General features: G+C 35.0%; 3 protein-coding genes and 2 long non-coding RNA genes across 10 annotated transcripts; 3 read left to right on the top strand and 2 right to left on the bottom strand.

Moving 5' to 3' along the window:
• Positions 1 to 2,606: 2,606 nt before the first annotated feature.
• On the bottom strand, positions 2,607 to 19,405 carry LOC121988688 (translation factor GUF1 homolog, chloroplastic-like). 5 transcript variants are annotated; one of them, XM_042542247.1, is made up of 22 exons: positions 19,069 to 19,400; positions 17,762 to 17,854; positions 17,019 to 17,105; positions 16,670 to 16,726; positions 16,371 to 16,436; positions 15,100 to 15,162; positions 14,916 to 14,960; positions 14,683 to 14,783; positions 12,261 to 12,357; positions 10,982 to 11,053; positions 9,036 to 9,190; positions 8,896 to 8,953; positions 8,643 to 8,723; positions 8,437 to 8,523; positions 6,691 to 6,762; positions 6,450 to 6,584; positions 6,027 to 6,100; positions 5,519 to 5,606; positions 4,785 to 4,862; positions 4,026 to 4,101; positions 3,808 to 3,848; positions 2,607 to 3,162 (listed from the first exon to the last, which is right to left on the bottom strand). In XM_042542247.1, the coding sequence occupies exons 1-22, from the start codon at positions 19,339 to 19,341 to the stop codon at positions 3,067 to 3,069; spliced, it is 1,995 nt and encodes a 664-aa protein (XP_042398181.1). In that variant the 5' UTR covers positions 19,342 to 19,400; the 3' UTR covers positions 2,607 to 3,066. The 5 variants fall into 5 exon arrangements, 4 of the variants coding, with proteins under 4 accessions (XP_042398181.1, XP_042398180.1, XP_042398183.1 ...); XM_042542246.1 differs by having other exon boundaries at positions 17,762 to 17,938; XM_042542249.1 differs by lacking the exon at positions 12,261 to 12,357 and having other exon boundaries at positions 10,987 to 11,053; positions 17,762 to 17,938.
• A 1,091-nt stretch (positions 19,406 to 20,496) lies between these two features.
• LOC121988690 lies at positions 20,497 to 30,577 on the bottom strand. The gene is made up of 3 exons (XR_006114073.1): positions 30,465 to 30,577; positions 25,302 to 25,363; positions 20,497 to 21,842 (listed from the first exon to the last, which is right to left on the bottom strand). It is a non-coding gene; the product is annotated as an uncharacterized LOC121988690 (long non-coding RNA).
• Positions 20,540 to 24,002, top strand: LOC121988689 (MADS-box transcription factor 27-like). 2 transcript variants are annotated; one of them, XM_042542250.1, is made up of 8 exons: positions 20,540 to 20,721; positions 20,927 to 21,005; positions 21,772 to 21,833; positions 23,014 to 23,113; positions 23,188 to 23,229; positions 23,307 to 23,348; positions 23,476 to 23,626; positions 23,697 to 24,002. In XM_042542250.1, exons 1-7 carry the CDS (start codon positions 20,540 to 20,542, stop codon positions 23,623 to 23,625), a joined length of 657 nt encoding a protein of 218 aa, XP_042398184.1. In that variant the 3' UTR covers position 23,626; positions 23,697 to 24,002. The 2 variants fall into 2 exon arrangements, with proteins under 2 accessions (XP_042398184.1, XP_042398185.1); XM_042542251.1 differs by lacking the exon at positions 23,697 to 24,002 and having other exon boundaries at positions 23,188 to 23,224; positions 23,476 to 23,547.
• Positions 30,578 to 59,243: 28,666 nt separating the features above from the next.
• On the top strand, positions 59,244 to 60,229 carry LOC121990503. Its single transcript, XR_006114615.1, has 3 exons — positions 59,244 to 59,673; positions 59,997 to 60,101; positions 60,187 to 60,229. It is a non-coding gene; the product is annotated as an uncharacterized LOC121990503 (long non-coding RNA).
• Positions 60,230 to 60,503: 274 nt separating this feature from the next.
• Positions 60,504 to 60,944, top strand: LOC121991330 (metal transporter Nramp5-like). The gene is made up of 2 exons (XM_042545343.1): positions 60,504 to 60,536; positions 60,612 to 60,944. The coding sequence occupies exons 1-2, from the start codon at positions 60,510 to 60,512 to the stop codon at positions 60,942 to 60,944; spliced, it is 360 nt and encodes a 119-aa protein (XP_042401277.1). The 5' UTR covers positions 60,504 to 60,509.
• Positions 60,945 to 72,089: the final 11,145 nt, after the last annotated feature.

The following is a 72,089-nucleotide window of genomic DNA, read 5'->3' on the forward strand; positions in this document are numbered from 1 at the left end:
GAATTATTATTGATAAAATTAAGTTGTGTGTTCGGGGCGAACACGGGATGCTTAATTTTATCGGGAGACCAAAACCAATTCCTCCTCTCGGTCCCTATCGTAGCCTCTTAATTATAGAGTACTATACCCACCTATACCCACCTTCTTACCCATCCTATAGGGGGCCGGCCAAGCTAGCTTGGAGACCAAGCTAGGGCCGGCCATGTTTTGGTTCATGGGTGAATTCATGTGGCCGACCCTAGCTTGAACTCAAGCTTAGGTGGTCGGCCCTATTAAAATAAAAAGGAATTTTATTTTTAAAATTTTTCTTATGTGGATAACATGATTTAAAAGAGAGTTTAAAAATTTAAATCTTTCCTTTTATAAGATTCTACAAAAGATTAAGAGAAGAGTTAAATCTCTTTCCTTATTTGTAGATTAAAAGGTTGATTTTAATTTTGGTAAAAACTTTCCTTTTAATCATGTTCATGATTTAAAAGAGAGTTTAAAAATTAAATATCTCTTTTATAAAGCTTCTACAAAGATTAAGAAAAGATTAGATATCTTTCCTTATTTGTAGATTGGAAGAGATTTTAATTTTTAAAGATAACTTTCTTTTTATCCATATGTTTAAAAGAAATATTTTAATTTATAAAATTTCCTTTTTATTGACCATCATGAAGGGAAAAATTATTAGAGAAATTTTTTATAACAAATTAGGAAAGTTTTAATTCTTGATTGAATTAAATTTCCTTTGCTTGGTTTAAAGTGGTCGGCCACATTGTTGATGAGAAAAAAAATTATTTTTAATTAAATAAATTTTCCTTATCAATGGAAAAAGAATTAAGGAAATTTTTATTTAAATTTCCTTATTTGCCAAGGCCAAGGATTATAAAAGAGAGGGTAGATGTGCCTTCATGGCTAACAACTCTATTATTTTTCCTCTCTCTTTTTCTTCCTTGGTGTGGCCGGCCATCCTCTCCTCCTTTCTTCTCTTTGATGGCCGAACCTCATCCTTCTTGTGGAGACTCATATGGTGGCCGGATCAAGTTTAGAGAAGAAGAAGAAGAAGGAGAGAAAGAAAGCTTTGTTTCTAGCATCCCTTGGAGCATGGTGGTGGTGGCCGAACCTCTTCATCCTAGAAGAAGTTTTGATGGCCGAAACTTGCAAGGAAGAAGAAGGTGCTTGGTGGTTCTCATCTCGGAAGATCGTTGCCACACAACGTCCGAGGTTAGAAGAGGAATACGATAGAAGATCAAGAGGTCTTTCTAAAAGGTATAACTAGTATTTTTCCTTTCCGCATCATACTAGTTATTTTTGGAAATAATACCAAATACAAGAGGCATACGATTTTAGTGTTTCGAATTTGTTTTCGATATAGTGTTCTTTTGTTTTTCTTTTCCTTGTGATTTGATTGTTCTTTTTGGTTGACCTAAAGTTATTTTAGGAAATTAAATATTAGCTTTCCATAAAAGGTTTTGTCTAGTCGGTGGTGGTTGCTCCCATATCCAAGAAGGTCATGTGCCTCGCCACGTCAGTACTGGGAACCAATTATGGAAATTAATATTTAATGGAATTAATAACTTAAGGTGATTTGGATCGAACGTGTTAAGTTCCGCAGGAGATCCAAGTCAAAACCTAAAAGAACAAATAGATTAAGTTTTGGATCAAACGTGTTAAGTTCCGCAGGCGATCCAAAATTTAATTTAAAAGAACACATGGTAGCTAGGAAAACGTTCAGACCTTTGTACAAAATTTTTGTACAGTGGAACCTCTAGGCTTTCTGAGTAGCAACCAACACATATCTCTTTTTTTTTCCTTCAATTGAAGAAGATGTAATACAAACACATTCATAAATTTGCAATTCCAAGACAAAAACTGAATTTTATTCAATCTCAACCTCACATAATCGAAAACACCATGAACTAAAACACTCATGACCTAAAGCTTCGATTTTTCACATAAGAATAGCAAATTAGTCAAAATCTAGGGCAGAAAATTATAACTTACCAATAATTTTTAGATTAAAGGTAAAAGTAGGGTTCCACTGATTCTCCGATTTCTGCCTTCAACATCGTTGCAGATGCTTTAAGGCCGAAGTAAGAGAAGGTCAAGTCGTTGCCGATGATTTGGAGGGGAAGTCAGGGACTGCATCACTAATAGCTTGGAATCGCAGAGGGGAGTGCATCGAGAGTTGGAAGAGAAATAAGCAATACTTAAAGATTTTAATTTAATACAAAGGTAAGTTAATAATTTCACATGGATTAGGAAATTGAAATAAATAAATTAATTTGATCTGTTATTAGGAAAAAAGAAAAATCTGACACAAGAACTAAAGGTAAATGTTTAGGTTTGCATAAAGATTTTAGAGCAATTCTCCCAATCTAATTTGGATAGTGTAAATAAAACAATAAATTTTAAAATTTAAAAGACAATAAAATTTATCTTAAAACAACAATACTACCAACACCACCAATGAATTCTTAGAATTCTCTTGATTGAAAAAATATCAAACTTTTAATGACTTTGAAATCACGAATTCAAGTCTCCTGATTCAAAAAAAATATCAAACTTTTAAAGACTTTGAGACGAGTTCAAGTCGCGAACAGCAAAAAAGATTATGATAGACCCAATATAATTTGATCCTCTTATTTTGATTGGAGCTTCATCTATCCCTTTATTTAGATATAGTTTATGAACATAGATTAACTAAATTACAAAAGTAAAAGAACATCATGTTCATTATGAGGCGGGTTTACTATAAAACCAAATCGCTTGAGGGGCCATTACAATTTTTTGCTTCTTGAAAGCTGAAGTTAACAGCAAAGAAGACAACAATCTATGCATGGATTGCTTTAGAGCAACTCTACTCAATTGGCATAAACCGAAGTTGCATTCAGCCAAACGACCTTCACCTTTAAGCTCTACTCGGTGCTTAGACGAAATTGTGCTGAAGGAGAAAGACACTAAACGAGAGTTCTACACGGATTCCATGGTCATTCGATGATTCTGTGCTCTTGGATAGAAGTTGCAAAACATGTAGGGAAGTTGTGATTTGAATCTCCGAAAATGGAATGATGAGACGTGTTACAACACCTCTTTTTCTAATCTCAGAACTGCCATGAAGGCCTCTTGCGGCACATCAACCTTCCCAACTGCTTTCATTCTTTTCTTCCCCTCGGCCTGAAATATAAATAAAAAAGAAACAGTTCGTTAGCTATAAAACTGACTGATTAAATGTAACTAATATGGGTGAAGTTCACCACAGGCTAAAAGGACTCAGGATCACAGCCACTCGTACAACCCTCGATTGGCGCAACATAAAATAGACAGAACCAACCAGAGTCTATCTTTTCCAACAACATTTCACAGTTCGCAGATCCCATTAAGAGCTTTGTGCCAACTTTTGTAAAATAGGGCAACTTTAGCAACTTCTAGAGAACGAGAGAGACAAAAGAACCCACGAGCCCTTGACTCTCCTACTCGAACTGAAGTAAGCATCTTGGTCAAGCTATGCCCACTTCAAGCGAGCTCATCTTCAGTCAAGTCATACTTCAGCCAAAACTGTGGTGACTTCAAGCGAACTTCAACTGGTACTCACATAGCTATGTTCTTGTGGTTTGAGCCTAATCAATATATTTGGTAATTACTTTTAATTTGTTATAAAAACAACCATGACAATACCCAAAGTCCTAAATTTAGTAAGTTTTAGTAAAGGATTAAGGTCTATCAAAGCATGGGAATAGTGATAAAATCACTCCTGCAGTACCACAACTGATACATATTTAAGAATGCTTAAACGTAAACAAAAGAAGAAAAAATGATCACCTGCTTCTTAAGCAATTTCTTTTTTCTTGATACATCACCACCTAAAACAAAAATTGAAATTAGTTTTGAAGCAAATACATAGTGAAATCGAGTTTGATTATTCAACAAGAAGATGGATGTTAGATTGTCAGATAGTTATGAAACTGAGATGGTCAAGTTCAAGAATGATAATCAAAGGGATGAAGCTTACAAATTAAGTTCACTGTTTCTTTACATACCATAACATTTTGAAAGTACATCCTTCCGAATGGCAGATAAAGATTCACTGGCGATCACTTTCGTCCCAATGCATGCCTAGCCATAAAGGATATTTTTTTGTGTAAGTTAGCAGCAGCAGAAAACAAGATGAAAGTGAAATGTCCAAAGGTAGTCAATGTTAAAAGCTTGTAGAATATATCAGCAGCTGTCATGTTAGATCATACGTTGTACTAGGATTTTTTTTCTAATCGAAAAGAATATTTTTCTCAAGTTAAAAATATTCATCAAAGAGTAACTCAAAACAACTCATTTTAGATTTTTTTTTTTTAAAAAAAAGGCAACAGGAGCATCCTAGAATCTCAAAAAGAATATTTTTTTTAAGTTAAAATAACAAAAAAAAAATGTTAAAAGAGACAATTTGAGCTTCTTTAAAACAACCATCTTTCTTCAACCCAGTTCAACTCAAATAATAATACAGGAGTAATAAATCTTTGTATAGAATTGGTTCTTAGGAATCTGTTGATAGTTCTTTTTATAAAAATGATTTAAGTTTTAGCCACCACGAGAATTTTAAAAGAAAGAAAAAGGTAGATTTCGCCAAAGAGAAGATAATTTGAAAATAAAAATTAAAAAAAAAACTACATGATCCGAAAAAAAGGTGCGCCCATTCAGAAATTTGCCAAATTAAATCACAATCAGCAACATTGGGAACCAAGACAGCCAAACACTTTAATTTAAACATGAAGTAGCGATAGCATGCAGAGTTTGGTATATAATACCTGAATCGGAATTTTGAACATTTGTCTTGGTATCAGTTCCTTCAATTTCTGAGTTAGAGCCCTCCCAACAGCATAAGCCTGGAGATTTAGAACTTACTCTAGATTGGTAAGAGATGATGCAAAGTTAAAGAACAAAAAAATAATATTGATGAAAATAAAAATGAATAATTTTTAACAGGGTGAATTCAGAAGTGCAGAAATGTCTACAGCAAATTCAAGCTTTTACTTAATTGTACACATTACAAAATAATAAATTGTAATCTCAAAAATTTTAATGTAGGTTAATGAATTATCTATGATTAGACAAAATTATGATTACAGTGAAATGCCAATTATACAAAAAAACATCTTTTAAATGACCAATAATTCTCTCATTATAAATCAAAGCTCATAACAGATTTCATGAATGCATTGCTTGAGTGGATGCAGCTATATTGGATTCTCAAAACCAGTTAATCAGATAAACGTGATCCAGAGTGTCATTTAAATTTATAATTAATGAAATTAACATAAAAGTTGAGGTTATGTGTTTGACTTTCCTTGATTCCAATACAAAGAAACTTATAAATATGATTTTTGACAAACAAGCCTTCTGTTTAATGAACATATAATCGTATAAATAATTTGCCTGAAGATTGATTAGCCTAAATTCCAAAAGAGAAAATTGAGAACATGTAAGAAACGAAAGTGAGCATTTACCAACAATAAGTGGAAACATAAAAACTTCATATCACCTTATCTTTATGCACAATCGTTGATAATGGTTCCACAGGCTCACCATTAATCTGGACATCAAGCTTTACTAAGTCACTTTCCCTGTAGCTGCAAATTGAATGTTTACCATGCAGAAATATTTTCCTTTAGTTGGCTGAAATACCATGAGTATATGTACATAATAGAATTTGATATAAGACCCAACTATTTGTATTAAATGAGATACTTTCCCATCAACACTAACTGAAAATCACAGTTTTAACTATAAAGAACACAGATTTAAGAATGTCAATTAATTATGTGAACATGATGTTACTCATCAAACTGAGTATGTCATTAATAAATATTTCTAAAGTATTCCAAGAGCTTGACCATAACAAACTTTGTTCTTTGATTTTAACTATATAATTCCTCTTTCTTATGGCAATGAAAGAAACTTCATCTGTATGGACTAGACATATCTGCTTTTAGTCACAGCAAAAAGATATCCTGAAACGATAAATAAATCAGCACCATAGAGATGCATACCCTACAAAAGAGTATTCCATGCTAGCATATCCCTTGGTTCTCGACTTCAGTTGATCAAAGAAATCACCAACCATCTGTAAATGAAACAAAAATGGTGAATTCAGCAAAATCAGCCAACAATATGATACGTCAAAGTACAAAATTTAGATACTAGTGCAGGACATCAAAAAATGCAGCGCCAAAGCAAATTAGAATCTTCTACAATATTAAATACATGTTACATCACAAAGTTTACACCCTATTGATAAAAAAGCTTCTATTAACTATTGATAAACTATTTTAATGGTCTATGTGAAAAGGCACAGGTTGGTGCCAGATCCAGAAAAGGTAAACAAATAGTAAACAACTTAAAGTACATAGAAAAAAACAGAAATATTACTATGAAGAGAGCATGTTAGAGTGGTAAACTTATAAATCAAATACCTCAGCAAGTGGTAAATGATAAACGAGTGAGGCTCTATTCTCTGTGATATAGTTCATTTCTTTGAATTCGCCCCTTCTTTCTTGACCAAGTTCCATAAGAGACCCAATATATTCCTTTGGAGTAAGCATTTCAATCTAGAAACACAACCTTGGATTGATGACATGATTTGGTATATAAAATGAATTATTTTGTTCAAAAGATTGAGTAGAAAATAATGAAAGCAATGGGTAAAGGAAGAACCTTAACAAATGGTTCTTCAATGGATTTTCTCTTTCCAGGTTCTGGAAGTAAAGAAGGATTCGAGCACTCAATCTATACCCAAAAATAATAATAATAAAAAACATTAAATTTTGCTTACTCATGATATGAAGAATTTATAAGAGAACAAGCCATAATAGCGCAACAAATTCAGAATGAAGATACACAAAATCAAGACATCTTGTAGACAAGTAGAATAACATAGCCTTGTTCTTCCTTTATAGGGAGTTGACTAAAAGAAAAACTTCACCATAACCCATTTATTCTTCCCTCATTGAGTTTGGCTACAAATTATTTAGATCAAATTAAAATTCAAACCAAAATGATGTAGATAAGTCAATTGTGTCATACTTGGCGAATATTTGCATTATCTAACCAGTAACCTCACGGTTCCATAGTTGCAGTTCCACTGTACCATGAAAATAAGATCTCATTGTTCCACTACCAATCATCAGATTCTAGATGTTCAAAACATAGGTTTGAAACAAATATTTCATTCTGTATTTTCAAATATGAGAATAATAGTGCATTTCTAGCCTCAGGCTCCTACAATTTATAGTTGAAGGACCAGAAAGCTTTGTCCGAGAAGTCTTCAAAACACTAATTGTGATAAGATCTGAAATTAACAGCACATTCCTTTTCTAGAAGAAAGCCAAAACGGCTGTAATGACAAGATCATTACTTACCATCCCTTGAAGCTTCCAAGAGAAGCTAAAATGTATTATATATAACCATCCTGAATCCACTAATTTTCTAAAAAGGCAAAGATACACCAAAAATTACAAAATCAACCCCCCATTCTGAACCCCACTTTCTACCAGCATATGCCAGTAGTAAAGTAAAAAAGTTTTAGCAAGACCGCTTATATGAAGGACCAAGCATTAACTTCTATAATATGCTGGTAGTAAAGTAAAAAAGTTTTAGCAAGACCAATTATGAAGAGGACCAAGAATGAACTTTTATAATATAAGGTCATTCCCTATTCTTCTCCTGACATCAACAATTTGGTTACTAGTACTGCAAGGTATATAAATGTGGACTAGAACTGGACTATGGGGTTTATGGAAGCTAGCCAATCTTTTTCAGAGTATTTGGTTCTCTACCATTTGCCAGCATAGATGTTTATAAATGAAGCATCATCCTAGGAAAAACAAATTTTAGTCTCTCCAACATGTGACAACATTAGTCTAGATACAAATTTTGACAGGTTCATGCCAAATAATACAACCAATACTCCATTTTTCACATTAAGTAATTTGTGTATGTCTTTCATGTTTACTATGGGTACCTTTTTCAGCATTTGTTCTTGGTTGAATTTCCTTTTAAGCTAATCTATAGTCAAGAAACTGAATAACACATACAATTAAGTTGTTTACTAATATGAAAGGTTATCTTATAATTTGACTATTTCAGAGGATTTGAATTATTTTTCTCATAGACAAGAAGTTCAAGCTTAAAACCGTAGAAAATGTTATCATGAAATCACATGTTTATATTAAACAACCTTGAAGATTATAGTCTAAACTTTTTGGAAGTTTTTATATTCAACTAACAATATCTGATGGCAAAAAAAGTAAGTTAAAAATTTTGAAAAAAAAAAACAAGTTCAGGGAAGAGAATGGAAGACAGTTCTAGACAAAAAAATGTACAAAAGAAACTTAAATAGAAAGAAAACCTAAATGTGTCAGCATATTTTCTATGACATAGAGAAAGGATCAGGAAACGTACAGTTTGTCCATCCATACAATTGACTCTGTAAACAACACTAGGGGCAGTTGTTATCAAGGTAAGGTTATACTCCCTCTCAAGTCTTTCCTACAATATGTAATATATTTCATCCTATAAGTGATGACAATTTGCATAGGGAGAAAAGTCATAGTGTTAAATACTCATGGAATTAGAAAAGGATGTAATGACAAGAAGTTTGGCCAAACCTGAACAATTTCCATGTGGAGTAAACCGAGAAAACCACAACGAAAACCAAAGCCCATAGCACTTGAAGTTTCAGGTTCAAACTACAGTGATGCAAATATAAACAGGCAATAAACTGAAAGGTCTGATGATAAATTTTACCACAATGCATATTGAACAACTAGGGAAGAAAGGGGATATATTTAATAGGAGATAGAAATCTAAAAGAAGATTCAAAGTAATATCATAAACTTCTGCCAACAGGGAGCTATGCACCTTCAGTGCTGCATCATTTAGTTGAAGTTTTTCCAATGCATCACGCAACTCAGGGAACCTATTGAAAAATCATTGAAGCCAAGACTAACTCAAAATTTGAAGTCAAGCAAGGAAGCTTGAACAGTAGTAAAGGGTCATACTGATCAGCATCAACAGGAAACAGACCACAGAACACCATTGGTGTAGCTTCCTCGTAACCTGGCAAAGAACTTTCAGCTCTTCTTCCAAATTGAGTGATTGTATCACCAACCCTGGCATCTGCAACTGATCTTATTGAAGCAGAAAGGTATCCCACCTATGAAAGCATAGTCATTAAATAGAATCTTTCAGTGTGCACACATTTAGCTGCTAGTCAAGAAACATTCAGGAAAACTGACTGCCAAGATAATTCAGTTAGCAATCAGAGGGCAAATATAATCAAAGAAATCTACTGCAAGCTCAAAAAATCCGTGAAGGCCAAACCTACACTGTTGAATGAGAGACCTAAGCCAACCCTAGATAATGCAATTGAAGCCACAGAGATGAGAATATCTGTGGGGCCGCAAACATGACACCAATATGGAAGCAGAGACCATATTTGATAGAGACACAACAGAAACTCCAGAAGTATCAGAGGAGCATCAGTAAGACATGCAAACCAGCCTTCAAGAAGCACTTGCAAGGCGAGGCATGACGATAGAAACAAGGATGACAACATTAAAGAAGCAGCAGAGAACATAAAGTGTCAAAATGGCAGATGAAAGATGAACATGATGGGTTGTGAGTAAACACAAAATGCAGAGTCCAGAACTGAGAAAAAAACACATGAGAGAAGCAGGCAAGGAGCAGATGGTTCAAGTTGCAGCTGGCCCAAAACTATCCACGGTTAAATTCAAAGAGGTACACAGTACAGACAAATAAAAAGGTCAGTCACTGGGTTCTCCAAAGTCCAACCTAGAATATCTTCTGTTGCAACATCTGAAGAGACAACATAACATGAAGGAAAGTTTCCAAGGGAACATAATCAAGTAATTTAAACCAAAAGGTGTAGTATTGTCACAGAATTATTGTTTCCAATTGTCAATGCAACTCCTTGTGCAGGTATATTTGCTGACAACAATCATTTTCCTGGTCATGCATGTCATAGCAAAATCACAGTGGAAAACAATAAAAAGGCTACTCCCTGTATTATTCTTACGAGTCATACTCACATGCAATGTGAAAGGGAAGGGGTTCCCAAGTGATAGATGAAATTTTCATACAACTTGCTGTTCACGAGATGGGTATGAATTTCATTAGTTGTGACAGTGGAATGTATGCATCTCTGCCAGAAACTATTTGCAATTCCATAACTGGCCAATGACTCAAGTGGTAAAACTAGGCACCAAAAACTTGTAAAATGCATTGAGGGTCAGACCAATTGCTTTCAATTGAAAAATGTCTTCTCATGCAAGAAAGGGTGATATATGAAAATAAATGAGGATATTTATGATATGTACACTTAGAAGGATCATACTTGACATGTTTCACTCCTTACAAAATTGATGATTGACTAGCTACTTCCCCACTTGATTGTGTCAAAGTCCTTGTCGATGTAAGCAACTACTCTCTTTATTCAAGAGGAACCCTATATTTGCATGTAAAGTCTCCACCAATCATTACTATGACAGAGTGGCTATAGTTCACAACCCGATATTTGTAGTTCCATTGAGATCACACACGAGACAATTTTTCCTTGCCACTGTCACATTGAGTTCACCCTCACTAAATCTTTCCTTCAACTGCAACATCTGCATTGCACTTTCTGTTGCGCCTCTACATCTTTCTAGCCTCCAATGTTTCAGTCTCACATATCTTTTATCATCTTTACAAAGACAGTTATCATTTCCTAAAATTCACTGCCATAAATTCAATAAAGATACCAAGATACTATATAAGGTTGTCTTCAAAAGTTCAAATCACCTATTCATGGAACTTAAGTCAAATTGAATCAGCACCATCTATGATGTTATAAGCACTTAAGGGAAATGCTTAGTGCATAAACAGAAACTTTGATGGATACAAAAGCAGATACTATCTTGAAACACATTCCATAAGTGAAAATTACCTCACCGGCATATAGTTCATTGACTTGCATTTGATTGGGTGAGAGGACACCAATTTCATCAGCATAATAATCCTGAAATTTCATGGAAAACGGACTACAAAAAGTTCCAAAAGTAAAAAACTAGTAGCATAATAGCATGCACAGAAAAGAATTACATATATCTGAGTAGGTAATAATCCAGTAAATAGTTTTTTGAAAGATAACAAGGCAGATAATTCAATACCTGCAACTTTCTAATTTCTCCATCTCACAAACAAGAAATAACTGACAATGAGAATTATGTTTCGGAAGTATAAGGAATTTTCTAATTCCTTTCTAGAAATTCTTTTTCTTTGATATTTTTAATATTAGAATTCTGTCAACTTGTTCGAAACATCCAAGTTGATGATAGAAACAGACCCCACCATGGTTTAAAATCTCAAGTTGTGCCGAGATTTTGGTATCATATTGTGCCGTGTCAATATAATTTCGGTATTTTTTTTTAATATAAAATATATTAATTAAATATTTTAAAATATAAGATATAAAATAAATATATTTTATATATATATATATATATATATATATATATATTAAATTAATGGGATAATTTTATTAGGTTTTAATTAAGCCTATTTAAATTATTTCAACCAGAGCTAGGAGTTGATTAAAATTATTAACTTAAGTTAACTAATTAAAGCCTAAATTAGAAATCACTTGTTCACCTATTTCGCAACGACCGCTGGCGTGCCAGTGTTGTGCAAGTGGGTGAAACGAGATGTTTTACCCATATTGGTTGAAATGACTTGAGTTTTTAATCCAACACTATGAGTCTATGACTTCTGTTTTTTTTTTTCAAGTCAAACTTGAATACATACTTTGACTATCCTTTTTTTGAATATGAAACACCCCAAAGACAAGTGAAAATAAAACCTTGTGAACAACTTGCTACAATGTTCAGTACAACTTTGCTATACTGATCTGAATCCAGACAGATACTAATGGATGTTAAACCACGAGAACATGAAAAGAGCATAACAAGTAAAATTAGATCATAAAGGCTTTCTTTTTTTACAATTTACTACTTAAAATCAAGTAAAATCTAGGAATTCAATTAGTTTAGTAGGAAGTAACCTCTTTAATATTCATCTTCACACCAAAAAGAAAGTCTAATGTTTACGCATGAACAATATCCCACTATAACTTGCAATTGATGGCAATGTGTCCATTTATTGAGGCCAACTAATATATCCCTACATAAGCCATTTCAGTAATAGAAGAATGCAACGTTGAATTTTACCTTCCCACTAGCAATGAAATATATTCTGTCACCTTTCTTTATATTTCCATCAACAACACGAAAATATACAATCACTCCTCTGTAGGGATCGTAATAACTGGAAAGGAACAAGGGAATGGTATTGGAATTAGCCATGTGAATTTGTAAATGACAAAAATTATACATCTCGCCACTTTATCAATAGTCAAGAGACTCAAGACCATTACCCAATAGAATGACTTAATGGCATCAGCAACTCAAGGAAGACAAGGTATTTTAAAATCATTTTTCACTGAATGAGGAATATGCAGCCTCCATATGCAGTTTAATTATTAAAAAACATTTAATTCATTTGAGCAAGGGGAGCCTTGGTGCAACGGTAAAGTTGCTGTCGTGTAACCTAGAGGTCACGGGTTCGAGTCTTGTAAACAGCCTCTTACAAAATAGTGTAAATCCCGCATTGGCGGGAGCTTCGTGCACTTGACTGCCCTTTATTTAATTCATTTGAGCCTATTTAAATTGAACTAAATTGACTTTGAATTCTGAGCTATCCTACTTGGTAGCTTTCAACTTGTATGTGATAATTTGAACACTTGTTTGCAAGTGATAAACACTTCAGAAGTTAAATATTTTTTAAATTCATACATGATCTATTAATAGGTTCCAAAAGCATCATACGTGCAAAGATCAATGCAGGTCGATGTATCTAGATATGTTTTTCTGGTACACTATGGTATGTTTACCTTTGTTGGGGCATGCTGCTCAGACCATATGAAGTTAAACAAATGAGGCAAGGACCGCAAGGTACAAGGTTGTCAAGGAATATTTAGTAGCCTCAGATGAGAAATCATCCTCCTCGCTCCAATAACATTCACATGTTATTGCATGTGGCAAATAATCTCATAGAATTTTAGCATTTGGTGGATTTGACTAGAAATTAACTCTAAGCCAAAATTAACGACTATGAGATCAAAGTTGAACTATCATAATGTTCTATTTCTGAGATGTTTTGAAATGATTGCCAAAGCTATCAAGTATACAATCCACTAGTCTTCGCTTAATCAAACTCAATCTTGTTACTAGCATCCATCTTCACATTAGTTTAAGTACCACCCCTTGTGTGGTAGAAAGCTCACCATGAATGTAGTTAGGTGCAAGGTGCAGCATCCAACTAATTATTATGGATGAATTTGGGTATTGCATAGAAATGTGCTGAAGACAGCACTGAGAAGAAGAGCAAGAAGGAACTGGAAATGTAAGAGGAGAGCAGCATGAATGCACAAAACAAAGGTTGGGTAAGTAGAAGGTAGACAAACCTGAGGAAGTACAACTCAAGGTACTATAGTACAACAACAAATCATACAGAGTTGAAGCCCCTAAACAGAGATAGCAAGTGTAAGTAGGAAAAGGCATCGATTCAATTAATGAAGGGGAAGTGTTTATGACAGAAGGTATGGAGTAGGTAGATGAGTCGGAGGATGGATTAAGATGATGGGGAAGAAGAGGAGGGTGAGAAAAGGAACAAAATGATGTTGAGAGAGGTGCACACTGGAACCACCTCCTACTTCCAAGCTTCCCTGGATTGGAAAAGGGCAACCTTCCACAACAGAAATGTTATCTAGTTTTAATATTCAATCAAAATATTTTCAAGAAGTAAGTTTTGTTTCTAGGGTTCTAATACTGATCCTGCTGGTATTGTCATTTTGTCATGGAATATGAATATAAGTTCACACCTGATTATTTCATCCAATAATGGTTCCTATTTGAACCAGTACCTTAAACCATGATTTATTCTCCTTATTGAAGTAGAACTAAACAACTTGATTTAGACATTTAGCTCATCCATCACTAAGATTAACAAAATGGAAGTACATAGATACATTTATGTAATTTTATTTTGATACTAAATCATAAGTTGGAGGAATGGTTCATTCACAATGTAAATGAGGTCAGTAATGAAATTCCAAGCTCAAATGGCCATTAACTTGGTGCAAGCACCAGAGTAGAGAAATAGCTTTTATCTACAAAAAAAAATGTTTTATTAACTAGAAAAGGAAAAGGTATAGTGTTATGTCATTTGCAAGTTCCCCTAGAGCAAGCAGCAATCTCTCTGTTGCTCAGAAAACAAGCAAAAGAAATCAGAAGCATATTACATAATCTCTAACAATTGGACTCTTCACCCATGTCCGACATGTACACTCCAAGTCCAAACTCAACATTCCTCTGGATAATGTGTAAAAAACTATAGAAATACCATGTCAAACACTCAAATCGACACCCATATTGAATAATCATACTCGGTCCTAGTAACATAGTTACATTTTATATCTTAATAGCAAGGAAACAAAGAGGTCAAACACAAACAACAAAAATATCGGAAAAAGTTAACAAACATAAAGAAAAAAATAAATAAAAAGTAATTATGTTCAAAATCTGTAGTCACCTATCAAATATAAGAGCTCTCATAGGGCTTTCTGAGGTATCCTTTGGAGGAGGAATCCTTGTTATAATAGCATTTAAAATTTCAGTTATACCAATACCCTCCTATAAACAGATCAACACGAGGTTAAGTGATCTACATTTCTCATTGAAAAGAACATGGGACATCCTACTATGTCCAACAAACAATTATGACTTTTATGATCAAATAATCAGTTCAGACACAAACAAACAAACCTTTGCTGAACAGTGAATTGCATTACTGCAGTCTAGCCCAATAATCTGCAAAAGGAGAATATCAGAGATCATAGGTAAAGGGTAGAGAAGGTTGTATTAGAGTAGTATCTGGAAAGTTCATTACAGGTAACAAACTTACTGAGGACAAGATTTAAGTATGAGAAACAAGCATTCCTTCACAAACCTCTTCAATCTCCTGTGCAATGCGATCAGGTTCAGCACCTGGTAGATCTATTTTATTCAAAACCTACATCAAGAGAAATACATATTTTTTCTGATTATGAACCTCAAATCAAGTGCATGTAAAAGTATAATCAACAGAAAAATCAATTAAAACTGAAAATTAATTATCTCTAAGGATAACTTCTTTTTTAAAGGAAAAAAAAATCAATCTTGAAGGATAATTTGTTGTTGCCTGATCATAGAGATTTGACAAGCATCCAAGAAAGTCACAATTTCAAATATTTGTTAATCATTCTTAAATAGATGCTGAATACAGAAGTTTGAAGGAGGCCACTTGCCCAAGAACTTAGTTCTTATCATCAGAGCCACAGCTAATCGCTTTAACTAGTTAGTACCTCTTTTATCTATTATATGAAGTCAAAATAATACAAGCAGAGTTGTCTACAGGGAAATGAGAATAACAAGAAGTGAAATTATGAGAAAAAATTTTGGAGAGAAACCATGTTCTTTTTTAGAGCTTATTGATGATATGAAACACTTAAAAAGATAGCCTAAGTGTCTACATGGGATGACAGTTGGAAACTGGTCTAAAAGATGAGTGTTAGAAAGTTGAGAGGACCAATGACGAACTAAGTTGCTTAAGCCAGATTAAGATGTTCCTAAGATGGCCTTCACAAGATTGGTGTTACACTACTACGTAGCAGTACAGGATCCCAAATTACAAGTTCTCGTATCCTGCATGAAAGAATACCTCAGAAGGTTCTCAGAATTCCTCCTCCAATGTGGAAGTCAATCTAACTTAGTGGGGAGAAATCAACCTAATTAAAACAAGTATAAAAAAGAATGAAAGTTATAAGCTTAGGGAGTATGTTCTTGCAAGGGCATATATGGAAAACTCCTCATCGATTTGGTCGATGGATTGACAATCAAAGAGCTTCCAGTTGCAAGCTAGAAAAAAACAACAATGTAGTGAATGGGTTTAATGAGAAATTACAGTTGGAAGATTTAAGAGATTTAGTAATGCTGACTTCCAATCAATGTAGTAATGCCAAACTATGACCGTATAGAATTATTCTACTGCCTGAAAAATACACCACTTAGGCAGCGTTTAGCTTCGGTGGTCCTCCAAAAGATGAGGGTGATATTCGAGAAGTTATGCATTCACTTATTTTTCAAATTGGTGATCCAAGATCAATGGTGACTTCCCTAGCAAACAGCTAATAGATGATCAATGGTGAAGCAAACATAAAGAGCTGAATGAGGTGATCTTACCGGGATTATCTCAAGATTGTTCTCCAAAGCCAGATAAACATTTGCTAAAGTCTGAGCTTCCACTCCCTAAAATGGAAATTAGAAATTAGAAATCAAGTTCATAAACAAAAACTTTTACCTGATACAGAAACTGTTAAGCTTTTGTGGAATTGATTAATGATAAATTGACAACAGCATAGAGAAGGAATTTTTAGGTCTAATTAAAAGCTTAGTCCAACTCTTATCGTCATTCAAGAAATTCAATTCTTGTCGGTTGACTATGTACTCTGAAATCTATAATCTGAAAGAGGAAAATGAACCTGTGAAGCATCTACAACCAAAAGGGCTCCTTCACAAGCTGCAAGGGAGCGAGAAACCTAGACACCAGAAAAGAAAACTGTATTAGCGAACCTTGCTACATGAATAGAATCAACATACTTTTCCTGCATAGAAGTCAACTCTCTCTGAATAAAAAAAAATGTCCAGAATCATGAACAAGTTGAAAGACTGATCCATTTTGTTTCAATAGTCAGAAGTAGATGCATGATTTACAGATGCAGCTCTAAATAGCGAAACTTCAAAGTAAAATTGCATGCTGTTATAAGCATAAATGAATCAAAACATAAATGTTAAACAAAAAATAATGAAAGGTATTTGACTTCAACATACCTCATAAGAGAAGTCAACATGCCCTGGGGTATCAATCAGATTAAGGCAATAGGGCTCATTGCCTAATACATAACGCATTCGAGCTGCCTACAAAATGAATAATAGAATTTTGTAACAATATGAAGATTATTAGTTTTGTTTGAAAGAAAAAAAAGGCTGAGATTTTTTGGTTCTTGCAATTTTCATTGAACTTTTCAAAAGAATATTTACATATCAGTAGATGGCGACTAGTGGAGCATCACAATTTGAAGTTGTCATAGAATTTCTTTTTTGATTGTAACAAGATAAGAAAAGATTAACAGATCCAAAGCAGTGACAAGCCATGTCGTGGCAATAGTTGTATTGTATGTGCTGACAAATGCAACCCCTCGTGGTTAACTCTAAGAAACATTTTACACAAAGAGGGAGAATAAGGAAATGTCAGATATCTCACAATTTATACCAATATAAGAATTGGCACAACATTACTGTTTATAGACATCAATTATGTGAAGCAATAGTGGAGGCTTATAAGAAGAAAACATTCAGATATTGAATTGATAATTCACATTAGCAACAAGAAAGCAACAATGCAAAATAATATCAGTAATTCTTCATAACATTTCAAAATCAAACATCTGAAGTTTAACAATTCAAGGATTTGATTTAAGTATCAGCCACGAATAAATAGTACAATGAATTAACATCATGTTTTTCTTTGTTTGGTTCATTTATGTCTAATCAAGATGATCATACAAATGTACCTGTAATTTGATAGTAATTCCTCTTTCTCTTTCTAAATCCATATTATCTAAGAATTGTTCTTTCATCTCCCTCATTTGTACTGTACCAGTCAACTGCAATAGTTTATCCGCCAAGGTTGACTTTCCATGGTCAATGTGTGCAATTATACAAAAGTTTCTGATATTTGATATAGGAACCTGACCACATTGAAAAGAATAAAACTGGCATCAAATAGAAATTTCACAATTCTTTTTTTTTTTAAATGGAAAAAGTAAAATCCAGTAAAGTAGTTCTGAAGATTAAAACTGGTCAAGTAGGCAATCATTATCTCAGAAGTAAAGCAAACAACAACAACTGCATGGTAAGTTTTGCAATAAGGGAATAGAAAGCATAGATAAAAGCTTTCTGGTTTCATCTTATAAGCAGAAAGCATAATAGTCTCAGTCAATATGTTAATTTGGAAGAATAGTTTATGGGAACAAGGTTCAACATTCATGTACAGAACCATAGGTTAGCAAAATTCTGCAGTAAAACTATGCAATACTAAATGTTTTCAGCCTTTATGTTATAAAAGATGAGCAAATTAGAATAAATTAAAAAATTAAACTGTGGATGTAAGTATTAGAATTACAAGGGATTTAAACTAAATAAAATAAAAATTTATATTTGAAATGCAATTTCACCAATATTAAAGGAAAAAAGTAAGGACTAAAAAAAATTCAAAAACTAGTCTGTCAATTTGTTTCCATGCAACGCATACCCAATTGATATGGGAGAATTAGCATGTAGAAACTGTTCTGATTTTGGAAGTGCAAAATGATGTATTCTGCCAAAGTGATATTTGACATGGATAGAATTGACAGAGGGTTCCTTCTCCTTAGTAAGGCTTCAGTCTGTGTCATGTGGAAGCCAGCATTTACGTTTTGCCAATGCATAAGAAAATTAAGTTTACTGGTTGAAGACAATCCCTTCTTAACCTTGCAAGTAGCATATTCAGAAAATTTGGGTTTTTCCTAATAGTCATTGGGCGGTTATCTTGTGGTCGTTTTGTTTTATTCAAATGTAATTTAATGGAGAAGCACATATAATCACCTTTGCAGTCAGTCTTCAGTGAAATTTTTTATGAGAAGAAAAATGAATTCATCAAGAGCCGTAATTACATCCTTGTTGCTCCTAAGGAATCCAAATTATTATCGTCCAAAAAAACATCTAAACGTAAAAAAAAAAATGTCAGGGCAAAGACTTAACAAATCAAGGTCATGTCGAATTAGGCGTCCAGCAGAGAATCTCAACAGTACAAATGCAAAACCACTCGTCGGAACCGTACCTTCAGCAGACGGTCTCGGCCAGGGTCGTCGACGTTGGGACTAGGAGCATCGGCGGATGTCTTCGATTCCGTTCCAGCGGCACGGCAAAGGACGCGGAGCCTCGGCCGAGGGCCCGAAAAGCCGGCGGAGGGCGAGAAGCTGAGTGAGCAGGAGCAAGAAACGAGGCCAACGGGTAGAAGGGAATCGGAGGCCAGAGAGCGCCTCCTGCGCTGCCGAGGAGCTGAAGAACGGGGGACGAGGGCGACCGGGCGGCAAAGGGTAGCGGCGGACATGGATTCGTAGAAAAGGAAGCGTTATCCACCGCTGCAGTGAAATTGAAGGGATGTTGTTGTATAAATACTCGTTTTTCTTTAGGCCGCACGAAATGGAGATGAGTCGAAGTGGTTATTACTGATATTACATTGTTAATTTTTTCTTCGACTGAAAAACATATGTTTTTATTATTGTTTTTTAATTATAATTATTTCGACCATAAAAACAGGTTATTATTATTATTAAATTTTATAATACTCGACTCATTAATTAATGAACAAATTCATTAGTACAATCAATTTTTAAATGAAAAAATAATAATTATAATATTAAATTTACATATTTTATACTCTATTGATATCAAAATATAAATAAATTTATTTATTAAAAGAAATTATAAATTTTAATAAAAATATTATAATTTTATCTAAATATATAATTTAATTTTTAATAAATATTTAAATTTATAATTTATATTTATTAAATTCGTAAGCCATAAATACATTCGTTAATTAAATCTCACACCTGACTCAATTATAGATAAATCAAATTTAAATATTCGACTCGATTATATCCCTATCTAACGGTGGTGAATGAAAAAGGAGAGATCGAGAGAAGAGGAAGAAAAGAAGCGCTGAATGAGAAAAAAATACATAATTTAAAAGCAATTAATACAAAATACACTAACACTTTTGTAGAGTGCCGGCACTATAGATCGTAAAATTATGCATATACAAGGCAGCAGGCGTGGGACGGAGGCGTTTTTTTTTTTTTTTTGTTTTTTAGGTCACAACTATAACTTTTGTGGTGGTGGAATTTCATTGAACTCCAGGGTTTATTCGCTGTTTTCAAAATGCTCCTTAAACTCTTAAAATTAGCAAAAATAAAAAGTTCACGAATAAACAAATTCCCCTAGCGGTCGAACATTTAGCTCGAGAGGTGGAAGAGCAGAAGCCCCCGCCTCCACTTTTCCACTTTTCCATGCCCCTCGTCGATTGATCAAGCCCATTGACCGCATAGCCAGGGCTCGCTGAGTGTTAACCGATCGATAAACATCAGGTACGCGATCGAGTCGCCGACGCTTCTGACTTCTACTAGGGTTTCGATCGCCTCGATCTGTCGTTGCCTTTCTCCCCAGATCTGAACGATCGAGGAGTCTGCTTTTTTCCATCGGCTTTTCCGTAGTTTCATTGCCGGATCAGGTGTGTTCTGCAGATCATGGGAAGAGGGAAGATAGTGATCCGAAGAATCGACGACGCGACGAGCCGACAGGTGACCTTCTCGAAGAGGAGGAACGGATTGCTGAAGAAGGCTAAGGAGCTCGCCATCCTCTGCGACGCCCAGGTTGGTGTCGCTGTCTTCTCCAGCACCGGCAGGCTCTATGAGTTCTCAAACACCAGGTTCTTCCCCATCTTCTCCTCACTCTTTTTCTCCTTACCAGATAGAGCAGCTCTTTTATGCAAGTAATCATGTGGCTAATGAATCATGATCTATGACATCCCTAACGTAGTAACTCACTGAAAAATTTTATCTTGCAGATCTTGGTCAGTAAATAAATTATGTTCATTCTAATTTTTTTTTTGGGGTTACTTCTGAATATATCAGCATGAAATCTGTGATCGACCGATACACCGCATCAAAAGAGGAACAGCATTTGATTACGTCTTCGTCTGCGGAAGTGAAGGTATTTTTGTTTTGGATGAATAAATGGTCTGATCCTGCAAGCTGATTTGTAAGTTATTTTACGGGATGAAAATCACAATATTTACTATCAACGCGCGAGCAAAACTTTTGTTTCAGGAAAATTCAGTTTTTCTCAGTCTTAGAAAATATTTTATAGAAAAATAAGAAAATTTATGTCAAATTATTCAATTATTCCTCATAATTGTGAGAAAACTTAGTAAAATTAACCATAGTAGATTGATTGTGAATTGTATCTAATTGTGTCTACAAATATATAGCACCTTATGAATATTGGTGTATCGGGGCAGTATTTTACCATGCATATCAATTTATAAGATGAGCCCATCTCACCACATGAGCGGGCTCAAGTCAAGCGCAAAGGTTGAGTTCTGATAGAATTGCATGCATATAAATCCATGCAATTTACCAAAGCGCGAAAACAATATTCATTCAGTTTGAAGTGAGATTCATAAAAAATAAAAAAAATTAAGCAATTCTTTAGCATGTATTATCCTTTTTGGCATTCCAATTCATGGACATTTCCTTTTTTTAACATTGATCCAACTCAAGTAGTAAATAAATGGAGTTATATTGTTTCATGTAATATGATTCTTTAACTTTTTCTAGAGAACCCCACTAAAGAGGAATGATTCTTTTCGGGCTGCAACATGTAGTATTCAACTGAAATATATATTATTCTGCTAATTAATGTATTCGTCAAAAAGAAATCATACCGTGGCATTTAAGTTTAATTTACTGATCTACAGGCCTGGCAAAGGGAAACGACGAGCTTGAGGCAGCAATTGCATAACTTGCAAGAAAATCATAGGTATATCACCTATAAATTGAATAAAGTATTGATCAGAAAATTTTGTCAATAAACATAAAACAGTAGAGTCTTACAACACCTCTAGAATATTTCATTTTCATATGGAGATTTTTTTTTTCAAGTGTACATGTTCATGCACAGACACAGCTACAGCATGACTTAGATATAGCATGGACACAATTAACACAGATCATCAAATGAGCCGCATCTAAAAAGTTGCATTATGAAGGTTTACACATGGCTGATAAGACACTAATTTCCTTTCTTTACATGACCTAAGTTGTAAACTCATTATAAAGAGGTGAAGGTTAGAATAAAATGCAATTACATATGCGTATGCAGGAATAATAAATGAAGTATACGCATAAAAAATTAAAGATTAGAATAACTAGCATTTGCATAGCCATATGCAGGAATAAAAAAAATGAAGTAAATACAGCAAATGGATTGCAACCGCTTAGATCTCACTTTCCATACCGATGATACCCTAGAATAAAACAAAAAAAAAAAAAATCTATAAGATAGCTATAGAATAAATGTTCACTTCTCCAAACTGAAACTCAAATATTCTTCCGCAGCCAGTTTTGAGGCACAATAATCTACTTATTGTAGTCTTCTATCCAAACAGTAATGGTATGTTCGGTTTGCAGAACTATCCAAACATTTGGTATGCTTGGTTTACGAAATGAAATAGATAAGGAATGGAATAGATATTTCTAGAAAATGAATTAGACGAGGAATAAAATAAAATTATTCATTAGGTTACTTCAGGTGGAATATGAAAAAATTCATCCTAATATAAGTATTTTGTTAGACAGATGTAGCTCGCACAATCTACACAATCTAGTCTGACCAATCTACCCAGCCCAACTAGCTTAGCTTTGCCCGACAAGCTCGATTAGTTTGTTGCTCTGCTCTCATGCGCCATCTGAGGCCCTTAGTCAGATTGTTTCAAATCACCCACTCACTCCACTTGGTCTGACCTGGCTCATCCACCCACTCTGACCCTTCAACTGCTCAATTTGCAGCTAGATATGGATCAATTAAGCAGCTAAATTAATAACGATACAAACATTAGAGAGATCTGCTTTTAGTGAAGGTGCAATGGACAGAGAACCAAATGCCCATAAAATTAATGTTTTAAATCAACGAGTCATTCCATCATTATTGATAATTGCAGGCAGTTGATTGGGCAGGATCTATCTGGGCTAAGCGTCAAAGATCTACAAAATATTGAGTCCCAATTAGAAATAAGCCTGTGTAGTGTCAGAATGAAAAAGGTCTTCTTTGATATCCTTTGAGCTATCTTTTGTCCTTTCGGTATCAGCTATTTTAAATGTGCTAATAATTGCAGGATCAACTTTTGATAGAAGAAATTCAAGAATTGCATCGTAAGGTTGTTGTATATTTCACTATACATCAGTAGGGCTTACAATTCTATATCTGATTCACCCAAATACTGGTTTGTCACAGGGAAAGCTTATTCAGCAGGATAATATTGAACTATACAAGAAGGTAAACCTTTTTCGTGAAGAAACTATTGAAATACAAAAGAAGTTATCAGTCACAAAGTAGAGCATTATAAATAACTCTTGGTTGTGAATTATTAAATTTAACATAAATATGCAATGACCAATGTCAGGTTCATGATACAAAGGGAATGAATGATATTGACAGAAGTTCTATTCCATATAATTTCAATATAGCAAGTGAACAACTGTGCCCAGACAAATACTATGCCAGCCACAACAAGATGCAGATGAACCTCAAAGTAGGGGACCTCCAAAGCTAGGGTAATTTTATTTCGTTAGTTCACCTGTGGCATCCTTGGAACATTAAATAAGAAGGCAGTCACTGTAGCAGCGTTGGAATATAGCAGCGTTGGAACACTAAATAAGATGGCGGTTCAAGGTGGCATCGTTGGAAAACTAAATAAGAAGGCATTTCAGTAGCCAGTGATTTCAATACAAGAATAGATGATACGCTTTGTTGTCTGTCCTCTTTGATATATATATATATATATGCTTGTGATCATGTCTCGATGGAAGTGAGGCTAGAGGATAGCAAATTTACTACAATGGAATCAATGGAATATCATTTCCTGATAGACACATGTCCTCAGAAAAAAAAAAAACTTCTTCCGTCTCCTAAACATTTGGCAATCAGCTATAAGTTGATTTCGTGATTTACCTTCCTTCACATAACTTGGGACGGATTGTGAGGAGTACAAGGATGAGTGTAATCATTTTTTACTACAATGTATATGCTTGTGATCCTTATTTGTAAATATGGAGCACAAACATATGGAAAAGAGCCGGCATGCGATCAAAAAAAGGGTTTGCTACAATGCTACTAGGAACTTCCTTAGGTTTTCTTTTCTTTCAAATCTTTGTTGATTGTCAATATAAGTATAGTTGCAACATCTTTCTCTCAGTTGCCTACAGTATTCCATTAAAGAAAAATCTAGCTAGTTGAGGCTAGAAAAATTCAATGGGAATGCTCACTTGGCCAACAACCCATGAAGGGTTATATTGGATTATAAGTGGTACCAAAGCATTTAAATCCTCGTTCATAGCTCGAAAAACCAAATGCCACATGGAATGTATCGACTAACATGTATATTAATGGTATGGATTAAGGCAACATCATGTAGCTAGTTATTTAAGGAAAATGCCTTTTACTTCCATTGGGAAGGAAGTTGCAATGGATAGGATGCAAACAGAAACAAGACAGGCAATGAGGAAGACTAACACTTCGACCATTTTCTTGAGTGAGGGTGATTGAAGATGATCTAATTGATTGAACTGGTGAAGTTTAGATTGTACATGGCAAGCTCATGGGACAAGTTAAAACAACTGGGATCTAATATTATCTTTTGTCATCTACTGAAAAAGAACCCATCTCAAAGCAAAATAATAATAATAAAAAAATTCACCCAGTATCAGTGCAATAACATTTATTTAAATCAAAATTCAATTAAAAGTATGCTTTCTCATATTAAAATTCACCCTGTACGATTCAGACGCGACACGTTCCATGTGGCAGAGATAATAGAAACTGAATCATCGACACCATCAAATAGCTCTATCATCGTAATAATCCTAATTATTTATTATTATTAAAAAAATGTCTGAAAAGGTACATGGTTGAATTGAAACATGTCGCATGAACTTAAAAGTTAAATAGTCTGAAGTTAAAATTTATGAACCTTCAAAGAAATGACTCGACAGAAACTGATTGATTACCAAAATTCTCTTCTATAGACTTATCATGCAAGTTAACTAAACTGCCTCAGTTAAAAACAAAGAAAGGAGAATTGAACGTTATTATTCTTATATAGAAAAGACCTCGCAGCTGGTAACCATCAATTGGAGAATAGAAAAAATGATCAAAGTTTATTTGTGCAAACTAAGTTTTTTCCTAAATCAAATAAATATTCATCTAAAAATCTTCAAGATAATAACTTACCTTAGATCTTCTTGCAAATTATACAGCTGCTGCCTCCAACTAATTCCTCTACATTGGAAAACCTAATGAGACAAATCAAGACAATCAGTTGAGCAGAATTACAAAATCTAGAATAGTAACAGAAGTATATTTGCATAGCACACTACAATGAATCTTCAAGTTAATTCATATGCCAAAAATTTGTTAGTGCGCAAGTCATGAATCATGATATTAACATTGAGTCTGAATGATGACGGCAATCACATTGATGTGAACCACTATGAAATTTTAAAATTTCCCAAAATTCCAATGTACAAAGAGGAGACTAGTAGTAGTGTTTCAAACATGCATAATAAACTTGTACATGTCACTTAAAAGAGGTGGTGTGGGCTGGATCCGCTCAACAGTCAGCACCAATACAACTCAAGGGATTCTGGTCATATTTGAAATAATTTAACCTCAAACCAGATCATGCAAATAATAGAAGCCTATTGTAATTTTAGAATTTAGATTTTTGATGCATCAGTACTAACTAAATAAAATTTTATAAGAAACAAAAACAAAAATTCACTCATGGGGTTGAAATTATCTGCCCATTGTTGGGTCCATCAATCAATGTAAAACCAGATCCTGGTCATTTAAGTCCAAAATGCACAAAATATTTTACTCAATTGCGATGCATTTTCCAAACCTAGTATGCTTCAGCAATATATAAGCATCCAGGTGCCCATAAAAACCTCATCAAGATTGTGAATACAAGATCAAAGTCAATGAAAGCTTGTGTAAAAAGATATTAGCATACATATAGTCTTGTGTGATTGTCATGTGCTCCTTAGAGTAAAATGTAACTTTTTAAAAAAGTGTGACACGACCAACATATATTTATGGATTGGTGCAATGGTATGCTAGGAAGTAACGTTTTGAGAGATGTTCAAAGTAAATAGATGGATAAAATATACTTATACTAAAGAAATTAATTGTAACTCTGACAAATGAGAAAATGCAAAAATAATAATAATAATAATAATAATAATAATTTGTGGTCATGTTTAAGGCAAACAATAGATTCAATAATTTAAATTGGTGAATCGATTAAATTAAAATGTTTAAATTGTCAAGGAAGACCAAAGAAACTTTTTTGTTAACAAAATATAAGGAATGATAGTCTTCTGTAGACCTCAAAGCAAGTATCAAATATGCAGCAAACAAAAAATTATTGTGTCAAATACAATTCGACAATGATGAATCTTATATAAAGGCTTGTGTGTTGATTGTAATTTAAAATCTCTGATCCAGAATGGTTCTTATTGTTCTTATCTATGTTGACAAGTGATACAGGTTCACATATACTGAGCATATCGACATTGTGAAAGCAGCAGCAATGGACGATGAGAAAAAGAACCAATGGTGCACCACTGATTTTACTTGCCTACCACATCATCCATCTCAACCACCAAGAATGAATCAGCAACCCCTCCCACTTCTATGGTCACCTCCATGCAATGGTAAGCTATTGAAATAGCGTATTAAAAGTAGTGCAATCTTTTAGATAATCTTCCCCTCTCAATGTGACCTCAAAATTATGTCTTTCACTAACATAGGCCATTTGAATAAAGAAATATGTTCTTCATGGAATACCTTGCCCACCCCACGGTGGGATAAAAACTTGGTTGTTGTTGTTCTTTATGAAATACCTTACAAATAGGTCTAGATGAATTGCTTGAATGGTGCTTGAAATTTGAGACGAGACTTTGGTGTGAAATGCCAAGTTGGAGAGAAGGAATGTGTGACAAAGCATTCAAAAGGCTCCTATAGACAGGCTTCTGAAAAAAGTGCAATGAAGTTGCAAAGCAAAGGATAATTTTTTTTTGTTTTGATCTCTAAAAGGAATTTTGTAAAATAAAGGATAAAATCTCAAGTGTATCTCATGAGTAACAAAAACTCAGAACAGAATTTTAGAAGAAAGGAGTAAATTAAAGAGGTGAAATGAATTTCACTCTTATAAAAGAAAATTAATCAATAAATTAGGAAAGAACATTGCTACTAGGGGTGTCAAAAATGAACCCGACCCGACGACCCAACCCGAGTCGACCCGAAAAAAATCAGGTTCGGGTTGGGCATTTTCGGGTTCGGGTTGGAGGGTTGAAGAGTAAAAAAATTTCGGGTTGGGTCGGGTTGGGTTCGGGTTGACCCGGGTTGACCCGGGTTGGCTTAAATATAGGGTTTTGTGGGTCTTTTTGGGGTTAAATCAAATTTTATTTTAAAAATTTAGATGTTTTCATGTACATTAATATCATATTTGTATGATAATGATGGAGTATTGAGATAAAAGTGAAGAATTATAGGGAAAATAGCCCAAAAAAGTCGTTTTGAATCGGATTTTCGGGTTATATGGGTCGGGTTCGGGTTGATCGGGTTGGTCGGGTTCGGGTTCAGGTTGAGGTGTTTTGGGTTGAACTCGGGTTCGGGTCGGGTTCGGGTTGGGTTAAAAAAAAAAAAACTCAACCCGACCCAACCCAACCCGACCCGACCCACCCGAATTGACACCCCTAATTGCTACAAATGCATACTGAACATTGAGATATAGAAATCCTATGACTAAGAACTAGTAGTGTGGTAGTGGTCAGGATCGCAACTTCACTTAATTAAGACTAGGATCACAATAGGGGTGTAAATGGGCCACATCAAAATCGTAAAATGCCATGAGTTGGATCTTAGTTGGTTCAATGGAAGGTAACACAGTTCTAGAAAAGTTGTACTGAGCAAAACCTACAGCAAAGAGCCACAGGCCTGACAAATATGTGGGTACAATAGGCCCATGTTGTGCGCATCCAAGGCCGTGAATTTAATAACAAAAGATTATAAATTAATAGTGAACAAAATACCAAAAATGGAATGGTAGAAAAATGCTTTTAAAAATTAAGAATTTAATGATATTTGACATTTAATAAACTATTCAAGGTAGTATATAAAATTGTATAAACAAGAAGAATTAAATAGCATATGAGCCATGTTATAAGTGAAGAGAAGTTCATTTAACCAAAGGAAAGTATCCAAATAAAAAACAATGTTTATGTTCCTAGGTGGAATGATAATCTTATATTCCTTTAAAGAAATATTTTTTATAATATCACAAACTTTTGATTCTAACCCACAACAAAGTTGAGTCCAAAACTTTCATAGATTGTCACTTATATTTGATGTCCCATATCCTTATTCATCAAGCAGCAAAAAATAAATTTGACTCCAGTAGTATAAATTGAGAGGTTCGAACGATAGACCAATGTTTAGGACATGGTTGAACATCAAAGAAGTTTAAGGTATAAGGTGAGGTTCAAGAGATTGAAGCATTGGAAGTTCTTAGCTTCATGGTGTCCCATATCCTATGAAGTTCTTAACTTTCATAGATTGTCACTTATATTTGATGTCCCATATCCTTATTCATCAAGCAGCAAAAACTAAATTTGACTCCAGTAGTATAAATTGAGAGGTTCGAACGATAGGCCAATGTTTAGGACATGGTTGAACATCAAAGAAGTTTAAGGTATAAGGTGAGGTTCAAGAGATTGAAGCATTGGAAGTTCTTAGCTTCATGGTGCTAAGAGCATATTCTTATTCATCATCTAGAGCAAGAGCATATTCTTACCATTTTATACTTCTTTTATTTAGTGAATTCCACACTTCTCCATCATGGAATAGATTGGTAGTGATCTAATCGTGTTAAATAAGTGAAGTGATTGTGCAATTGTTTCTCTTTATTAACTATGCATGTATTGTTTCCGAGATCATATGAGGTATATGCCTTTGAACCCAAAACATGGTACTGGTTAGCGTGTGATCTAATAGTTTCCTATGTTAAATTTTATAAAATTATAACAACTTGTACTTGTCTAATTAAAATTGGAAGAAAAAAAATGGTGTCTTAATAAACTCCTTCAAAGGCAATATTAAACTAAATGGTAACATCAAAATCAATAAATTCCTTGAAAGGCAATAGTAAACTGAAGGGTATTGTAAAAAACAATGACTTCCTTCAAAGACATCATTAGGCTGAAGGGTATTATATAAATTAAAAAAACATGTGCACTTAACCAAAGGAAAAAATAATTATAATAATATCCTAGAGTAATTAGATGTCTCTCCGAGAGATGCTACAATGAGGCTACGATGACATGAATACGTTGAAAAGCAATTAATAGATTCTATAACTAAAATGGATTTAATTGATTCTGAGTAGAAAGTGAAAGTAATACAGGGAGATCAAAGTAAAATAATTTGTAAGAACATTAACTCAAGTGATTGAGATATTATGACAGAGTTGCAGCACAATGGATATATAAGATCCAACCTCAAATATTTAAGATAAACAGTTAAACACCGTGAAGATGAACTTGCCGCAAAGGCAAGAGTGAGACCGGATGATACATATGTATAAGCCAGTTAGTTAAGTGAAGCAGACACAAATCAAATGCGGAAAAAAAACATCCTGAAAGGACGTCGAGCTAACACATTATAGAATGTAGCATTCATTTTGTACGAACTCGTCAATATAATTATGCGCCGTGAATATTTAAACACACACACACATCTACAGAATTATGTCCATGAAACGTACTCGCCAATGAAAAATGAGGAAGAGATGCTCGACGGTTAATGTCTGAAGAGCAAACTTTCAAAACGATAGTTGAGACAACAAAAGACGAAAGCAAAGAAACCCTAAAATATACAGTAACCACCGGCGAAGAAAAAGTTCCATTCCAATGCAAAACAAATCCACCAGATCTCATCCCAAACGCAGAATGAGAGATTTCCAGTGCTACAATCGCCCACCATAGTAAATCAAAACGAAATAAATAAAGATCATACTCTCACGGATACATCAGAAGCTACCCATGGTGGTAAAAACAATCGCCTAACCTTAACCTTCTAAAAACCCAACAGAATCCCAACTCTTTCAGCGATCTTGTCAAATCCATACTCTCGATTTCATCCCCCAGGCCAAATCAATCATAAACTCTTTTCTTCTCCGTCATTCTAACAGCGATCGACGTTAGAACAAGTACAGATCGAGAGGAACCAAGGACTTGATCGCCCAAAAAGCAATGCAACGACGAGATTGCGAGAAATCGAAGCAAAGACGACCAGATCTATAAGTTGAGGGAGACAATGAAGGACGAACAGTACCTGGACGCACGCGAGAGAGATGAGCGGAGCCGCGGCCGAGCATTGATGGAGTGCGTCGTTCTACCGAGGCGTAAATAAAGAGACCCGAAGTGGTCGAAGAGCGGCTCGCCTCCTGCCACGTCGCCTCCTCGATTTAAATATTGATCGCAATGTATGTTGCTCCGCGGAATCAAACAATGACGATATCCTTTCCGATGAATAAGCCGCGTGTCGACACTCTATTGGATGTACTCTATTCATATCCAGAGGATGAGTGCGTACTAGACCGCGTCTGGCACGTTTTCGTGGCAGGGATCGTTTAAAACGGTTCACGTACCGTTTTGTTTATTGCCTTGCGGAACACGCGTCGGTGAGGCGTAACGATGGCCGTTACTTGAGCCCTTCGACCTTCGTGGCTCGAGCCCTGCTGGGATTGCTAGTCCGCACAACCGTACTCACCTCGTTAAGTGATATGTTACGTGTCGGTTATTCGTCGATATGTTGCGGCGTATCGTAACGTGCTACGACCTGTGGGCCTTCGAGCTGGGCCCATCTCTCCTCATGGGTAACGTGGACGTGTTTAATTCAATTCGATACGTATTGGTAAATATTATAACGTACAGCAAGCGGGGAGCATTGCTTCATTGCTTAATTAGATTTGCGTCCCAAATTAAGACAAATATTAAATCAGCATTTGTTTTAAAAAAAAATCGAATAGACGTCTCTTCTTCTATGATTTTATCTTAAAAATCTTACCTCCAATATTTATGAAAGTTAACTCGGTAATTACTACAATATATTTAAAATAACTTTAGAATTTAAAATGTATTATAGAAGTTAACTCAGTAACTACTACAATATATTTAAAATGACTTTAGAATTTAAAATTTATTATAGAAGTTAACTCGGTAACTACTACAACATATTTAAAATGATTTTAGAATTTAAAATTTAAGATTTATATTATGTAGAAGCTATCAAGTGCTGCTACAACATATAGAAGCTTCCGACTCTCGAGGAGCTTGTAAAACATATTTAGGATGAATTTAAAGTTTAAGATTTAAAATTATAGTAACCCCATAATAACTTTTTACAATTGTTTTAAAGTGATTTAGATGAGGTTAAATAATTTTGACTAAATTGATAAATGATCTTAAATCTTAAATCCTAAACTTATATTAAATACATTTTCTACATATTATATTTTCTACATGGTATAAATCCTTAATTTTAATTCTAAACTCACAATAAACATGCTTTAACAATTATTCGGTAGCTTTTACAACGTATAGAAGCTACATGCTAACTTCTATACATTGTAAAAGTTACCATGTAGTTTCAAAAAAGTACTGAATTTAGAAATAATTTTGGAATTAAAGTGGTGTTTGATTTATGGGTTTGGAAATGAGGGAATAGATTCATTCCCAAACCTTGTGTGTGGTTGATGGGAATGGAATCAAGATTTTGGAATGAAACCCAAAAACTTGAGTATGGATAAAATTCACCCCCTCCCTTGGGTTTTGATAGAATAGAAATGTGAATTAAGTTTTAGACAAAAATATTTTTAGTATATTTGTTCAATTTTTTTTTAATTTCACACTCTATCTCCTTGTTCTCTCTCATAATATTTTCTTTCTCCTTATTTTATCATCACACTTTCTATCTCAACATACTTTCTCTCTCCTCATTCTCTCTCATCACACATTTTCTATCTTTTTTTCTCTATATCCTCTTTTATCATATACTCTCTCTCCTCATTTTCTCTCTCTCTTCATTATCTTCCATCACACTCTCTCCCATTACACACTTTCTCCTTATTTTTTCATCACACTTTCTCTCTCATCGTACTTTCTCTCTCCTCAATCTCTCTTAGTACACTCTCTCTCATCAGTTTCTCTCAACACAATTTATCTCTCTTCATTCTCTCTCATCGCACTCTCTCTCTTTATTTTATATAATCACACTTTCTCTCTTCCCAGTCTCTCATTTTCTCTCATCGCACTTTCTCTCTTTTTATTTTTTCCCATCACTCTTTCTCTCTCAACCCACTTTCTCTCTCATAATACTTTCTCTCTCCTCACCTTTTCATTTTCTCTCATAATACTTTCTCTCTCTTCATTTTTTCCATCACTCTTTCTCTCTCAGCATACTCTCTCTCTCCTCGGTCTCTCATTTTTTCTCATCATACTTTCTCTCTTTTCATTTTTCCATCACTCTTTCTCTCTCAACATACTTTCTCTCTCCTCAGTCTCTCATTTTCTCTCATCATATTTTCTCTCTCGTCATTTTTTCCCATCACTCTTTCTCTCTCAACTCACTCTCTCATCGTACCTTCTCTCTCCTCACTCTTCCATTTTCTCTCATTATACTTTCTCTCTCTTCATTTTTTCCCGTCACTCTTTCTCTCTCAGTACACTTTCTCTCTCATCATACATTTTCTCTTCTCAATCTCTCCTATCATGCACTCTCTCCTCATACTTTCTCTCTCTTCATTTTTTCCCAACACACTTTTTCTCTTATCATACTTTCTCTCTCATTATTTTCTCTCATCATATGTTTTTCTCACATTCAACTTTCTCTCCCATCTAATTTTTTCTCTTATTTTTCTGTAAAGGTAAAAAAGAAAATTTAGGTTCATTCCGATTGAAAACATTTAACTAACCAAACATCATTTTTAATAATGATACCCAAGCTCATACTCATTCTCATTTCATAAAACTATGATACACATTTCCATTCCGATTCTTAGGAGAGAACCAAACACCCCCTAATTCATGAGAAGAACGCTCATTTAATTTATTTTTTTTTAAAAAAAACATCCTTGTAATGATTTATAAAATTAGGGCGCCTTTGATTAAAAAAAAATTTATTTATCAAAGAAAAGGAAAATACCATGAAAAACTCTGAAAAATTATAACAGGTTTGCAAATAGATTTGGAACCATGATAAAAAATATTATATTTAATTAAAAAATAATTATACTGAATAATAGACTATAAAATTGGAAGAAATAGAATTTATTCACTTGGGTATCAATGATCATTGAACTCCTCCACGATTGAATATTTGATGAATTATAATATAATATATAAGTTAATGCATTATTGATATTGGATATTTAACAATTGTTCTTAATCAATTCTCCATTTACAAAATTGTGGTTGTTGCAATTTCAGAAATAATAATATTGTGATTTTTTTTTGATGATTTATGTTTATTTGTTTGCTTTAACGTCATGAATATGGCTATATATCAAACTGAAGTTGATCCTTTCCCTTAGTAGGGGCAATAAAAGTTTTTTACTACTTTCTCGCATTCCTTGCCCATAAGAGAATGGGAATTTGAATTTTAATAAGGACGATCTTTAAAGTCGACCTCTGAACGTAAATATGTTATGCTTCAAATCCATCTAACAAAAAAAAAACTAATAATAATAATTAACCAGTGAGATAATGTGAAATCTGGAGCGACCAGCTCAGTCCCACGAAAGTCAAATTTATCCAATAAATAAATTAAAGAAGAAGATGATGAATTATCTCAAATTTAAAAGTTTAAGTATTTAAAATTATTTTATCGGACAACCTGTTATCGGAAATTTTAGAAAAAAAATTATTAAATTTATAAACTAAATTCAAACTTATCTGTTCTGATAACCTGATCAAATAATCTTATACTATCAGTCTTGAAAGTCAGATCGACCTGCTAGGTTGTTAAAAGATTATTCTTTCGTATCGTCGAGTCCAAGAGCAGAGTAGTCGAGTCAGAAGCCAAGTTAGGAGTAAAAGTAGTTGAGTCAGAAAAGGAATTTACCGAAGGAGATGTCGAGGTCTGAGCTCGGTTGGAGCAATCTGGGTACCCTAGGTTTTGATGTTTGGGCAAAGGTTTAAGTTAGATTTATTGTTGTATTTGATATGCATTATGAGTGTGCGGGATACAAGTACAACAAGAAAAGTCCAAGTGTGATCTTGGCAAAAGAGGAAAGTCCAAGGGTGAGTCTTGGCAACGTAAGTCCAAGTGTGACTTTGCAATGGATAAAGTCCCAGAGGCACGCTCTTGGCAAAGGAAGATCCGACAACAATGACAAGGCTGATGGAAGCTCCAGAAGGCAAGGCGTGAAGAATGGGGAGGTATCCGAGGGGCGTGAGGCTGATGAAGGAGGCTAGAAGGTTAGGTTTAGGTTGTGCGAGCAAGAACGTGTGCATGAGAAATTTTACTCAGGGTAAAGTCCTAGGTTTAGGGTTCCAGTAGAGATTACCGTAGCAGTACTGTTGCAGTTGACTGGTATTTTCATCAGTTAATTGGTAACGAATAGAATGCCTTTGTTCACTCAACCCATGTGGAGCAGTCGACTGGTCTTTTCATTAATCGACTGGTATCAAGTCGTTGGCATATAACAATTGAATTATATTTAGGACTAGTCGACTGATATTTTTATCAGTCGGCTGATAACGGGAAACACAGCTAGGTGTTTCCTCCCGAACTCTATTTACGAGAGTTCGGGGTGCTTGGCCAAGGTTAACGACATAAGCTTAGTTAAAGTCTATTAAAAGTCTCTCAAGTCCTCCAGGCTCTTCTTGTGATTTAAGGGTTTTAGATCAACGTTGTGGGTGAGGTTTCTCCACCGAGATGGAGGTTTGAGCTAGTCTGAGTTTTCCGAGGATCATCCATCGATTGATTGGGATCGTCCACCTTACAAACAGTCGTGAAGTAGGAGTTTTATCTCCGAACCAAGTTAAATTAACGTGTTAAGCTTGCTTTCTCTTGTTAGAATTTATTTTTGTATTCCGCTGTGTGTACTAACGAGTTTAGGCAACGAACGATTTGGGTGAGACGCTATTCACCTCCGTTCTAACGCGCGTCAAGGTCACAATAAGTGGTATCAAAGCAAGGTTTTCTCTTGAAGGACTAACCGCCTAAAGAAGCAAACACTAGAGGAAGAAGATGAAGTCTGAAGGACCTCTAGGATGGGATATCCGGATTCCACCTCCATACGAGAAGGAGGACTTCAAGTATTGGATGATGAGGTTGGAGACGTGGTTCCAAATTGAGTGGAACCATTGGATGGCATTGTAAGAGTCATTCAAGGCTCCAACAGACAAGAAGGGGAAACACCTCCAACCTCAGTATTTGACCGAGGAGCAAAGGGAGCAATCTGAGACGGATAAGGAGGTAATGAAAATTCTATTGAATGTATTACCCCTAATGTTTTATTTAGTGTAGGTGAGTACAAGAGTACTCATGAGCTTTGGAGCAAGGTGATTGTACTCCATGAAAATCTTACACAACTCCAAGGAGTGGAGGAATCCAAGGAGAAGGGTTCATTGGTCCAAGGGAAGGACCAATCAGATGTTGAGTAGTGCTCAACATCCGAGGAGGAGAAGAAAGATAAGAAAGTGTCATCCACATCTTCAAGGGAAGAGAATGTGGATTCGTCCACATCTTCGAAGGAAGAAGAATAAGAAGAGCAATCCAAGGATGATGAGGTCTTGGAAGCTCAACCCTCACCTCAACTACCAAGAAGAGTGAGAAGAGCCACATCAAATGCTTTAAGTGTAGTAAGATGGGGCACTATAAGAGTAGGTGTCCTTCTCTTGAGAAGGTAAAGTAGGTAAACCCTAAATTCACTAAAGTTAATTTAGAAACTAATGTGAGTTATAGGAAGAAGAAGAAGAAGAATATTATATGCTTCACATGTAGTGAGTATGGTCACTATCACACTAAGTGCCAAGGAGAGGAGAGCTCAAGAAATTGGCACACTTGAAGAAATGGGAGAAAAAGAGCTCATGTCAACGGGAAGCTTCAATGGTAAAAATGAAGGTAATCCCTAACTTGAAGTTTAATCTAGCCTCTAATTCTTATATGCTTGTTAGAAATAATGTAGATTATTTACTCAAGCATAATCATGGATTTAGGTACAATGATAGGACTAAGGTTAATATGTTAGATACCCCTAGGAAATCATGTACTAAGGTTAGACCTAATAAGACCCAAATCACTTTGCCTAAGGGAAGGAAAGTGGGTGAAAATCTAAGCATTAATCCTAAGAAAAGGAGACATATATACCTAGGAAGGTAGGTAGGTCGAGGAATGCCCAACGTGGACATGGTGATTCTAAGGTTAAAACCCTAGAATTGAAAAATCAAGTCTTGAAGGCAAGACTTGAGGAAATAGAGAAAGTCTTAGATTGGTTTATTATTGGACCTAGAGGACTTGACATATGTTTAGGTGGCCAAAAATCCAAAATTGTCAATTTAAGTCCCTCCAAGACCAAAAGAAAGTCCAGTGCTAAGGTGGCACATGACATTGTTAAGGGAGGAGTGACCAAGGACAAGGGAGAATCATCCAAGGCCAATGAGAAGAAATATGCTAGGGTTGCATATGTTTATGGCAAGGATGAAGTGTCCAAGGTTAAGGATAAGAATAAGTTAACCAAGGATAAGGTATCCGAGGTTAAGAAGAAAAAGACACCTATTATGCACCATGTGCGTGTAGCTATAGTAGATAAGTCATCTAGGGAGATGACTAACATTAAGAACTCTAAGATTAGGATCTCAAAGAGCCTTTGGGACTCATGGTAGATGGGCCATCAAATGTGACAAGCGGTTAGGAGACAGACTTAAGTCTCTAACTTAGTTGGTTGGTACAATTGGGATGATATCATACAAGGAAATATGAATTGAGTTCATATTGCATAAAAATTAGTTTTTGATGTATAGATGTCATACAAATCAATGTTAGAGATGCATTATGGTTTGGTATACACAGATACATCAAGAGGAAGTCAAAATTAGGACCTTAGGTCAAGGTTCAATTGAACCATTTAGATAATTTTGAGCTTTATGTCAATATTGGGATCTGTAATAAATATATTTTTTATATATATTTTTTTCCTAAGTATACATTGATAAAATATACCTCTCCACAAAATTTGAGAATTTTTGGTGGTTTGTGAAATTTTTAGTGCATTTCTGAAGTTGAGTCAGAAATATTATTTTTAGCTGAAATAGTATACCAATCGACTAGTAACATTGTTCATGAGTACAGAATGTCTCTATAAGATCATTTTGAAGAGGCAGTCGACTGATACAGTCTAAAAATATATTTTAGCACTAGAAAATGACCAAAAGAATGATGAACATGTATATAATCTTATAAGGGATTAATACATAATATTTATGGTCATTCGAGGTTAAAGAGTCTAATAATTGAGATATTATTGGAGCTCTTTTTGATGTATGGTAAAATGGGAGAAGTGTTGGGTTTAAGTGGGAAATCTACACCTTTGCATGAAATACTAGCTCAAAGGGGGGCTTAGGTGAAGGGGGAGCGATTACTCATTTATTAGCAAAGGGGGAGAAGTTTACCTTTACGAGAAATCATAGCTGAAGGGGAAGCTTAGGTAAAGGGGGAGCGATTACTCATTTATTAGCAAAGGAGGAGAAGTTTACCTTTACGAAAAATCATAGCTGAAGTGGAAGCTTAGGTAAAGGGGGAGCGTAGGGATTTAGGTTCCATTATTTATGCATGAGTTGATTTGCACATTTATTTGCATATGTATTTCTATATTGTTTCTCTAACTTAAATGAGTTACCAAACATCAAAAAGAGGGAGATTGTTGGAGGAATCTAGGTACCCTAGGTTTTGATATTTGGGCAAAGGTTTAAGCTAGATTTATTGTTGTATTCGATATGCATTGTGAGTGTGCAGGATACAAGTACAACAAGAAAAGTTCAAGTGTGATCTTGGCAAAGGAGGAAAGTCCAAGTGTGAGCCTTGACAGTGTAAGTCCAAGCATGTAGTCTTGGCAACGTAAGTTCAAGTGTAACTTGAAAATGGATGAAGTCCCAGAGGTGTGCTCTTAGTAAAGGAAAACCCGACAACAATAACAAGGCCAATGAAAGCTCTAAAAGCTGAAGGATGGGGAGGCATCCGAAAGACGCGAGGCTGATGGAGGAGGCTAGAAGGCTAGGTTAGGGTTATGCGGGCAAGGATAAGTGAATGAGAGATTGTACTTAGGGTCAAGTCTTAGGTTTAGGATTTTACTGTAGCAGTTACTATAGTAGTTCTATAGCAATTACTATAGCAGTTGTTGTAGTAATCGACTGATGTTTTCATCAGTCTACCGGTAGCGAACAGAATGTCTCTGTTCGCTCAACCCATAAGGAGCAATTGACTGGTATCGAGCCATTGGCCTGTAACGGTTGAATTCCACTGAGGACCAATCGACTGATGGCGGGAAACACAGCTAAATGTTTCCTTCAGAGCTCTATCTAAGAGAGTTTGGGATACTTGACCAAGGTGTAAGAGTGTATACTAAAAGCCTAGCTTTTGGTATAAACATTTATCTAGAAATAAGAATCACATTGGTCAAATGTCTACATTTATGATAAATGTAGTTGTTCAATTAATTTATATTGTAGATAACATGGTGTGTGGTGTCACACACAGAGGATCATGTTATCAGTACCTTATAAATTATAAACAGTAGCTCACGACCATAATGGAAAGGAACAAACCATTGGAAGGTCGTAGTATAATTAGGTATTAGTTTATCTTAACTATATAATTACACTAGTACACTTAGAGTGTATTGAGTAGGACCATTAGAGGTCGTTTCTTTTATACTGATTTTATAAAGAAACAAAGACCTCAGTTATTATGGAAGTGTGTGCTCTTAATCCTAATATAATAACAAGCACATATATTTGATATTTATTTCTTTAATTTATCAATGGGTGAGATTTAGTTCGATGAATCAATAAGCCCGATAAGTTGGGAAATAATATCACTTATAGTGTGTGTTGTTGATTATAGAAGGAAACTGTGTCCTAGTGATCTAGGTTGAGAATGTCCCCAAGAGGAGCTCATAAGGATTGTCATGTTAAACCCTGCAGGTGGACTTAGTCCGACATGACGATGAAGTTGAGTGGTACTACTCTTGGAGCTAGATATTAATTAAGTGAGTTGTCAGTAACTTACTTAATTAGTGGACATTTGTTATCTTAAACACAGGGAGACTAACACACTCATAATAAGAAGGAGCCCAAAATGTAATTTGGGATTGGTGCGGTAGTTCAATAATAGTTCTTTAGTGGAATGAATTATTATTGATGAAATTAAGTTGTGTGTTCGGGGCGAACATGGGATGCTTAATTTCATCGGGAGACCAAAACCAATTCCTCCTCTCGGTCCCTATCGTAGCCTCTAGTATATAGAGATTTATACCCACCGCATACCCACCTTCTTATGGGGCCGGCCAAGCTAGCTTGGAACCCAAGCTAGGGCCGGCCAAGACCAAATGGATGAGCCATGTAGGTGGCCGGCCAAAGCTTGGGTCCCAAGCTTAGGTGGCCGACCACTAGAATATTAAAAAGGATTTTTATTAAAATTATTTCTTATGTGGATATCATGATTTTAAAAGAAAGTTTAAAAATTAAAAATTTCCTTTTATAACTTTCTACAAAAGATTAAGAGAAGAGATTAATCTCTTTCCTTATTTGTAGTTTAAAATGATGGTTTTAATTTTTGATAAAAACTTTCCTTATTTGTAAATCATCTACATGTTTAAAAGAGAGTTTAAAATTTGAAATCTTTCCTTATTTGTTGATTAAAGGAGGATTTTAAATTTTAAGAAAACTTTCAATTTTAATCATGTTCATGATTTAAAAGAGAGTTTAAAATTAAATAATCTCTTTTATAAGTTTCTACAAAAGATTAAGAAAAGATTTGATATCTTTCCTTATTTGTAGATTAAAAGAGATTTTAATTTTTAGAGATAACTTTCTTTTTATCCACATGTTTAAAAGAAATATTTTAATTTATAAAATTTCCTTTTTTACCAATCATGAAGGGATAAAATTATTGGAGAAATTTTTATAAATTTCTAGAAACAAATTAGGAAGTTTTAATTTTTGTTTTAATTAAAACTTTCCTTGATTTGTGGATTGAAGGTGGCCGGCCAAATAAGTTGGGAAAAGGAAATTAATTTTTAATTAATTAATTTTTCTTTTTCATGGCAAAAGAATTAAGGAAGGTTTTATTAATTTTTCCTTATTTTCCAAGACCAAGGATTATAAAAGAGGGGATAGAGGAGGCTTCATGGTGAACAACTCTATTCTTTTTCTTCCTCTCTTTTCTTCTTTGGTGTGGCCGGCCCTATTTCTCTCCTCTCCTCTTGTTGGCCGAAACTTATCTCTTGGTGGAGCTTTTGTTAGTGGCCGGATCAAGGAAGGAGAAGAAGGAAAGAAAGCAAGCCTCGTTTCTAGCATCCCTTGGAGCATGGTGGTGGTGGCCGAACCTCTTCATCCTAGAAGATGTTTTGATGGCCGAAACTTGCAAGGAAGAAGAAGGTGCTTGGTGGTTCTCATCTCGGAAGATCGTTGCCCACACAACGTCCGAGGTTAGAAGAGGAATACGGTAGAAGATCAAGAGGTCTTTCTAAAAGGTATAACTAGTAATTTTTCTTTCCGCATCATACTAGTTATTTATGGAAATAATACCAAATACAAGAGGCTTACGATTCTAGTGTTTCGAATTTGTTTTCGATATAGTGTTCTTTTGTTTTTCTTTTCCTTGTGATTTGATTGTTCTTTTCGGTTAACCTAAAGTTATTTTAGGAAATTAAATATTAGTTTTCCATAAAAGGTTTTGTCTAGTCGGTGGTGGTTGCTCCCATATCCAAGAAGGCCATGTGCCTCGCCACGTCAGTACTGGGAACCAATTATGGAAATTAATGTTTAATGGAATTAATAACTTAAGGTGATTTGGGTCGAACGTGTTAAGTTCCGCAGGAGATCCAAGTCTAAACCTAAAAGAACATATAGATTAAGTTTTGGATCAAAAGTGTTAAGTTCCGCAGGCGATCCAAAATTTAATTTAAAAGAACACATGGTAGCTAGGAAAAGGTTCAGACCTTTGTACAAAATTTTTGTACAGTGGAACCTCTAGGTTTTCCGAGTAGCAACCAACACAAGGTTGATGAAATAGGTTTGGTTAAAGTGTATTAGAAGTCTCCTAAGTGTTCTATGCTCTTCTTGAGCTAGCCAGGGTTTTCTGGGGAATTATCCACCAACAAATTGAGATCATCCACTTTACGGACAGCCGTGAAGTAGGAGCTTAATCTTTGAACTACATTAACTCAATGTGTTAAGTTTACTTTTTCTTGTTAGTATTTATTTTTGTATTCCGTTGTGCGTCCTAACGAATGTAAGAAGTGAATAATTTGGGAGAGACGCTATTCACCGCCCCTTAGCGATGTCAAGGTCCCAACAAGCTCAACGCAGTTTCCTTGAAACATATTCGCCCCACCTCCGGTTATACTTCGGGGTTCTCTCGGGTTGTCTATTTCCCAAGATACAATGGTAGAACCACACACACAACTAAGCATTGGTTATTCATGATGAACTGAGAAAGCACCCAAGTGCTATCATGAGTAGTTATGTCAAGCGGATGCGCGACTAGGAGGAAAGAATAAGGAAACAAAGATGGAGGAATTCTTTTACTTTCGCTTTCGCATTTTCTTCTATGCTCTCTGCTCTTGCTCACAACCTTCTTTTATATAAGGGCTCACCCATGGCTACAATGAATGATTGAGCAATGATCATTCAATGTTGGGTTTAATATCGATCATTATTACTGAGAAATCATGGAATTACCATTAATGGGTTTAAGGTCGGTCATTATTGTCGAGACATTACGGAATCACCATTAATGGAATTAATATCGGCCATTAATTCATGAATACTTTCGTTACACTCTTGAGTCAACATTATTCAGTATAAATCTGGGCTCTAGATTTGTACCCTCTGCACATCCACGCATGAGGAGTCTCTCCCTATGCATTTATTTAAATAAAGAAGTTTCCCTCTTCCTTTCCACCTCCTTTTTCATACACATTTCTAACAATCTCCCATATAAATGGAAAATAGGGTATATAATAGTATTCAATAGTTGAGTTCAGTGTAGGACAGGTAGGTTTTACCATTTGAACTTTCCTTTGTAAAGATCTATTTGATTACTGGAAATACTAGATACGATGTCCTTGAACTATTATGTCGTCTATATAAGCATTGTCATATCTCGTCCAAGACTCTCCCTATATATATACACTCGTTCGGTGCACATTCCTGGGCAACCCTCACAAGCAAGGGTGGATCCACTAGGGGGGCGGGGTTGACGATCGCCCCTCCCCCCTGCTGAAGGAACAAGAAAAAAAATTGGAGGATGTAAGAAACTCTTCTTAGCTGCCGAAGAAAAAAAAATAAAGATATTTTTTTTTTATTTTGAACCAAATTTACAGATATAAATTAAGTTTTTTTTTATTTTCCCTTTTCTCTCTCCTCCTTTTTGCTTTCCACTGCTGATAAAGAAAAAGTCTCTACCCTTTTTTTTCATCTGCAAACCAAAGGTGAAGCAGTGAAGCCACCTTTCTGTCACGATGCCACCACCCACCTCCTGGCTCTTCCCAACCAGCGGCTCTTGTCGGCCAGCAAGATCTCCGGCTAAACCTCGCCGCCCGACATAAGGGAGTCAGCGGACAAAAACTGTCCACCACCACCCAATAGGCTATTGTGTCGCCGCCGTCTCCTAGCTACTGTTGATCCCGAAGCTCCCCTGCCGACCACACACGCCACTGCAGCTTCAGGTAAGTGGATTTTATTTTTTTATTTTATTTTTTGATTGTTTCTTATTGTATATAAAATTAACAATTGAAAAGTTTGATGGTTTAAATGTTTAGTTATTTTTTATATTTGATTGTTGGATAATTGAAAATTTAGATTTTGTATATTTGATTTTGGATAATTTGTAATTTAATTTTTTATAAATTCTGAATCTATGATGTAATTAGTTTTTTTATTAGTTAATAGTTAATTGTGATTTGTGAATATTGATAATTTATGCTAAATTAATTTTATTTTTTAAAAGAATTGTGTTGATGAATGATGCTAAATAATTTAATTGTGTTATTGTTAAATTGTGCACATTAAGTTTAGTAAAATAATACTTTATGTTGATAATTTGTTCCCATATATTATATTTTGTAGAAAATGTTGAAATATTTTCTAAAGAGGCCTAGGAGTTCAATTGAATCGTTTAGTGTTCCCGATAAAGAGTCTACTCCTCGACCACAACCATCATCTCCTCCTCCTCCACAAATTTTATTTGAAAATATTAGAAATCTGAGTAGTGCAGTAGAAATTATTGCTGATCCTAGTTTACAAAAATTGATTGAAGAGTATGATGTTAGTGCTAGAGATCATATTTGAAAAGAATACGTTGTTATGGGTCATGGTCAACCTCGAGGCCATAATTTTCCAAGAAAAAAAATGAGTAAAGACAATAGATGTTTCAGGAAGGTTTGGTTTAAAGACCGTGATTGGTTGGATAATGTTTTAAAGGATGCAACATTTTGTTTCTAGTATTATCTTTTTAGACCTAGTAATATAGGGTTTAGAGGAGATGATGTGTTTATGAGATCTAGTTTCGTAAATTGGAAAAAAGCAATTAAAAAATTCAATGAGAATGTAGATGGAGTTGGTAGTGTGCACAATGAGGTAAGAATACAGTTTGAGGGTTTCAAGAATCAAAGACAAAGTGTGGAGTATTCATTTTCATCAGAGAAACATGAGATTGAAGTTGCTTATCACAAACGCTTGACTGCCATTTTAAAAGTAATTCAATTTTTGTTGCTATAAGGATTGCCTTTTAGGGACATGATGAGTCTTCGACATCACCCAATAGAGGTAATTTTTTAGAATTGCTCAAATAGTATAGCTCAGAGTGTCCAGAAGTTACGGTAGTTGTTGGAATGAATGCACGTAAAAATAATCAAATGATTGCCCCAAAAATTCAAGAGCATCTAGTGAATGCTTGTGCAGTTGAGACAACAAATGCTATTTTAATTGATCTTGGAGATAGGTGGTTCACTTTACTATTTGATGAGGCTCGTGATTGTTCAATGAAAGAGCAAATGCCAGTTGTTATTAGATATGTGAACAAACATGGAGAGGTGATTGAATGATTTATGGTTGTAGTTCATGTTGCAACAACTACAACCACTTGTTTGAAGGATGCAATCCACTATTTATTTGCTAAGTATGATTTGTCAGTGGCAAGATTGAGGGGTCAAGGATATGATGATGCTTCAAATATGTCTGGAGAATTTAATGACTTAAATGTTGGTTGCTATGCGGAATATCATACCGGTTCCCCTGTACAAAAAATTTGTACAAGTCCTGAACCTTTACTAATAACCTATTGTATTCTTTAGAAATTAAATTAGGAATCACAAATGGAACTTAACATTATTGATTCCAAATTTAACTTATCTGTTCTTGGTGGTTTAGACTTGGATCGCAAACGATGCTTAACATTATTGATCCAAATCCAACCATGTTACAAATTCAATTAAATATTAATTTCTAAAATTAGCTTCCAGGACTGCATGGTGAGGTACTAGACCTTCTTGGGTATGGGATCATCCACCACCGCTTAGTCAAAGTCTTTTAAAGAAATTTAATATTTAATTTCCTTCTAGTAACCTTAGGTTTAACAAAAAAGAACAATCGAATTACAAATTCGAAAAAACAAAAGAAACACAAAATCGAAAACATAAATTCGATTACCTAGATTCATTAGCCTCTTGTGTTTGGTATTTCAAGATCTAAATAAAAGCTGAACTAGTTATGATGCGGAAACTAATAACTAGTTATACCTTTTATAGCTTATAGACCTCACGATCTTCCGTCGTATTCCTCTTCTTATCTCGGACGTCGTGTGGGCGACGATCTTGTTAGAGTGTATACTAAAAGCTTAGCTTTTGTAAACATTTGTTTTGAAATAAAGAATCATATTGGTCAAAAATGTCTACATTTATATATACTAAGTGTAGTTGTTCAATTAATTTATATTGTAGATAACATAGTGTGTGGTATCACACACAGAAGATCATATTATCGGTTCTTTATAAATTATAAACAGTCACTCATGACTAAAATGGAAAGGAACAAACCATTGGAATAGTCGTAGTGTAATTTGGTATTAGTTTATCTTGACTAATAAATTACACTAATATACTATGAGTGTATTGAGTATGACCATTTAAGGAAAGTTCTTTTTATACTGACTTAATAAAAGAACAAGGTCTTAATTATTATGGAAGTGTACTCTTAATCCTAATATAATAACAAACACATATATTTAGTATTTATTTCTTTGACTTATCTAAGGGTGAGATTTAGCTCGATAAATCAATAGACCCGATAAGTTGGGAAATGATATTACTTATAGTGTGTGTTATTGATTATAGAAGGAAACTATGTCCTAGTAATCTAGGTTGAGAATGCCCCCAAGAGGAGCTCATAAGGATTGTCATGTTAAACCATGCAGGTGGACTTAGTCCGACATGACGATGAAGTTGAGTGGTACTACTCTTGGAGCTAGATATTAATTAAGTGAGTTGTCAGTAACTTACTTAATTTGTGGACATTTGTTATCTTAAACACAGAGAGACTAACACACTCATAATAAGAAGGAGCCCAAAATGTAATTTGGGATTGGTGCGGTAGTTCAATAATAGTTCTTTAGTGGAATGAATTATTATTGATGAAATTAAGTTGTGTGTCTGGGGCGAACACGGATGCTTAATTTCATCGAGACCAAAACCAATTCCTCCTCTCGGTCCCTATCGTAGCCTCTAGTATATAGAGATATACCCACCGCATACACACCTTCTTACCCATCTAATGGGCCGCCAAGCTAGCTTGGAACCCAAGCTAGGGCCGCCAAGACCAAGTAGGTGGTCGGCCAAAGCTTGGGTCCCAAGCTTAGGTGGCCGACCACTAGAATATTAAAAGGATTTTTATTAAAATTATTTCTTATGTGGATATCATGATTTTAAAGAAAGTTTAAAAATTAAAAATTTCCTTTTATAACTTTCTACAAAAGATTAAGAGAAGAGATTAATCTCTTTCCTTATTTGTAGTTTAAAATGATGGTTTTAATTTTTGATAAAAACTTTCCTTATTTGTAAATCATCTACATGTTTAAAAGAGAGTTTAAAATTTGAAATCTTTCCTTATTTGTTGATTAAAGGAGGATTTTAAATTTTAAGAAAACTTTCAATTTTAATCATGTTCATGATTTAAAAGAGAGTTTAAAATTAAATAATCTCTTTTATAAGTTTCTACAAAAGATTAAGAAAAGATTTGATATCTTTCCTTATTTGTAGATTAAAAGAGATTTTAATTTTTAGAGATAACTTTCTTTTTATCCACATGTTTAAAAGAAATATTTTAATTTATAAAATTTCCTTTTTATTAACCAATCATGAAGGGATAAAATTATTGGAGAAATTTTTATAAATTTCTAGAAATAAATTAGGAAGTTTTAATTTTTGTTTTAATTAAAACTTTCCTTGATTTGTGGATTGTGGTGGCCGGCCAAATAAGTTGGAAAAAGGAAATTAATTTTTAATTAATTAATTTTTCTTTTTCATGGCAAAAGAATTAAGGAAGGTTTTATTAATTTTTCCTTATTTGCCAAGACCAAGGATTATAAAAGAGGGGGTAGAGGAGGCTTCATGGTGAACAACTCTATTCTTTTTCTTCCTCTCTTTTCTTCTTTGGTGTGGCCGGCCCTATTTCTCTCCTCTCCTCTTGTTGGCCGAAACTTATCTCTTGGTGGAGCTTTTGTTAGTGGCCGGATCAAGGAAGGAGAAGAAGGAAAGAAAGCAAGCCTCGTTTCTAGCATCCCTTGGAGCATGGTGGTGGTGGCCGAACCTCTTCATCCTAGAAGATGTTTTGATGGCCGAAACTTGCAAGGAAGAAGAAGGTGCTTGGTGGTTCTCATCTCGGAAGATCGTTGCCCACACAACGTCCGAGGTTAGAAGAGGAATACGGTAGAAGATCAAGAGGTCTTTCTAAAAGGTATAACTAGTAATTTTTCTTTCCGCATCATACTAGTTATTTATGGAAATAATACCAAATACAAGAGGCTTACGATTCTAGTGTTTCGAATTTGTTTTCGATATAGTGTTCTTTTGTTTTTCTTTTCCTTGTGATTTGATTGTTCTTTTCGGTTAACCTAAAGTTATTTTAGGAAATTAAATATTAGTTTTCCATAAAAGGTTTTGTCTAGTCGGTGGTGGTTGCTCCCATATCCAAGAAGGCCATGTGCCTCGCCACGTCAGTACTGGGAACCAATTATGGAAATTAATGTTTAATGGAATTAATAACTTAAGGTGATTTGGGTCGAACGTGTTAAGTTCCGCAGGAGATCCAAGTCTAAACCTAAAAGAACATATAGATTAAGTTTTGGATCAAAAGTGTTAAGTTCCGCAGGCGATCCAAAATTTAATTTAAAAGAACACATGGTAGCTAGGAAAAGGTTCAGACCTTTGTACAAAATTTTTGTACAGTGGAACCTCTAGGTTTTCCGAGTAGCAACCAACACAAGGTTGATGAAATAGGTTTGGTTAAAGTGTATTAGAAGTCTCCTAAGTGTTCTATGCTCTTCTTGAGCTAGCCAGGGTTTTCTGGGGAATTATCCACCAACAAATTGAGATCATCCACTTTACGGACAGCCGTGAAGTAGGAGCTTAATCTTTGAACTACATTAACTCAATGTGTTAAGTTTACTTTTTCTTGTTAGTATTTATTTTTGTATTCCGTTGTGCGTCCTAACGAATGTAAGAAGTGAATAATTTGGGAGAGACGCTATTCACCCCCCCCCCCCCCCCCCCCCCATTAGCGATGTCAAGGTCCCAACAAGCTCAACGCAGTTTCCTTGAAACATATTCGCCCCACCTCCGGTTATACTTCGGGGTTCTCTCGGGTTGTCTATTTCCCAAGATACAATGGTAGAACCACACACACAACTAAGCATTGGTTATTCATGATGAACTGAGAAAGCACCCAAGTGCTATCATGAGTAGTTATGTCAAGCGGATGCGCGACTAGGAGGAAAGAATAAGGAAACAAAGATGGAGGAATTCTTTTACTTTCGCTTTCGCATTTTCTTCTATGCTCTCTGCTCTTGCTCACAACCTTCTTTTATATAAGGGCTCACCCATGGCTACAATGAATGATTGAGCAATGATCATTCAATGTTGGGTTTAATATCGATCATTATTACTGAGAAATCATGGAATTACCATTAATGGGTTTAAGGTCGGTCATTATTGTCGAGACATTACGGAATCACCATTAATGGAATTAATATCGGCCATTAATTCATGAATACTTTCGTTACACTCTTGAGTCAACATTATTCAGTATAAATCTGGGCTCTAGATTTGTACCCTCTGCACATCCACGCATGAGGAGTCTCTCCCTATGCATTTATTTAAATAAAGAAGTTTCCCTCTTCCTTTCCACCTCCTTTTTCATACACATTTCTAACAATCTCCCATATAAATGGAAAATAGGGTATATAATAGTATTCAATAGTTGAGTTCAGTGTAGGACAGGTAGGTTTTACCATTTGAACTTTCCTTTGTAAAGATCTATTTGATTACTGGAAATACTAGATACGATGTCCTTGAACTATTATGTCGTCTATATAAGCATTGTCATATCTCGTCCAAGACTCTCCCTATATATATACACTCGTTCGGTGCACATTCCTGGGCAACCCTCACAAGCAAGGGTGGATCCACTAGGGGGGCGGGGTTGACGATCGCCCCTCCCCCCTGCTGAAGGAACAAGAAAAAAAATTGGAGGATGTAAGAAACTCTTCTTAGCTGCCGAAGAAAAAAAAATAAAGATATTTTTTTTTTATTTTGAACCAAATTTACAGATATAAATTAAGTTTTTTTTTATTTTCCCTTTTCTCTCTCCTCCTTTTTGCTTTCCACTGCTGATAAAGAAAAAGTCTCTACCCTTTTTTTTCATCTGCAAACCAAAGGTGAAGCAGTGAAGCCACCTTTCTGTCACGATGCCACCACCCACCTCCTGGCTCTTCCCAACCAGCGGCTCTTGTCGGCCAGCAAGATCTCCGGCTAAACCTCGCCGCCCGACATAAGGGAGTCAGCGGACAAAAACTGTCCACCACCACCCAATAGGCTATTGTGTCGCCGCCGTCTCCTAGCTACTGTTGATCCCGAAGCTCCCCTGCCGACCACACACGCCACTGCAGCTTCAGGTAAGTGGATTTTATTTTTTTATTTTATTTTTTGATTGTTTCTTATTGTATATAAAATTAACAATTGAAAAGTTTGATGGTTTAAATGTTTAGTTATTTTTTATATTTGATTGTTGGATAATTGAAAATTTAGATTTTGTATATTTGATTTTGGATAATTTGTAATTTAATTTTTTATAAATTCTGAATCTATGATGTAATTAGTTTTTTTATTAGTTAATAGTTAATTGTGATTTGTGAATATTGATAATTTATGCTAAATTAATTTTATTTTTTAAAAGAATTGTGTTGATGAATGATGCTAAATAATTTAATTGTGTTATTGTTAAATTGTGCACATTAAGTTTAGTAAAATAATACTTTATGTTGATAATTTGTTCCCATATATTATATTTTGTAGAAAATGTTGAAATATTTTCTAAAGAGGCCTAGGAGTTCAATTGAATCGTTTAGTGTTCCCGATAAAGAGTCTACTCCTCGACCACAACCATCATCTCCTCCTCCTCCACAAATTTTATTTGAAAATATTAGAAATCTGAGTAGTGCAGTAGAAATTATTGCTGATCCTAGTTTACAAAAATTGATTGAAGAGTATGATGTTAGTGCTAGAGATCATATTTGAAAAGAATACGTTGTTATGGGTCATGGTCAACCTCGAGGCCATAATTTTCCAAGAAAAAAAATGAGTAAAGACAATAGATGTTTCAGGAAGGTTTGGTTTAAAGACCGTGATTGGTTGGATAATGTTTTAAAGGATGCAACATTTTGTTTCTAGTATTATCTTTTTAGACCTAGTAATATAGGGTTTAGAGGAGATGATGTGTTTATGAGATCTAGTTTCGTAAATTGGAAAAAAGCAATTAAAAAATTCAATGAGAATGTAGATGGAGTTGGTAGTGTGCACAATGAGGTAAGAATACAGTTTGAGGGTTTCAAGAATCAAAGACAAAGTGTGGAGTATTCATTTTCATCAGAGAAACATGAGATTGAAGTTGCTTATCACAAACGCTTGACTGCCATTTTAAAAGTAATTCAATTTTTGTTGCTATAAGGATTGCCTTTTAGGGACATGATGAGTCTTCGACATCACCCAATAGAGGTAATTTTTTAGAATTGCTCAAATAGTATAGCTCAGAGTGTCCAGAAGTTACGGTAGTTGTTGGAATGAATGCACGTAAAAATAATCAAATGATTGCCCCAAAAATTCAAGAGCATCTAGTGAATGCTTGTGCAGTTGAGACAACAAATGCTATTTTAATTGATCTTGGAGATAGGTGGTTCACTTTACTATTTGATGAGGCTCGTGATTGTTCAATGAAAGAGCAAATGCCAGTTGTTATTAGATATGTGAACAAACATGGAGAGGTGATTGAATGATTTATGGTTGTAGTTCATGTTGCAACAACTACAACCACTTGTTTGAAGGATGCAATCCACTATTTATTTGCTAAGTATGATTTGTCAGTGGCAAGATTGAGGGGTCAAGGATATGATGATGCTTCAAATATGTCTGGAGAATTTAATGACTTAAATGTTGGTTGCTATGCGGAATATCATACCGGTTCCCCTGTACAAAAAATTTGTACAAGTCCTGAACCTTTACTAATAACCTATTGTATTCTTTAGAAATTAAATTAGGAATCACAAATGGAACTTAACATTATTGATTCCAAATTTAACTTATCTGTTCTTGGTGGTTTAGACTTGGATCGCAAACGATGCTTAACATTATTGATCCAAATCCAACCATGTTACAAATTCAATTAAATATTAATTTCTAAAATTAGCTTCCAGGACTGCATGGTGAGGTACTAGACCTTCTTGGGTATGGGATCATCCACCACCGCTTAGTCAAAGTCTTTTAAAGAAATTTAATATTTAATTTCCTTCTAGTAACCTTAGGTTTAACAAAAAAGAACAATCGAATTACAAATTCGAAAAAACAAAAGAAACACAAAATCGAAAACATAAATTCGATTACCTAGATTCATTAGCCTCTTGTGTTTGGTATTTCAAGATCTAAATAAAAGCTGAACTAGTTATGATGCGGAAACTAATAACTAGTTATACCTTTTATAGCTTATAGACCTCACGATCTTCTGTCGTATTCCTCTTCTTATCTCGGACGTCGTGTGGGCGACGATCTTGTTAGAGTGTATACTAAAAGCTTAGCTTTTGTAAACATTTGTTTTGAAATAAAGAATCATATTGGTCAAAAATGTCTACATTTATGCTAAGTGTAATTGTTCAATTAATTTATATTGTAGATAACATGGTGTGTGGTGACACACATAGAAGATCATGTTATCGGTTCTTTATAAATTATAAACAGGAACTCGCAACTAAGATGGAAATGAACAAACCATTGGAATAGTCGTAGTGTAATTAGGCATTAGTTTATCTTGACTAATAAATTACACTAGTACACTCTAAGTGTATTGAGCGGGACCATTTAAGGTAAGTTCTTTTTATATTGACTTAATAAAAGAACAAAACCTTAGTTATTATGGAAGTATGCGCTCTTAATCCTAATATAATAACAAGCACATATATTTAGTATTTATTTCTTTAACTTATCAAAGGGTGAGATTTAGCTCGATAAATCAAAAAGTCCGATAAGTTGGGAAATGATATTACTTATAGTGTATGTTGTTGATTATAGAAGGAAACTATGTCCTAGTAATCTAGGTTGATTGTAACGACCCAATTTTCCCTATTTCGAGTTCTAAAAGTCTTTATAAAAATTTGGAAATGCTTTTAAAATATTCTAGAGATTTTTAGGAATTTTTAGAGTATTTTTATGTAATTTTTGGAGTTCGTTTGGTATTTTTACCGAGAGGAGAAAGTAAAAAAAAAAAAAAAAAAAGGGTTGTAGAAGCTAGGTTTCGAACCCAGCTCCTCGGACCCAAGCAAAACCGGCCCAACCAGCTGAGCTACACGGTTTTGTTAACCTTATATGGTGAGAAATAAATTTATAGCATAGTTAATGATTAGGAAATAAATTTAGAAAAAATGCGCAGCTAAGGGATTGAAGCCGAGACCTCTTGCTTCGGTTAAAAGCCAATTAACCAGCTGTGCCAGCGAGTTTTTGTTAATTAAGGAAAGAACGAGTTATATTTAAAGTATAGTTAGTAATAGAAAACCTAGTTATAAAGGGAATTAGGTTTTGGATTTTTGGAAAATCAAACATTTTCTCTCAAAATTCTTCCCCTCCTTCTCGCGACGGCGCGCGGCGGTGCTCTCGGGCGAAAACAGAGACGAAGCTAGGGCTTCGTCTCCGGCGGCCGGCGAGCACCCTTCTCCGTGAGTTCTTCATACCTTTGTGATCCTCTCGTCGAGGAGAGCAAGAAGATACCAAGAGATCGTCGAGGAAGCATATATCCGAAGCCCTAGAAGCCTCCTTCTTCTCGGTTGTAAGTCCAAGAACAGCGAGGTGAGTTGCTACTCACCTGCAGTAGGAGTAGTTCCCTTCGATTGGTTTTCGATTGGTTTGATTTCTTGCCACGATTGTGGATTTCCTGCGTAGCACAGCGTGTTGGTTCAATGTGTTTGTCTGATAGAATGTGGACTTAGATTTATTTGCTCTTTTATGTTCTGTTATAGTATGTGTAAAGAGGCTTTGCTTGTTCTATGAAACCCTTGGATCTGTTAGTTTGCTAGTGGGCAAGAACAGCCCTTGCTGTTGGTTCCGGATTGTACATGCATTTTTATTTGCATTTCGTAGCCATGAACAGCTTAATTAGAGCTTAGAACAACCCCTCTTAGAGCTTGTTACAGTCAGGATTCTAGTATGCTTTGATTCCATGCTTGGATTGTTCTGTACAGCAAGTGTTTCAGTGTTTCCTGTTTCAGATTTAGTGTGCAGTTTTAGAACCCTTTAGTTACTGCCGTGAGTTTGATAAAGAAGAGGAGAAGAGATTTTTAATTAGATTTTAAGCTTCAGCAGATTTTAGCTTTGTTTGTGCCATGCATTGAAAAGAACAGCCTTTGGAACTTGCTGTAACAGATTATGGTTGCTAGGGATTTAGTCCCTCCTTGCCTTTGGAACCTGCTATTAGTTTAAGAACAGTTAGTTAAATAGATTTATTTCTTTTAAGCATGATCGGCTTGTAAATGAACAACAATGAACAGATTTAATTAGGGAAGTTTCAGTTGGATCCTTAGTAGCTAATCCATACACGAAGTTTTGGTTTTTTGATGAACCTTTTAGTAGGAACGACTGATGTGGTTACCATACTGTTAAACCAGTTGTCATGGATTTGTTTAGCATTGCAGTTTTGATGGTTTAGCATTGGAAGATCCAATTAGATCCCTAGTAGCTTAACTAGATTTGCAGATTTTTGGTGGAACTTGTAATGCAGATTTTAGCAAGTTATAATGCAGAATTTAATTAAGTTAGTATGCAGAATTGTGTTAGCTTAATATGCAGAATTTTATTAGCTTAGTATGCAGATTTTGGACAAGCTTAATAGGCAGATTTTTTGTTAAGCTTTGCATGCAGATTTATGTTAAGCTTTGTATACAGATTTTCAGTACGTAGGGTGTGTTCTAGTGCACACCAAGTGCTTGATAAAATGCTTAGCTCAATATAATGCTACAGTAGGCATTTTAATAGCTCAGTTAATGCAGTAGAAGCATTTAATTCAGCTTATATAGTCTTGCTACAGCTTTTATGGACTAGATGTCCAATGGGTGGGCTCCCACAGTCGCCTCTAGGTTCAGATAACCTAGTTCTAGGTTCAGATAACTTAGTTAAAGCAAGGTAAGAAAATTAGCTATGAAATCAGTATTTTATTTTCAACAGTGGCACTGTACTGGATTAGATATCCATTGGGTTGGGCTCCCACAGTCGTCCCTAGGTTTAGATAACCTAGTAAACCCTACTAGACTCAGAACTTGCAATCCTGGGTTTAGTTAGGGATGCGCGCACAGCAAGTACAGTTGCCGGGTCCATCAGCAGCATGATTATTATTTTGATCTATTATGTAAATAGTTTTCAAAACTTCACAAATTAGTTATGTGAATACAAGTTAGACTCAGTTTAGCATTAATTAGTTCAGCTTATGTATCAGTTCAGTTTCCTATTGATACACATGATAGTTCTATGAATAGCTGTACATGTTTAGTATTTCAGTTAGCATGATTCCTTCGCTATTTATGAGCATGATTAGCTATACATGTTTAGTATTTCAGTTAGTATGATTCCTTTGCTATTTATGAGCATGATTAGCTATACATGTTTAGTATTTTAGTTAGTTGATTTCTTTGCTATTTATGAGCATGAGTAGCTATACATGCTAGCTTTTCAGTTAGTTGATTTCTTTGCTATTTATGAGCATGAGTAGCTTTACATGTTAGCATCCAGTTTTAGCATGTTTTTATTTATATACATGCATATCGAGTTTTTGTGAGTAGGATAGCGCTCACTAAGCTTTTAGCTTATAGATACTATTTTCCTCCTACTGCAGATAAAGGAAAAGCTAAAGTATAAGGAAGAAGGCGACAAGGAGATGTTGTGACGGTGTGTGATGTGTGGACTATGGAGATCCTTTGGACTTAGCTAAAGAACTCACTTAGTTTAAGAATTTGTTTAGTTTAATTTCTTATTAAGTTGATAAGAAAATTTTGTAGTAAGAAGTTATGTTTTCGCTTTTCATTACCTGCATGTTTTGATTTATTAAACTGCGTGGTTGTGAAAATATATGTTTCAGCCGCCTGTGGCTGAGTATACTCTGTATGTATTTACGGATATGGTCACCGGTACAGGGGAGATTCTGTCGAAATTTTTCGGTAGGGTTTCCATGTGATTTTTATCATACCGGTTAAGTAGAGTTAGTAGTCAAGTAACAGTCATCCTTAGAGTGTAGTAGTAGTAAAAAGGGTGGTCGTTATATTGATAATGTCCCCAAGAGGAGCTCATAAGGATTGTCATGTTAAACCCTACTGGTGGACTTAGTCCGACATGACGATAAGATTGAGTGGTACTACTCTTGGACTAAGATATTAATTGAAGTGAGTTGTCAGTAACTCATTTAATTAGTGATATTCGACATCTTAAACACAGGGAGATTAACACACTCATAATAAGAAGGAATGTAATTTGGGATTGGTGCGGTAGTTCAATAATAATTCTTTAGTGGTATGAATTATTATTGATGAAATTAAGTTGGGTGTTCGGGGTGAACACGGTAAGCTTAATTTCATCAAGAGACCAAAACCAATTCCTCCTCTCGGTCCCTATCGTAGTCTCTTATTTATAAAGTATTATACCCACATATACCCACCTTTATACATATCCTAAGGTGGCCGGCCAAGCAAGCTTGGAACCCAAGCTTGGACCGGCCAAGCAAATAGGATGAGCCAAGTTGTGTGGCCGACCCTAGCTTTAACCCAAGCTTGGTGTGACCGGCCACATCAAATTAAAAGGATTTTATTTTTTTTTTTAAAATTTTTCTTATGTGGATTCCATGGTTTTAAAAGAGAGTTTAAAATTACACTACAAGAAAAACCTCATTCAACAACACTCAAACGACAACAGTTTTATACCAAATGGTTGTCTTTTTGCCTTTTAACAACGATTTTATCAAAAACCGTTGTCTTTTAGCAATTTTTTTTGCCTATGACAACGGTTTTTAAAAATCGTTGTCTATTTATATTTTTTTTGCGGCTACGACAACGGTTTTTAAAGGCTACGACAACAGTTTTTTAAAACTGTCGTCTATGTGCGCTTTTTTCTGGGATTACGACAACGGTTTTTAAAAACCGTTGTCTATTTAGTGTTGTTGAATGTCGTTGTTTCTTTCTTTCGCCGCTTTTTCCCCTTCGCCATTTTTTGCCCGGCGTTTTTTTTCCCTCTCCCTGAAATTTTTTGCCGCCGTATTCCGCCCCTTTACCTTCTCGATCCAAGCCCTAAACCCGTCGCCCCTTCTTTGCCCTGCCTCCTCCCTTCTGCCGCCCGCTTCCACTACTCCGTTTAATTTCTTCATAAATTCTTTCACAGCTCACCGCCACCCCATTACCATCTTTGCTTGTTCTGTGGGTGCATAGGTAGCCTTTTTTCGTCTCCTCGTTATATGTTTCCTTCTTTTTATGTACTCTTCCGACCATCAATTACTTTCACATTTCGTCGTAGGAGTTGTGAAACAGAGAGCAGGGGGAGTGAGGCATAGAAGGGGGAGAAGAACGATGCTGGGTGGAATTCTAGGTGGGAAATTCTTCAACAAATGGTAAGAAGTAATTCTGTTTCTTGGTAAAGTTTGGAGCTTTTGTTCTTGGTGGTGGATATTCACGATGGATCGACTGGGCGGCAACAAGCACTCGGCGAAGAACATAAGGGCGAGGATCGGGCCGATACGAAGTAAGAAACAGGCCACGGTGCGGTGGTTCAAAAAGGACGTCGCCGACCTCATCGCCACCGGCCACGAAGCGAACGCGTACGGAAGGGTAAGAGTTTGTTTTCGCTTTCAAGAAATTGCTAATAATGAAGTTTTTTGTTTTTGAAATTAAAAAAAAAAAAGAAAAGAAGAGGAAATTGGATGAATGCTAAGGTTCCCCCTTTCCTCGAGCTCATTTTGGTGTAGGTTTCCTTGAAAGATCTGTCGCGATTGTAGTTCCTGTGTTTTTTGTTTAAGCATTAAGAGATCGAGTAAAGGGATGGTTTCTAAGCACTTCCAAATTGGAGTATTTGCCTTCAGGGCATTTGTTCGATTTCCTGTTCAAAAATGAGAGGAAAAAAAAACTTGTTTTTAACATTTCTGCATATTGTGTTTCTGCTCTTGATTGTTTGGTTTCGCCCTTCATGTTTCGATGTTAAAAAGAATTGCTTTCGAGCATTTTATATCTGATATTTCTGTTCTTAATTTGCTTGGCTTATTTATTTCTTCTAGCTTTCTTTTAAATATTCTATATTTACTTTTGGTCTTAGCAGTTTTCTCCTCGCGCGCAATAGGAAGACTGCTTTATTTTGTTTATTTGTTGCAAATCAGCATAGAGGGAAGATAAGTTCCATAATATATAAATTTTGGGCTGAAAGGAAATTGGTAGGTTTTAGTTTGACCTTTTGGGTATGTGTATTTTCCCACCACTACGAGCAATAATTAATGAAGAAAGAATTTCTGATCGAGGTATATATCTTCTAGAGCCTTGAAACATCTTTATTTCTTACGTCTTTTTTGCATGCCTGCATGTCTATAATTATGATATAGGCCTTTCCTTAGTGTATGTGTATTTTCTACTCTTTGTTGCTGCAAGATGGAGTAACTTCTCTGGGAGTCCTTTTGAGGATGTGTGTTTCGTAAATATACAGAGGTTCAGATCTAGCAGAATCATAAACCAAAGCTCTCTTGCTCAACTTTTGCTGTCCTTTTTCGACAAGGTGCAATCTTTTAGATTCATGGCTAGTTACCTAATTGTACAACATTTAGCGTTTTAAACTGAGCAAGTCTCGATTTTCTTATCTTGAATTTATATAAAGTAGGCTATGATAGAAAGAGGTTGTTGGGATATTGATCAATATTTGATCTATATGTGCAGTTTTCAGATATTAGAACTTCTGGTTTAGATTATAGCATCTCGACATATGAAGGACGACAAAAAAGCCATCGTTTTTGTAGATCGCTGCCCCTGATTGTAAGATTGTTGATGTTTCTGTTGAAATTTCTTGGAATGATTACTTGTAGTCTATAGCTAGTTGATGATCTTTCAACTTTACAGATAGAGGAACCTTTCAAGCGAATGGAAAATGTTGCTAGAACAGTCCGCTGGGTTGAACTACCTAAGATATCAAATGCATTTCAGAATGCACACAATAAGCTTTCGTCTGGTTCGGTGCTCTCTGATCGTGACTCCTTGCTCTCTCTTTTGACTAGGCCTTTCCTTGCTTCTAAGTTTCGTGAGCAGCAATCGTCAACACATTGCATCTGTTTTATTTGATTATGTAAAAGATAACATTTTTTTTAATGCAAGAGCGTGACTTGTTCATTCGACTATGTGGCTCCAGGTTGGTAAGCACAGCCTTGTGTTGACTTTAGAGATTAAAAATTGATGTAATTAGCATGTTTTTCTGGTGCTATAATCCAATGATATAATTTATTCTTCCAATGCGAGTAAACATTGTCAGATTCCTTTATACTCCTTTATGTATTAGATTTCTTATGATTATTTCTAATTGGCTTCTCATTTTTCTGGTCGTAGAGATCGAGTGGATTGAAGAAATACCTGCAATGTCGAATGGAAAGGTTAGTTTGCATAATTGCATCTAGTTTAACTTTTTCCCTCTTAATGGAACATTCTTGAGATAAAAATGAGTGCAAAATAAGTCTGTTAATATCTTAATTGTCTCGGAAGAAGTCTATTGTGTCACTTGTGCTGGGCTACTGTATAATTTGAATACTTAATTCTATATTTTTCCCTCTGCTTGACATTATAATTGTTTCTCTTTGAAAGTGCCCTTAATCTTAGTCCATCTCGTATTGACTTTATTCACAGATTATTAGTCTTGATGAAGCTCATACCTCTTGGGTGCTTGACAGATAAGTAGATTAGAAATCTTTGTTTTCTTAAACACACTAATGGTTTTATTTTGTTTCCAGACACTTGATGGTGAAACAAGACCTATCAGAGCTTAGTTTCTGCAATGCTACAACAAATTTATCTGAGAATCCCTTATCCCTCCTTTGAGATAATAATTGTTGATTAAGAATCACCCATTAGTGGGAATTACATGAAGCCCTTGATCAAGTTGTATCCGCTATTGCTTGAATAAGTTGATTAAAGTTGCAAGTTGAGCCTGCACTTTCACTAAGACTAGAAACTTTATCCTTTAATCAAGTAGTAGCTTCTTGATGGAGTTTATTTAGCATATGAAACTCATTTAAGATTTATGTTTGTTGTTCAATGTTTTTTTGACCTCATACTTGTTATAATTTTTTGTTTATAATGCATTGGACCTTATTTAACATTATTTAAATTTTAAAGTGTGTATTTAAATAGATATATAACAAGTAGCTTTATTGAAGAAACTATAGTGCTAAAGAGGGACATTATTGTAGTCATTCAAAAGTTCAATATCCAAGTTAGCAATTTGACTCAAGTAAGTTTTACAATAGCTTCTTTATATAACTATACTTACATGTTAGATTTCCCCTTGAATTGTTGTCAATCAATAGAATAATGATGCAGCATTTTTGTCAATATAAACAAAAAAAACGTATTTTTGTTCGTACTGAGTTTTTAGGTTGAAACTATATATGCGATTATCAAAAAGAATAATTTTTTTATTACATGTCAGAGATGATGATTTTTATTACTGATCTTTCATTGTTCATTCCTTTTTACTATCTTGTGAACGACTAACTTTTCCACCATTTTTAGAAAAAGTGTGTCAATTTCAACACTGCTCCATTTTTTTTTTAGGATGTCCTTGGAAAGTCTAGTTCAACTGTTTATGCCATTGCATTGTTAGCCTCTAGACAGAGCTCTGCAATAACTGGTACATACGCTGGGCAATACATCATGCAGGTGGTAATTTGATAGGAAACACAAAGATTAAACTAATGTATGATATTCGTAATCTGTCTTTACCCAATTCCCAATTCCCTTTAAGGGTTTTCTAAACATGAAGATGGAAAAATGGCTAAGGAATCTCATGACTCGATCAATCGCAATCACTCCAAGTCTCATCATGTCCATCATTAGTGGTTCCTCAGGAGTCGGACGGCTCATCATAATCTCATTGGTACTATTGATATTACTTCTCCAAATTTCATAATCTTAATATTCAAAAGCAATATAAGTGTGAGAACAGGATTTTTGACACAACATTTCTCAAGTATCAAAATTCTCATTTATGTAATGCAGATGGTACTATCATTTGAGTTGTCATTTACACTCTTATCTCTTCTCAAATTCAGCAGCGGTCAAACAAAAATGGGACCTCATAAAAGTTCAATATATGTAAGTTTACTCAGATAATTTATATTTGCAAGTGATAATTAATAGAGTAAATGACTATATATATTTGCTGTGTAGATCATTGTGGTGTCATGGATTCTTGGTTTGCTTCGGGTAGCAATCAACATCTACTTCTTAAGCACCAGCTTTGTCAGTTGGCTCATTGATAGCAGCCTACCAGCAGTTGCTAACGTTCTCATCAGCATCATTGTTTTCCCTCTCATGGCAGTGTACATTCTTGCTGTGATCTACTTAACCTTCAGGAAGGAGACTGAAGTAACATTCGTCGACCCATTGAATTCTTCACATGTTAACATAGAGAGTGGTGGTTCATTTCAAGTTGATGGAATGAGTAGATTTGAAGTTGCACCCGTCAGAGAGGATCATGCAGATATTCCCCTCCCTGATTAGATAATTAAGGTTCTAATTACTTGGATGTTAGTACTGAGTCCTTCACAAGTTAGTTCTTCTTCGGCACCAACTTCATATTGTTCATTAATTGTAAATAGAGTTTATTTGTTTATTTGTATTGGGATAAATTTTATTTGAACATGAGATATGTTTCTTCTTTTGTAATTGTAATTCTTGTATAATTAACATTTTGAATAATATTGATGTGGGGAATATTCTTTCTTGATTATGATTCTTTATTATATATTTAAATTGAAATATGATATATTGGTATTAAAAGATAATAATTTAAAATACAACGGTTTAAAACCATTATTGTTGTCTATCACCCTCAAAGACAACAGTTAAAAATCATTGTCGTAGCCCTAAAAACGGTTGTAACTGGCAAAAAAATACTCTAAAAAACAACGGTTTTAAACCGTTGTCTTTTCATTCAAAGACAACGGTTTAAAACCGTTGCAAGACCATTGTCTTTTCATTCAAGACAACGGTTTAAAATCGTTGTCATAGCCCCCCACTTTTAACAACACTGCCAATTACAACGGCTTTAAAGGGCCTACGACAACGATTTTTAACCGTTGTCTTTTAATGTTTTTGTTGTAGTGTTATAAATCTTTCCTTTTATAGCTTTCTACAAAAGATTAAGAAAAGATTTGATATCTTTCCTTATTTGTGGATTGAAAGGAAGATTTTAATTTTGAGAAAACTTTCCTTTTTTGTAACCATGTTCATGATTTAAAAGAGAGTTTTAAAATTATAAATTTTTTCTTTTATAAGTTTCTACAAAAGATTAAGAAAAGATTTGATATCTTTCCTTATTTATAGATTGAGAGGAAGATTTTAATTTTAAAAGATAACTTTCCTTTTTGGAAATCATCCACATGTTTTAATAGAGAGATTTTAATTTATAAAATTCCTTTTAAAGCCAGCCATGAAGGGAAAAATTATTAGAGAAATTTTTATTTTAAAATTTCTAAAAATAAATTAGGAAGTTTTAATTTTGTCTTAAAACTTTCCTTGCTTGGAGCAATGAGGTGACCGACCATGATATTTAGGAAAAGGAAATCGGTTTTAATCAATTAAAATTTTCCTTTTTATGGCAAAGAAAATAAGGAAGATTTTATTTAATTTTTCCTTATTTGCCAAGACCAAAGAATATAAAAAAAGGGGTAGGGGTGCCTTCATGAAAAAGAACTTTATTCTATTTTCCTCCCTCTCTTCCTTGATGGTGGTCGGCCCTAGACTTAGCTCTTCTCCTCTTCCCTTCTTCTTTAATGGCCGGTTTCATCCCTCTCTTGGAGCTTTTGTTGGTGGCCGGTTCTAGCTAGGAGAAAATGGAGAGGAAGAAGGTTTTGTTTCTAGCATCCCTTAAAGCTTGGTGGTGGTGGCCGAAACTCTTCATCCCAAAGAGAAGTGGTTGGCCGAAACTTGCAAGAAGGAAGAAGAAGGGTTTGGGTGGTTCTCATCTCAGTAGATCGATGCCCACACAACGTCCGAGATAAGAAGAGGAATATGCTAGAAGATCAAGAGGTCGTTGCATACAAAGAAAGGTATAACTAGTAATTCTTTTCTTTGTATGAATTCCAAACACAAGAGGCTAGAGATTCTAGATTTTCGGATTAGATATTTGAAGTTGTGTTTCTTTTGTTTTGCTTTTCAAATTTGTGATTCGATTGTTCATTTTGGTTAAACCTAGAGTTATATAAGGAAATTAAATATTAGATTTCTTTAAAAGGCTTGTCTAGGCGGTGGTGGATGATCCCATACCCAAGAAGGACTAGTGTCTCACCATGCAGTCCTGGAAGCCAATTTTAGAAATTAATATTTAATTGAATTTATAACATAGGTGGATTTGGATCAATAATGTTAAGCATCATTTGCGATCCAAGCCTAAACCATTAAGAATAGATAAGTTAAATTTAGAATCAATAATGTTAAGTTCCGTTTGCGATTCCAAATTTAATTTCTAAAGAACACAATAGGTTGTTAGGAAAAGTTCAGGACTTGTATAATTTTTTGTACAGTGGAACCGGTACGATCTTCCTAGGACCAACCAACAGATCTACCGAGATGAGAATCCACCCAAGCTACCTTCCTCTCCAAGCAAGATTCGACCACCTCAATAACTCCAAGAAAGGATGAGGTTCGACCATCACCACCAAGCTCCAAGGGATGCTAGAAATAAAGTCTCCTTTCTCTCCTTCTCCAAGCAAAATCTGGCCACCACAAGAGCTCCAAGAGATGATGTGGTTCGGCCACAAGAAGAAGAAAGGAGAAGAGGAATAGGGTCGGTCACACCAAGGAAGAAAAGAGAGAGGAATAATAGAGGATATGTTATAAGGTGAGGCACCTCTACCCTCTCTTTTATATTCCTTGGTCTTGGCAAATAAGGAAAGTTTTATAAATAAAAACTTCTTTATATTCCTTGTCATTGTTTAAGAAGGAAAATTTAATTAAAATCTCCTTATTAAACCTCTAATGGTTGGTCACCTTAATCCCTCCAAACAAGAAAAGTTTTAAACACAAAATTAAAACTTCCTAATTTGTTTCCGGAAATTTTTAAATAAAAATTTCTCTTTTGAAAATTCCCTTCATGGTTGGTCATAAAAGGAAACTTTTATAAATTAAAATCTCTCTATTAAAACATGTGGATGATTTCCAAAAAGGAAAGTTTTCTTTAAAATTAAAATCTTCCACTCAATCTACAAATAAGGAAAGATATCAATTTTTTTCTTAATCTTTTGTAGAAACTATAATAGGAAAGATTTAATTTTAAAACTCTTTTTTAAATCATGAAGATGGTTAAAAAAAGAAAAGTTTTATCAAAAATTAAAATATTCCTTTTAACTACAAATAAGGAAAGATATCAAACATTTCTCTTAATCTTTTGTAGAAAACTATAAAAGAAAATATTTAAATTTTAAACTCTCTTTTAAAACCATGGCTTCCACATAAGAAAAATTTTAAAAAATAAAATCCCTTTTATTTTATTTTGGCCGACCACCTAAGCTTGGATTCAAGCTAGGGTCGGCCACTCAATGGAACCAACTCACCTTGGTTTGGCTGACCCTAGCTTAGGCTCCAAGCTAGGCTTGACCGACCACCTTAAGGTGGGTAAGAAGGTGGGTATGAGTGGGTATAATACTTTATAAATAAGAGGCTACGACAGTTACTGAGAGGAGAAATTGGTTTTGGTCTCCTGATGATCTTGAGCTTCCCGTGTTCGCCCTGAACACACAACTCGAGTTCATCAATAATAACTCATACCACTAAAGAGTTATTATTGAACTACCGCACCAATCCCATATTACTATATGAGCTCCTACTTATCATGAGTATGTTAGTCTCCCTGTGTTTAAGATATAGAATGTCCACTAATTGAATGAGTTATTGACAACTCACTTAATTAATATCTAGCTCTAAGAGTAGTACCACTCAACCTTATCGTCATGTCGGACTAAGTCCACCTACAGGGTTTAACATGACAATCCTTATGAGCTCCTCTTGGGGACATTATCAACCTAGATTACTAGGACACAGTTTTCTTCTATAATCAACAACACACACTATAAGTAATATTATTTCCCAACTTATCGGACTTTTTGATTTATCGAGCTAAATCTCACCCTTTGATAAGTTAAAGAAATAAATATTAAATATATGTGTTTGTTATTATATTAGGATTAAGAGCACATACTTCCATAATAACTAAGGTCTTGTTCTTTTATTAAGTCAGTATAAAAAGAACTTACCTTAAATGGTCCTACTCAATATACTTAAAGTGTACTAGTGTAATTTTATAGTTAAAATAAACTAATACCAAATTACATTACGACTATTCCAATGGTTTGTTCCTTTCCATCTTAGTCATGAGCTACTATTTATAATTTATAAAGAATTGATAACATGATCTTCTATGTGTGACATCACACATCATGTTATTTACAATATAAATTAATTGAACAACTACACTTAACATATAAATGTAGACATTTGACCAATGTGATTCTTTATTTCAAAATAAAATGTTTACAAAAGGCTAGGCTTTTAGTATACACTCTAACATTAAAGTCACTAATAATGAAAGAAAATCCGTATGCAAGGTATGTTAATTATTTTGCTCATCAACTCCAGCTAGTGGTTGTAGTTGTTCCTCAAGCAAATCAATATATTTGTGATTTCATGTGGATTGTTGGTTCAATTGTGAACACATCTGCATCATCTTGCAAAAGGGCCGACAAACTTCGACAACTTGAATATGACAGAAAAGTTGAACTTCTTGAAAGAGGAGAGATTAGTTCTGGTAGAGGACTAAATCAAGAAACTAGTCTAGCTAGACCTGGAGATTATGATGGGGGTCTCATCATTCAACTTTATGTCATATTGAACAAATATGACCCTCTATTATAGAGGTTCTTCAAAATTTGATTGATGATGGTGATCATTCTTTTAAGGGTTTAAGTAGAACTTTGGTTGAAAGAATGGAGAGGTATGAATTTGTGTTTATTCTACTATTGATGAAACGTATATTAGTAATTACAAATCATTCATCAATAGTTCTACAAGAAAAAGATCAAATATTGTGAATGCAATATGTTTGATCAATAATGTGAAAGGCAAATTGCAAAAGTTGAGAGATTCTGGATACGATGTTTTACTTGAGGATGTGAAGAAGTTTTATAACACTCATTCCATTGAAATAATATGACAGATACCATCAACACTTGTAGTCGTTTGAACAGTGATGGAAAAAATGTTAATTTTTATCACTACTATCATGTTGAAATCTGTTGGTGCGGGAAGCATCCGACGATCGAACCCAAGTTTTGATAATGGTAAAAGGATTCAAAGTTAAGATTATTTGTTATCTAATGTGCTTGATTGAGCTTGCAGGAAAGTCCTAAGTGTTCTTAGGCAAAAGTCATAGCTGCGATTAGGCAAGGTGAAAACCCTAGGGGGTGGTAACCCTAGGTGGAGGAAAATCCTAAGGGGTGGTAACCCTTGGTCCTAGGGGGTGGTAATCCTAGGTGAAGGAAAATCCTAAGGGGCGGTAACCTTAGGTCCTAGGGGGTGGTAACCCTTAGTGGAGGGAAATCCTAAGGAGGGGGGGGGGGGGGGGGGGGTAACCTTAGGTCCTAGGGGGTGATCACCCTAGGTGGAGAAAACCCCTAGGGGGTGGTAACCCTAGGTCCTGGGGGGTGGTAACTCTAGGTAGAAAGTCCAGTCGGTCTGGAGGACCGGACTGACACCAGGTAATCTCTCCTGAGGGGAGTAGGTGAGGGCGCGTTCCCCATAGAGAGAACAGTAGGCGTCGGGTCGACCTAGGGTTTCCGGTCGAAAATTCGAAGTCAGACCCGGACAGTCCGATGACTGTCAACCACTTAATTTATCATGTTTATATCTGTTTTAACTTTGTCTTGCAGGGTACGGTGTTGTTTTGAGACTAACATATCTTACAGGTACAAAAGGAACAAGTTAAGCCTCGGATGAACAGTGTCCAAGAGCCTCCATGGAGCTTGGAGGCGCCTCGGGTGCAAGCCGAAGCCAGCTGTGTAGAGGAGCTGGAGGCGCCTTTATGGGGGCTGAAGGCACCTTGGACCGCGCCTTGGAGGCGCCTTGGAGTGGCTTGAAGGCGCCTTCAAGTGGATGAGATGTGACCGGATCAGTGCTGATCCACGCGGCTGACTCAGCGGGTTGGAGGCGCCTCGGATGGGCTTTAAGGCGCCTTCAGCAGTGAATAAAAGGAGGTCTCGAGCAGCAGTCTAGAATATCTTCGAAAAAGCAATCCTTCTGCATCCAGCTGCTAACGAGTCCATCCCGAAGTGCTGCAACAACATCCCGATGACCCGGAGCTCTGAATCTGCTATTTTCCAGTGTCATTGGTATATTTAATTTCTGTTTATTGTACTTAAATTGTAACATCTTTTTGATATTATAAGTGTTGCCCACCGTAAACGCTCAACGAGCATGGGCCTTGGAGTAGGAGTCGTCACAGGCTCCGAATCAAGTAAACAACCTGTGTCTGCGTGTGTGTTTGCTTTTATTTTTCCATTGTGTATTCCGACTCTATTTCTAAATCGTACGAAATAGTCACGAGCGCTATTCACCCCCCCCCTCTAGCACTTCTCGATCCAACAAAATCTTTTGTGAGGTAACTTCATAATTTTTTTTTTATTTACAGTCAATTAAATTCTTTTAAATAGTAATATATTTATTAATTTTAATTTTGTTGTTTGGTTTTTAAATTGTAGGTTATCAATATTATTTTATAGGAGATGGATAGTCGTTTATCTGAAACAACTACAGATTTGCTGATTTATATGTCATGTCTTGACCTTAGGAACTCATTCTCTAGATTTAATGTATAGAAGTTAGTGCATCTGGCTCATTTTTATGAAGATGATTTTTCATGGAATAAGCATATGTTGGTTGAACAAGAGCTTGAAACATATATTGACGACGTTAAATCAGATGAACGGTTTGATGACATTTCAGATTTGGGAGCTCTTGCAAAGAAAATAATTAAAACAATGAAGACCCGAGTGTTTCCTTTGGTTTATCGGATGATTGAGCTAACCTTACTTCCAGTTGCTACTGCAACCGTTGAAAGAGTGTTTTCGGCAATGAATATTGTCAAAATAGATTTACAAAACAGGATTGTAGATGAATGGATGAATAACAGTTTAGTAGTCTATATCGAGAAAGATGTTTTTAATATTGTCGACAATGAGCCAATTTTATAGCGTTTTCAAAACGTGGAGTCTTGAAAAACACAATTATCATATATTCATTAGTAGATTGCTTTAATATTATTGTACGGATTTTTCATAATATGGTACCATTTTTCTTGTATGTCAAGTTATTTAAAAAATAGTTTTTAAATTACATATAATTTATTAACCATTAAAAAAAACTGGTCACACTCAGCTTAGATCGTGATCACCCCTCTATACTTGAATTCCTGGATCTGCCACTGCTCAAAAGTCCGGGCGCCCGGATACCCTTCTGGGTGTCCCAATTCTCAAAAGTGAATCGTGGCACCAAGTGCCCGAGCCTATGAGAGTCACCTAGGAGTGTGCACCGAATGAGTATATATATATATATATATATATATATATATTTATATTTTTTATATTTAATAATATAATTGAACTTCTAAACCCTAAAAATAAAATCTTATTGACACAACCAAGAGCTTAAAAAAATAAGATCTAGATTTCATGTACATTCCCTCGAGGAATATAGGATCGACACATGTAAAATTCTATTTTTGTCGCGGATCGAATGCTTGTGAGGCGTGGTACTTTTGGAGCACCAGAGGCGCAGCGGAATAAAAAGCAAGATGGATGCGATGATTCGACCCAATGGTGGTGGCTAAAGATGCCAGCAGCTAGGGTTGGAGCACACGAAGGACAGTGATGGAAAAAAGCCATAATAGTTGGAAAATAATTTCCAAATTTATTGTTTTTTTATTTACTATATATGTGTGCATGTGTGTGATAGCTAGGTTAACATTCCTCACCATAAACAACTAAGTGGGAGAGGGATTAGTATATGAATCCCATGGTCTCCATTACTGGTTTGTAAGTGATGCAACAAGCTTGCGCGTTGGCTCTGAGTGTCTTCCTCCATATCGGATGAGTTTGTTTGTGGATCACTAGATCAAACTTCCATTTAGGATGACTATAGGAAATTAATTAAGAGCGTGTGATCTTCCCCATCGGAAGGGGCACAATCTTATTAATGGACTCAGTGTTAAGTAATGGTATACACTTAGGCATGTCTAATAGTATCCTCCCCATCGGAGTCACTGCTATTATTTGTGTGACCAAAGGAAAACCAACTATTAATTTGTCAAAAAGATAAATTGACAAGATAATAAAATTAAAACCCCCTCTTACAAATGTCGAGTTTTTGTATACGTCCACACTATCGTGGCATACAAAATTCATGATGTATGAGGTAATTATATTTGTCAGGATGACAAGGAAATAAAATTAATGGAAAAAACCCCTCTTACAAATGTTTGGTTTTGTATACGTCCACACTATCGTGACATACAAAATTCACGGTGTTTGAGGTAATTTTATTTGTCATAAAGATTTATTGACAAGATAATTAATGGGTAAAACTCTCCTCTTACAAATGTTCAATTTTGTATACGTCCACACTATCGTGGCATGCAAAATTCTCGGTGTTTGAGGTGTTGGTGAATTTAAATAATATTGTTTGAGGAATCAATGTTATTTTAAATTCAAAGTTTTGACCAAAATATTTGATCAAAGATAGACTAACTATTAATTTTATTTGTCATGAAGTTAGAATGACGAGATAATAAAATTAATAGACAAAATCTTTTTTTGTATACGTCCACACTATCGTGGCATACAAAATTCACGGGGATTTTAAAGTGTTGGTCTTGACCAAATATTTTTTGTGATTCTTAGGATTTCAAATGTTAGTCAATCCCCTAGTTGTTATACTATAGAATAGACTTAGTAGTCCCAATTGTAATGATTGGAAATAGGACTTGGACATTTAGGTAGACTGTCCTCTTAGAGCTAAGAACAAAATAGGTGTATTTCATTCATTAGTTAATACATGATTAGTGATGTTATCTACCGGTACCTAGTGTGTAGATACAGGAGCCACTAATCATGTCTGTAATTCATTGCAGAGGTTCCAGGAAACCCGATAACTATATGAAGGGAAAGTCACCGTCTACATGGGCACTACTGCAAAAGTGGTAACTGTTGCAGTGGGAGATGCTTATCCTCTGATAGGGATAAAATATGGATTTTAAGAAATTATCTTTACGTACCAAGTTTAGAAAGAATTTGATTTCGGTTTCTAAACTATAGAAGAATAGATATTCTATCTATTTTGATAACAAACTTGTTATCAAGAAAATAGGAAAGATATCTGTTCTGGTACGTTGGTTAACAATTTATAAATCCAATAACTCCCACGATGCAATAAATAGAAATTAATAACACATCTTCTAACTATTAAGAGAAAGCAACCTTCAGAAATGAACCAATTATATCTTTGGCATCAAAGGCTAGGTTATTTTAACTTAAGTAGGATTCATTGGTAGCTGATGAACTTTTGGGTTCATTGGTAGTGGAAATCTTTCCAACCTGAGAGTCTTACTTGGAAGGAAAAATAACCGAAAAGCTTTTAAGTCTTAGGGGTATAGAGCCAAAGATACGTTGGAATTGGTTCATTCTGATTTGTGTAGACCTTTGACTATCCAGGCAAGAGGTTGTTTCGAATATTTCGTCTCTTTTATAGACGACTATTCGAGATAAGGATACATTTACTTGACTCGCCACAAGTCTAAGTGCTTTGATTAGTTTAAAGAATACTAGGCTGATGTGGAGTAACGTCAAAGTAAAAGTATCAAGATACTACGGTGAAATCGTAGTAACAAGTACCTCTTAGGAGAGTTTAGGAGTCACTTATCAGAAGTCGGGATTCAATCCCAACTAACTGCACCTGGTACACCCCAACAGAATGGTGTAGTAGAAAGAAGGTATAAGGCTCTTATGGAATAATTAGATCAATGATGATTTATTCAGAAAAATTACCAAAATCATTTTAAGGATATACACTGGAAACAGAAGTAAACATAGTACCTTCTAAGTCAGAACTCTCTACTCCCATAGAATTGCAGAATGAGCGTAAGCTTAATCTAAGGCATATTCGGATTTGGGTGGTCTAGCATATGAGAGACACTGATAAGATTGGACATGACTTCACTTGTTTGCGAGTTATCCTAGAAAAACGATAAGAGGTTTATAGACCATAAAATCGGAAGGTCATTATTAGCACTAATGCCTAGTTTTTAGAAAAGGACTATACTATGAACCACAAGTCCATGAGTAAAAAATTGTTCTTAAGGAAATTAAAGGACACGTCTAATCTAGTACCAACTGTACAAGATGAAATATCATAAGAAACTGCAATACATATCACAAATGATACACAATTATAGAAAATGTCTCGTCATAGTGGAAGGGTTGTTAGGCAACCTAAAAGATTCATGTTTTGGGAGAGTCTTTGGACCTGATCCCTGGTGAACATGAACCTGATTCCCAAACATATGACGAAGCGCTCCAAGATAAAGATACAATATCTTTGTAAAAAGCAATGAATACAGAATTAGAATATATGTATTCTAATAAAATCTGGGAGCTTATAGAATCACCAAATAGTGTAAAAGCTATTTGGTGTAAATAGGTCTACAATAGGAAAAGAGGGATAGACAGGAAGGTGGAAACTTTCATAGCAAGGCTTGTTGAAAAAGGAAACTTTTTCGCCGGTAGTCATGCTTAAGTCTATCCGGATTCTTTTATCTATATGGACTATGAGATTTGGTAAGTGGATGTCAAGACAACTTTCCTTAATGGAAGTCTTGAAGAAAATATCCATATAAAGCAACCAGAAGGGTTCATCGCAAAGGGCAAAGAGCATCTTGTGTGCAAGCTCAATCAGTCTATGGACTGAAGAAAAGCTTCAAGGTCTTGGTTCATCTGGTTTAATGAAGTAATCCAAACCTATGGATTTATTCAGTGTCCAGATGAGTCTTGTGTATACAAGTAGTGATCAAAGCGTGGTGGTATTTCTTGTACTATACGTAGATGACATTTTTGGTAGTTGGAAATAATATCAAAGTGTTGTCGGAAGTAAAGGTATGGTTGTCCGAACAATTCAATATGAAGGACTTGGGAGAGTGCACACATATTCTCGAGATCAAAAGGATCACAAGAAAAGAATGTTGTGCTTATCCCGAGCTTCATACTATCCTAGCTCGTCTAAGCATGCAAGACTCCATAAAAGGCTTTTCTACCTTTTCGACATGGAGAAACTTTATCTAAAGAGATGTCTCCAAAGACATCAAAGCATATAAAGGACATGGAAGCAAGTTCCTTATGCTTCGGCTGTTGGAAAGCCTAATGTATGCTATGCATGAGATTGGATATCTATTTTTCCTAGTGCATAGTTAGCAGATATCGAAGTAACCCAGGACCGGGACACTAGGTTGCCGTAAAGTATATGTTAATTTACAAGGCAGATAATTTGATCCCTGTGGGTTATACGGATTTTGACTTCCAATCAGATAAGGGACGATAGTAAGTCAAC

The sequence above is a fragment of the Zingiber officinale genome, chromosome 6B, assembly GCF_018446385.1.
Source record: "Zingiber officinale cultivar Zhangliang chromosome 6B, Zo_v1.1, whole genome shotgun sequence".
NCBI classification, from domain to species: Eukaryota; Viridiplantae; Streptophyta; class Magnoliopsida; order Zingiberales; family Zingiberaceae; genus Zingiber; species Zingiber officinale.

Excerpts from the sequence above, each read along its gene's own strand:
- LOC121988688 (XM_042542246.1), bottom strand. The coding sequence starts at position 19,341 with ATGTCCGCCGCTACCCTTTGCCGCCCGGTCGCCCTCGTCCCCCGTTCT. Across the intron at positions 14,961-15,099 it reads TTGCACAGGAGATTGAAGAG|ATTATTGGGCTAGACTGCAG; the intron begins GTTTGTGAAGGA and ends CTCCTTTTGCAG. Across the intron at positions 14,784-14,915 it reads CAATTCACTGTTCAGCAAAG|GAGGGTATTGGTATAACTGA; the intron begins GTTTGTTTGTTT and ends ATCTGTTTATAG.
- LOC121991330 (XM_042545343.1), top strand. The coding sequence starts at position 60,510 with ATGGGACCTCATAAAAGTTCAATATAT. Across the intron at positions 60,537-60,611 it reads CTCATAAAAGTTCAATATAT|ATCATTGTGGTGTCATGGAT; the intron begins GTAAGTTTACTC and ends TTTGCTGTGTAG.
- LOC121988689 (XM_042542250.1), top strand. The coding sequence starts at position 20,540 with ATGGGAAGAGGGAAGATAGTGATCCGAAGAATCGACGACGCGACGAGC. Across the intron at positions 21,006-21,771 it reads CTTCGTCTGCGGAAGTGAAG|GCCTGGCAAAGGGAAACGAC; the intron begins GTATTTTTGTTT and ends ACTGATCTACAG. Across the intron at positions 23,230-23,306 it reads TTCAAGAATTGCATCGTAAG|GGAAAGCTTATTCAGCAGGA; the intron begins GTTGTTGTATAT and ends GGTTTGTCACAG.